This window comes from Lagenorhynchus albirostris, chromosome 16 (assembly GCF_949774975.1).
Source record: "Lagenorhynchus albirostris chromosome 16, mLagAlb1.1, whole genome shotgun sequence".
NCBI lineage: Eukaryota > Metazoa > Chordata > Mammalia > Artiodactyla > Delphinidae > Lagenorhynchus > Lagenorhynchus albirostris.
Window position 1 is genome coordinate 6,069,459 of NC_083110.1, and position 66,699 is coordinate 6,136,157.

The 66,699-nt window shown below is 47.7% G+C and overlaps 2 long non-coding RNA genes across 2 annotated transcripts; both read left to right on the top strand.

Annotated features, from left to right (window-relative positions):
- The first annotated feature begins 12,064 nt into the window (after positions 1–12,064).
- Positions 12,065–13,948, top strand: LOC132507104 (uncharacterized). The gene is made up of 2 exons (XR_009536054.1): positions 12,065–12,626; positions 13,638–13,948. It is a non-coding gene; the product is annotated as an uncharacterized LOC132507104 (long non-coding RNA).
- Positions 13,949–45,018: 31,070 nt separating this feature from the next.
- LOC132507423 (uncharacterized) lies at positions 45,019–48,555 on the top strand. Its single transcript, XR_009536184.1, has 3 exons — positions 45,019–45,119; positions 45,354–45,607; positions 48,163–48,555. It is a non-coding gene; the product is annotated as an uncharacterized LOC132507423 (long non-coding RNA).
- Positions 48,556–66,699: the final 18,144 nt, after the last annotated feature.

A 66,699-nucleotide genomic window follows, 5' to 3' on the forward strand; every position in this document is an offset into this window, starting at 1 on the left:
TTGTGGTCTTTTCTGCTTAGAGAAGTCTCTTTAACATTTCTCGTAAAGCCAGTTTAGAGGTGCTGAACTCTTTTAGTTTTTGCTTGTCTGTAGAACTCTTTCTTTCTCCTTCAAATCTGAATGATCTTGCCAGGTAGGGTATACTTGGTTGTAGCTTTTTTCCTTTCATCATTTTGATTTTTTAATTTATTTTTTATTATATTTTTTATTTTTGGCTGTGTTGGGTCTTCATTGCTGTGCACAGGCTTCCTCTAGTTGCAGTGAGTGGGGGCTACTCTTCATCATGGTGTGCGGGCTTCTCATTGTGGTGGCTTCTCTTGTTGTGGAGCACGGGCTCTAGGCGTGTGGGTTTCAGTAGTTGTGGCACATGGGCTCAGTAGTTTTGGCTCGCAGGCTCTAGAGCACAGGCTCAGTAGCTGTGGCACAAGGGCTCAGTAGTTGTGGCTCTCAGGCTCTAGAGTGCAGGCTCAGTAGTTGTGGCACTTGGGCTTAGCTGCTCAGCGGCATGTGGGATCTTCGCAGACCAGAGGGATTCTTAACCACTGCGCCACCAGGGAAGTCCCCCTTCCATCATTTTGAATATATTGTGCCACTCCCTTCTGCCCTGCAAAGTTTCTGCTGAAATGTCAGCTTACAGTCTTATGGGAGTTCCCTTGTATGTAACTAGTTGCTTTTTCCTTGAAAGAAAAGAGTCTCTCTTTATCTTATACTTTTTAATAAATGAATTTATTTTATTTTTGGCTGCATTGGGTCTTTGTTGCTGCACGTGGGCTTTCTCTAGTTGCGGCGAGCAGGGGCTACTCTTTGCTGTGGTGCGTGGGTTTCTCATTGCGGTGGCTTCTCTTGTTGTGGAGCATGGGCTCTAGGTACGTGGGCTTCATAGTTGTGGCACATGGGCTCAGTAGTTGTGTCTCGCAGGCTCTAGAGTGCAGGCTCAAGTAGTTGTGGTGCGTGGGCTTAGTTGCTCGGTGGCATGTGGGATCTTCCTGGACCAGGGCTCAAACCTGTGTCCCCTGCATTGGCAGGCAGATTCTTGACCACTGCGCCACCAGGGAAGTCCCCTCTCTTTAATCTTTAATTGTTGCTGTTTTAATCATTATGTTTCTTGATGTGGACCCCTTTGGGTTCATCTTGATCAGGACTCTCTCTGCTTCCTGGGCGTGGATGTCTATTTCCTTTCCCAGATTAGGGAAGTTTTCAGCTATTATTCCTTCAAATAATTTCTCTGCCCCTTTCTCTCTCTTCTCCTGGGACCCCTATAATGTGAATGTTAGTATGCTTGATGTTGTCCCAGAGGTCTCTTAAACTACCCTCATTTTTTAAATTCTTCTTTCTTTTTTCTGTTGAGCTTGGGTGATTTCCACCACTCTGTCTTCCAGTTCATTAATCTGTTCCTCTGTGTCATCTAGTCCACAGTTGATTCTTCCTAATGTATTTTTTATTTCCTTTATTGTATTCTTCAGCTCTGTTTGGTTCTTCTTCATACTTTCTAACCCTCTGTTTTCTAACCCTGTGTTCATCCATCTGTTCTCCCAAGCTTGTTGAGCATCTTTATGATCATTACCTTAAACTCTTTATCAGTTCTTTGGGGTTTTATCGTGTTCCTTCACCTGGAACATAGTCCTCTGTCTCCTCATTTTGCCTGATTCTCTGTTTTTTATTTCTGTGTGTTAGGTACACTGGTTACGTTTCCCTATCTTAGAGAAGTGGCTTTATGTAGGAGACATACTATGGGGCTCAGCAGCGTGCTCCCCTCTGGTCACTGGAGCTACATGCTTCAGGGATGCCCTCTATGTGGGCTGTGTGAGCCCTTCTTTTGTGGCAAGCTGACTACTGTGGGTGCTGGTCAGCTGGGGCTGACCCTGGCCCATTTGGCTGCCAGGCCCTGCTTCATGCAAAGACTGCTGTGGGGCAGGTGGGGCCAGGCCCCAGTGCAATTGGCTGTGTGGCCCAGGGAGTCCCACTGCTGGTTTCAGCCCACTGATGGGCAGGGCTGGGTCTCAGAGCAATTGGCTGTGGGGTCTGGGGGGTCTGAGACTGGTGTCAGACTGCTGGTGGACAGGACTGGGTCCCTGGGTGGCTGGCTGTAGAGTTTGGGGATCTCAGTACAAGTGCCAGCTCACTGGTGGGCAGGGCCTGGGCCTGGGGGGTCCTGGGCTGGTGACAGCCACTGGTGAGCAGGGCCGGGGCATGAGCCTACTGGTGCGTGGGGCTGGGTCCCCAGATAGCTGACCACTTGACCTAAGGGGTCCCAGAACTGGTGTTACGCAGCTGGTGGAAAGGTAAGCCTCCAGTGCTAATAGGCTAGAGGGAGGACTCCAAAATGGTGCTTGCCAGTACCAGTGTCTTTGTGGTAGAACAAGCTCCCCAAAATGGCTGCTGCCAGCATCTATGTCCCCCAGGGGAGTCCTAGTTGCCTCCTGACTCTCCAGAAGGTTCTCCAAGATCAGCAACATGGTCCAACCCAGGCTCATTTCAAATTACTGTCTCTGTACTGGGTCTTGGAGTGTGAGAGATTTTACATGTGCCCTTTAAGAGTGAGTTTCTGTTTCCCACGGCCCTCCAACTCTCCTGTACACATGCTCCCCTAGCCTTTAAAGCCAGATGTCTGGGGGCTTGTCTTCCCAGTGCAGGACCCCTGGGCTGGGGACCCTGATGTGGGGCTCAGGCCTCTTGCTCCTTGGGGAGAACCTCTGCAATTGTGATTATCCTCCCATTTGTGGGTCACCCACACAGGGCGTGGGTCTTGATTATACTGCATCTCCTACCCCTCTTGCTATGGTTCCTTCTTTATATTTTTAGTTGTGGAAAATATTTTCTGCTAGTCTTCAGGTCATTCTCATCAATAGTTGCTCTGTAAACAGTTGTAATTTTGGTGTGCCCATGGGAGGAGATGAGCTTGGGGTGTTCCCACCCTGCCATCTTGGCCACTCCCCTCTAAAATTAATAACTTCTGTTCATAAACCTTTAAAAGGGAAATAACAAGCTACAAACAGAGAAGATAGATAAAGCCTTGTCATAAATTGATAAGCAGGATCTAAAAAATTCAACTTCATAAAATGCAGGATTGCATTTTTGCAAAATTGTGAAAAAATATTTTTGAAAAAAAAATTTTCAATCAGTATTTCAGTTACTGTATGAAAAAAACTGGGGAAAATGTATTTATGAGTTGTGTAGGAGATAGACATTTAAATGCTGACCTAGAAAATTCCAAATGATCAAGAGCATTTGTTTCCAGATGCCATTCCCCTCTCAACAGAGGAAAAGAAATTTAACCCACTCCTGTTTGTATGCCCAACCAAATGGGAAATATTTTTCAAGAAGGAGAGGGAAAAAGAGCATTTTTAGACAACTCAAACCAAGCAGACTTTTGCTCACTTCAGAAAGAAGTAAAATGATCCCAGAAGAGGAAGATCTGAATGCAAGAATAAATGAACAGACAAAAATGTAAATATGTGGGTAAATCTAAATAAAAATTGATGGTGTAAAACAATGATAATTATGTTCAATTTGTGCAATTAAAATAAAACATGTCAGAACTAGAATACATGACAATAATAGCACATACATCTGGAGAGAATGATGGGAATTCAGGTGTTCTAAGGTTTTACATTATTCAGGAGGAAGGAAAAGACAGTAATTAACTTCACATGTTAAAAATTTAAGGTTAACTACTAAAATAATAGAAATAAGAAATATAACATCCAAACCTGTATAGGGAAGTAAATGGAATAAGAAAAAATACTCATTCAATTAAAAAAAAAGTAAATAAAAATGGAAAAAAGTTTTTAAAAGTTCAGGACAAACAGGAATCACCAAAGATGATAAAAAGAAATCCAAAATTATAAGTAATTACAATAAATGCAAACAAACTAAATCCTCCAGTTAAAAGACAAAGATTGTCAGATTGAGCATTAGAAAGTGAATTCAGCCTTGTGATGTTTATGAGAGATAAAACTAAAATATAATAATACAGAAAGAGTGAAAATAGAAAGATAGAATGCAATATTCCAGGCATGCCTAAAAAAAAGAAGCTTATGTATTAATATATTAATATGAATTAAAATAGACTTTAAGGCAAAAAAATAATTGCTAGGGATAGAATCAGTGCATAATGATAAAAGGTGCAATTCTAAATTTGTACCTACCTAACAATGTGGACGCAAAATATATAAAGGAAAAACTACAAGAAGAAAGAGACAAAACCACCATCACAGTAGGAAAGTTTAGCACATCCTTTCATAGAATAAACAAGTGAAAAGTCAGAAAACATAAAGCATATTTTAACATCACAATTGACAAGCTTGATCTGAGAGATCTGTAAAGAAAACCTCTAACAACTACCTATTACACAATTTTTCAAGCACATACAAATATTTATGAAAATAAATCACATACTCATCTATAGAGCCAGTTTCAACAAATTTCAAAAGATTAATATTTTACAAACCATATTTTTTAACTAGAATGCAATAAAGTTAGAAATCGATAGTAAAAAGATAAATAGAAAACTTAAAATATTTAGAAGATATATACTTCTAAATAATTCATAGATCAAAACAGAAATCAAAATGGAGATTAGGAAATATTTCCAGTCAAACTATAAGATAAATACCATATAAAAAAAATTGTGAGATACAACTACAGTGCACTTAATAGAAATTTATAGCCTCAAATGCTATGTGAAGTCAGTTTTAAACTTAGGAAAAAGACAAAAAAATAAACCCTAATAAATTGAAAGAAAAAGTAATAAAGGGGAGAAATTAATGAAATAGAAAACAAATGTATGGGGGGGATGAATTAGGAGATTGGGATTGACATATATACACTAATATGTATAAAACAGATAATAAGAACCTGCTGTATAAAAAATAAATACATGAAATTCAAAAAAAAAGAAAACAAATATACAATTAGGATTTTAAAAGCTGATAGGTGGGTCTTATAAAGACTAATGAAATTGACAAACTTATGATAAGACTGATCAATTAAATGAAGAAAGGATACAGATAAAAATTATTAAGAATGACAAGTGATTAAGTTGCTGGGGCTTGGGCAGGGCAGGGGTGTGGTAATGAATAGGCAGAACACAGAGGCTTTTTGGGGCAGTGAAAATACTCTGTGGGATACTATAATGGTGGATACATGTCATTCTGCATTTGTCAAAACACATAGAATGCACAACATCAAGAGTGAAACCAAATGTAAACTACAGACTTTGGGTGACAGTGACGCCAAGGCAGGTTCATCAACCGTAACAAACGTACCGCTGTGGTGAGGGATGTTGACAGCAGGGGAGGCTGATCCCGTGCGGGGACAGCAGGTATATAGGAACCCTCTGCACTTTCTGTTCAATTTTGCTGTGAACCTAAACCTGCTCTACAAAAAAGGAAAGTTTATTATTTTTTTAAAAAGTGACTTAAGTATAATGTTGTATAGAAAAAGAAAAAGGTTAAGAAGATAGTGCAAAAAATAAATGCCAGGAAGTTTGCAAATGAATGCATTTCAAACCTACCAAAACTGACTCTAGGGAAAAACAAGGGGGGGGAGTATTAATAGTTCAATAACCGCTCATGAAATCGAATTCAGTAGGTAAAACTCTTCTCACAATGAAAACACTAGGTCCAGATGGTTTTACTAGCAAGTTCTACCAAAGTTTTGACTTGTTCTACCAAGGAACCAATACTATTCCAGAGTATAGATAAAGAAGGAGCAGTCCGCAACTCCTTTTATTAAGCTATCACAGTCTTGATTAGAAAACTCAGTAATAATATTACAAGAAAGGAAAGTTATAGGCTACATCAATGAAAGTCCCAGCGGGAAATAAGATGATTTGGGGAGGATTTATTTACAACGTGTGGTTGAAGGGGAACAGCAAAGGATCTTGTACCTGGGATAGGAAACAGGGAAGAGAGAAATTACCAGAATCCAATAGGACAGAGAGTGAAGTAAACTGGGCCTCTTTGACAGGGCCTTCTATCAAAGGGTACAGCCAGCCTGAGGTGACCTCACTTTCCTCCCTCCCACCAGCCTCCTGCCAGGGCTCCCCATTCACCCAGCCCAACTGTGAACCAGAGAGTACACTGAAGATGGTCATACCTTTATACCAGCCAGCCCCACTTAGCAGCGAGCACATCTGCAAGGGCAAATAGAAAATCTCCAAATCACAGGCCAAACTTGCTCACGAATTTAGATTTAAAATCCTTTTGTAAAATTAGTGAATTAAATCTAACAATGTATGAAAATTCTAATACAGAATAACTACGATGGATTTCAATTAAAAATGCAAGTTTGGTTTAACTTTAGAAAACAAGTTAATGTAGTTCACTATATTAGCAAATCAAAGGAGGAAAAATCGTGATTATCTCTATAGATGTAGAAAAGGTATTAACTAAAATTCAATATCTGTTCATGATTTTAAAATAAACATATTCTCAGCAAACTAGGAATAGAAGGGACTTCCTTAACCTACCAAAAGCCTAGCGCCAACACGAGAAACTAAAATGTTGAAGGTTTTCGCTTGAGACTACGAATACGACAAGAATGCCTGATAACTCCACTTCCTTTCAACATTGCATGGAAAGTCTTAGACAACACAATGAGGTAAGAAAAAGAAATGAAAGGCAAGAGGCTTAGAAAGGAAGAAACAAACTTATTATTTGCAGACGATATGGTTTCTACAGAGAAATCTCCCTAAATAATTTACATTTAAGTTACTAGAATTAATAAGAGTATAACAAGACTCCTGAACACAAAATCTAAATTTAAAAATCAGTTGCAATATTTATACACCAGCAACAAAAATAAAAAGTGGTTTTTAAACATTCCAAAAGTATGAAAAAATAAAATACTTAGAAGTACCAAATAACCAAAGATGCGCACGTCTTTAGAAGAAAATTCTAAGCCTTTATTGAAAGATATTAAAGAGCTAAACAAATGAAGAGAGGGGTCTTGTCCCCGGATTAGGAGACTCAATATTGCAAAGCTCTTCCCTGAATTAGTGCACACGGACCCCAGGTCCTGAGAACTATGGGGAAAGGGGCTCGCAGGGAACTTCTGAAAAACCCAAGAAAGTGACCACAACTAAGAGTCGGCTTTCATCTTTTTTTTTAAGGTGACAATTTTTAGGTGATCTTTAAGGTGCTTTTTGTTTAAGGTGCCAGATGTTTTTCTAACACAGTCCTTTGTTTCCCCTTGGTCTGTGTCTTTTGTTCGATGTTGGGCCTTTGTCCATGTGTAACCTATCTATAGTTTGCAAATTGTACAGGCCAAGCAGATAGGACTACTCCAAGACTGCTCCAGCTGGGGGCAGTGGGGACCAAGGGCCAGAAGAAAAGCAGGAAAGCGGTTTATACACCAGGTATATTAGTCTGCTACGGCTGCAACAACAAAGTACCACAGACTGGGTGGCTTAAACAACAGACATTTATTTTCTCACAATTCTGGAGGCTGAAAGTCTGAGATCAAGGGGTCAGCATGGTCGATTCCTTCTGAGGCCTCTCTCCCTGGCTGGTAGATGGCCGACTTCTCCCTGTGTCTTCACATGGTTTCCGCTCTGTGTGTGTCTGTGTCCTGATCTCCGCCTCTTATAAGGACACCATTCATACTGGATTAGGGTCCAGCCAAATGACCTCATTTTACCTCAGTCACCTCTTTAAAAGCTGCATCTCCAAATACAGTTACATTCAGGGGTATTGGGGTCAGGGCTTCAACATATGAATTTGCATGGACCCAATTCAGTGCATACCACCAGGTTTCAAGTACTTTATGTGCTTGGTTTCAAGTAATCCTCCCAGCAACGCTATGAGGCAAACATTCCTTCCTCATTCATATATGATGAAACTGAGGCCCGAGAAGATTAGGTAAACTGACCAAGGCCACACAACTAGTAAATGGCAGAGATGAGTCAAAGCAGGTCTGACTGCCCCCAGTGTATCACAATGCCTGCTGGGACCAGGTGGCTACGGGTCACGAGGGCTACAGTGGTATATTATAAACAGGCGCTAAAATTACTGCACAGAGGGTCACATGCCCATGTGTAGTCAGCCCTAAACTTTCCTTCTCACTCCCCTGTCCAATGCCCCATTGTGTCTCCTTTTCCCCTAGGTCAGCCCTTATATTTTATTTATGTTTAATTTGACTGCGACTCCTGGCAGGAATTGGAGAGATTCCCTCTGCCTAGGAAGGAGGCGGCCTCTTATGGTTTCCATAGAGGTGGGTCTTAAAGGAGCAAAGAAGGATGCTCAGAGCCAGGGAGAGGTCTGTCCCTGACTGAGGACTGGTGTGGGGAGCAGCTCGGAGGCTGGAGCAGGAATGTATAAAACAGACAGCTAGTGGGAACCTGCTGTATAGTGCAGGGAGCTCAGCTTGGTGTTCTGTGACAACCTAGACAGGTGGGACTGGGGGGGGATGGGGGGAGGGAGGGAGGGAGGGAGGTATACATATAGCTGATTCACTTCGTTCTACAGCAGAAACTAAGACAACATTGTGAAGCAATTATACTCCAATTAAAAAAAAAAAAAAGAAGAAGAAGAAATTAGGACACAGACACACACAGAGGGAAGACCATGTGAGGACAGGGAAAGGAGACAGATGTCTACAAGCCAAGGAGAGAGGTCTCAGAAGGAACCAGCCCTGCCAAACCCTTGATCTCAGACTTCCAGCCACCAGAGTTGTGAGAAAATGAATTTCTGTTGTTTAAGCCACCCAGCCTGTGGTACCTTGTTCTGGCTGCCCGAACAGACTAAGGCACCAGGTCAGGTCTCATCACACTGGAGAAAGCCTGGCTACCAAGGCTGCCCCCAAATCTTCCTCAGTTTTCCCCCAGGATTCTCCAAATAAGAGAGATGGGCCCACTCACAACAGACCCTCATCTGAGCCTCTGAGAATCAAGAATAAGGTGAGCTGGGAGAGAATATGAGAAAACTCAAACTTTCTACCGTCATTGGTAGGGGTTTTGTGGTGGCAAAAGGAGAGAAGAGGGGGAAAGAAATATTCAGTAATAAAACAATTAAAAAATCAAGGCACACTGATCCATCCCTGAGTAAGCTCAGCCTTTGGTGACTGTCTTTTTAAACAATATCTTTAGGGATATCTGTCACCTTCTTCTATAAACTGCAATTCTCCCAGGTAGCTCTGTGAACCAATGGGTTTCATGTTACCAGCCGACCCAAATCTTTAGCAATTTAGCCCAGGTCTTTTGATTTTCTATCCCCTATTCTAGCAGCCAAGAGGCAGGCTACTTGTCCTCACTACTAAGGTGGAAGAAGGCCATAAAAGGATTTATGACCTGAACATTCCAGAACCTTCTGAACAAATCCGCCCCACTGTCTCCCCTAAAAGCAGGACCCACTTTCTGCAAGCTGAGGAATACATTTTCCTTGTGGACCAGCCTGTCCGTCTCAGCTTAGTTCACACAAACATGAAACCCTTATCAAATGACAAGCTGCTCACCCACAGAATAGGAAATTTCTAGATCAGCATGACAGTTGCCAAGTTGGAAGCCCAAAGATGGAAGTGGCCTGTGTCATTTGTCACCAAAGTTCCACAGCCACGATGTAGCCCCGGCATCTCTGCCCTTCCCACTGGCAAGTCCTTGGACTGTTCGAGAACTCGTCATGGTCTGCCCTGCAGTGTGAACTTGCAAACGGGGCCCCGCGCTCCCCACAGGCGGAGGTGTCCATGCCAGTCTTATCAGGCGCATTCCAGCCCCTGTGGCCTCTTTTGCAGGGACAGCCTTGAAGGCCACAGTCCCGGGCACCATCAACCACTAATCATTCCACCACAGAGGTAACAGAATGTTAAAAGTGACACTTTGGGGGCCAAGCTACTTTCACCGTGAAATTCCAAAGCAAGACATGTTCACAAGAAATGCTCGAGGTCCGCAACCTGCCAGCCTCCTCTCCCATCTGGAGAATATAATGAGTCAGCATGTTGAGAGACGGGATTTTATTTATTTATTTATTTATTTATTTATTTATTTTTATTTTTGGCTGCGTTGGGTCTTCATTGCTGCACGCGGGCTTTCTCTAGTTGCGACGGGCGGGGGGGCTACTCTTCGTTGTGGTGTGTGGGCTTCTCATTCCTGTGGCTTCTCTTGTTGTGGAGCACAGGCTCTAGACACTCGGGCTTCAGCAGTTGAGGCACGTGGGCTCAGTAGTTGTGGCTCACGGGCTCTAGAGCGCAGGCTCAGTAGTTGTAGCATGCGGGCTTAGTTGCTCTGAGGCATGCGGGATCTTCCCAGGGCAGGGCTCAAACCCGTGTCCCCTGCATTGGCAGGCGGATTCTCAACCACTAAGCCACCAGGGAAGTCTAAGAGATGGGATTTTAAAGAGAGGATTTTCTGAAAAGAGTATCTTTGGAGAAAGCTGTGCTTCTTGGGCAGGTGAGGGCCTGCCCCCTCATCTGAAACACGTTGGGGGTTTCCACAAAGCCACTTGGCCATCTTACCATGTGACTCCCTCCCGCTGAGGGCAGAAAAGGCTGGGGCCCTTTCCCAGACAGGAAATCCAGGGGCGGTCAGGCTGCAGTGGGCTGAATAAAGGCCCATAGATGTCAAGTCTAATGCCTGGAACCTGTAAATGTGACCTTATTTGGAAAAAGAGTCTTTGCAGGTGTGATTAAGTTAAGGCTCTTGAGACAGGGAGGTGATCCTGTATTATCCAGATGAGCCCTAAATGCAATTACACGTATCCTTGTAAGAGGGAGACAGAGGGAGACTTAAGCGCACACAGAGAAGGCCATGTAACCAGAGATGCAGGGATTAGAGCGACGGGGCCACAAGCCAAGGAACGCTGGCAGCCACCAGAAGCCCAGAGAGACAAAGAGCAGATTCTCCCCCCAGAGCCTCCAGAGTGAGCTCAGCCTTCCTGACACTGGATTTCAGCCCAGTAAACTGATTTCAGACTTCCATCCTCAGAACTGTGGAAGAGGACGTTTCTTTTCAGCCATCAAGTTTGTGGTTATTTGTTACAGCATCCACAGGGAACTAATTAACATGCAGGGTGACTCCTGCTTGGGTGGTGACGCCAGATGCAAGCGTCTGAGTTGGGGTCACCCTCCATCCCGGAATTTGTCAGGGCAGGCGATGCATGAAGGTTAGAGCCAGATGTGGGCCACACAGGGCAGGAACCAGGATGGCCTCATCCAAACTCATCATCTCTGGCTGGAGGGGCAGAGACCCCAGCCGCAAGAAGTTGGAGGTAAACCCTAAGGGAAAAGTCCCAAGTGACCACCCAGAAGAGGGACACCTCCCCCTGGGTCAAAGACACACAGAGCCTTAGAAGAGCCCACCAGGAGAAAGGTCAGCTTAAACTGTAGTGGGTTCCCACTACACCCACTTAAGTAAGAGCTATCCTATGCCTCCCACTCGCCCCGAGCCCCAGCTTCCACCTTGGGGAAGAGCAGGAAGGAGACAGAAGCCCAGCAGAGAATCCCCCTTTCCCACGCAAGGCTCCAGCCCTGAGCAAGCTAAGCTGGAGAGCTGGAGCGGGGGTGGGGTGGGGGTGGGGGGTGGGGGTTGGAGGGTGGGGGGGGCGGGGGGAATGGAATGTCAAAGTTGAGAGTTTTGACTAATATTTTGGCCTGGACATTCAAATTCCAAATTGAGACTGTTTTCCATTTAAAGCGACCTTAGGACAGACTATTTCCTAAGAGGAGCAGAAAAGGCAGCGCCTGCCAGCGTTTTCATCCCAGGCCAGGGAACATTAATCCCACTGAACACATTTCAAAGGGGCAGCAGCAAAGAAACCCTGAAGTTGCATGCCCAGTACACCGCGAGCCAGGTTTATTCAACATGCTGGTTGCAAAGGCTGGTGAAAACATCTCAGTGGAACGGAGCATCGCTGAGCTCCTGTGAAAGGAAAAAATGCAAATTTGTTTTCGGTGTCACTTTGAAGCTTCCTGCGCAGAGCCCTTGGCCTTGACAGACTCGCACTGACGTCAGCGCAAGTTAGCCAGATCCCAGCAGCTGTTCACCTCCTCCCTCGACGGCCTCGAAACCTGGTGCACAACACGCTGATTTTGTTTCACGGAAGATTAAAAACATTTGCTGCTGCGTCCATAATTCACAGGCCCTGTTATCACTGGGACCAGGAATCCTGAACAATAAATGCTTAGTCCCCTCTCAAAACCGAGGAGCAGCCCCCAGAGAGAGGCCAGACACAGGATGATGCATCATCTGGGACCCAGCCCAGAGCCGGGTCATTACATCCTTTGCCTTTCTTCTGGAACAAGAGGAGAAGGATCTATACACCCTTCAGAACACGGTCATGCACCCCAAGCTGCTTTGTCCTCACATGCTGTAAGAGAGATGGGGCTACATAGCCCTGGATGAGCGCCCCCTTGCCTCCGGTCTCACAGCAAAGCATCAGCAAAGCAAGATGAGAAATGAGCTCCCTGGCTCCTCGCAGGGGTGTAGCAGGGCTGGTGTTGATGGTGGCAAAGCTGATTGTCATGCGGCCCGCCCTGAACCTGCAGCCGGGACCCCAACTCTACCTGGAACCTTCTGGTCCCTCCCCGCACCCAGGAGGAGACTTGGGCAGGCAAAGCCCAGCTGAGATGGTTCCTGCAGCAAAGAGCCAGTTCTTCTCCAGAAATCCTGGTGGGACAGATGGTTTGTCAAGCTGGTAGGTAACTCCACATCTTTCCGTCAGGCTGCTCAGACACATCCCTTAGGTAACTACTGTTTGGCGCCTCCTCTGTTAAAATTCAGCAGAGGCCAGTAGATTCTTTATCCCTTTCATTTGTTTAGTTGCAGGAAGTAATGCTCTTCCCTAATTAAGCCAGTGAGTTGGGCGAAGAGAAGGGATGTGAGAGAAGGAAGCAGGGACTGGGGGAGGGCTGGAATGATGGTCACACCTCTCTGTGGTCTTCAGATGCTCTCAGCAGGGACCTGAAACATGTGGGTGTGCCTCAGAGGTAACCCCCCCACTCAGAGCCAGCAGAGACCTGAGTCTGATTCCTCCCCGTGCCATCACTTGCTCTGGACACAGCAGTGTTGGTCTGAGCACTGCACCAAGCTCCAGCTAACGCTCAAGGTCCAGCTATTGCTGGACTTTCCCTCTCCCCTCTCCTGGGGGTCTCCCCTGTGCCTCCCACCCAGAGGCTGTGTGGGACCCTCATCTGAGATCACCTCCCTCATCATGGTTGGCTGCAGTGGGCCGTGGCATTTCCCAGTTGGCTGTGAGCCACGGGAGGGTAGAGACTGTGCCCTGTCTAAACCCCATCACATAAAATGCAAAATGAAGTATACCAACCTCAGAAAAAGAGTCGAGATGTTACTGTTGTTGTTGCACTGTTGTTATTTATCTAGTAGGGTAAGTCCCCTACACACGAACCTTCAAGTTGCGAGCTTTCAAAGATGCGAACACGCGTTCCATCAACATCAGGCATGAGTGAAATTGCAGCTTGCCCTCCGTCTCCTATTGCTGATGATTGCTTAGCTCTACCATCTCCCACCTCCTCTCCCTCCTCCAGTCAGTAACTCTCCTTGCCTGTTCACTCGATGCCAGCCCCTGTATGCCAGCTGCTGTACTGGACTACTGTCCTTTTCAAGGGACTGTACTGTGAGATTAAAAATGTTTTCTTTGGGGACTTCCCAAGTGGGGAAGTGGTTAAGAATCCGCCTGCCAATACAGGGGACACATGTTCGAGCCCCGGTCCGGGAAGATCCCACATGCCGCACAGCAACTAAGCCCGTGTGCCACAACTACTGAGCCTGCACTCTAGAGCCCGCGAGCCACAACGACTGAGCCTGTGAGCCGCAACTACTGAAGCCCATGCACCTAGAGCCTGTGCTCTGCAACAAGAGAAGCCACCGCAATGAGAAGCCCGCGCATCTCAACGAAGAGTTGTGGCCCGCTCGCCACAACTAGAGAAAGCCTGCATGCAGCAACGAAGACCCAATGCAAGCAAAAATAAATAAATTAAATAATTAATTTTTTAAAAAGTGTTCTTTATTTTCTGTGTTTGTTTCTTTTTAATGTATTATTTGTGTGAAAAGTATTATAAACCTGTCACAGTACAGTACTACATAGCCGATTGTGTTAGGTGGGTACCTAAGCTAACTTTGTTGGACTTAGGAGCAAATTGGACTTACAAACGCACTCTCGGAAGGGAACTTGTTTGTATGTAGGGGACTTACTGTAATGATAAATAACCACGTTTCCCTTTCTGGAATCTGAGTAAACCCATAAGATGCTGCGGATTCACATCACGGACTGTCTGCACTCTCTGTTCGAAGTTGGGGGACTTTTCTGGAGGAAGGCAGACTGAAAGAAGGAGTTATTTTTGCTGTTGTTACTTGTAATCAATCTTTTACTCACAGCTGCAAACCTTTACTCAATTACGGATGAAACGTAAGAAGCTTTTTGAAATGCTAAGAAAGGAGTGGGTACCAAGGGACCAAAGTAAAAATCCAAAAGCTGAGTGGGGAACAGGCCGGGGTTGTCCACTGCACATGAGCCACACAGAGGCAGAGAGATGGTGGCACCAACGGGAAGGAATTCGGGAAACTCTTGTCTCCCCCCAGTTGCTAAATGCTATTGAAATACTATGGACAGAACAATGAGAGGAGGTTCAAGGTTGGCATGAAAAAGTCAAGATGCCGTCAAAAAAAAAAAATTTAATGGGACTTCCCTGGCGGTCCAGTGGTTAAGACTCCGTGCTTCCACTCCAGGGGACACGGGTTCGATCCCTGGTGGGGGAACTAAGATTCCACATCCCACATGCCGAATGGCTCGGCCAAAGGAAAAAAAAAAAAAAAGATGCCATCATTCCCTCAGCAAACATTTATTGAGCCACTTCATGTGTCAGGTCACAACTGTAAGGGGACGCACTCATTGTCCCCCAGGAGTTCCCAGCCTCTGGGAGACACTGTCACACCAGGCTGAGCAAATGCTATACAGTCAGGTCTGGAGGAGCAGTGGGCACAGAAAGGGGATGCTACGTGGAGGCTCGTGGTAACAGCTCAACCCAAACACCAGGCAGACCCGGACCAAGCCCTGGGTCCGAATCTTGTTAGCACTGGGACCGAACCCTGCTAGCACTGGGACCATTGCCAAGTTATTCAATCCCTCTCAACCTGTTCATGCCCCTTGAAAATGAGACTATCAGTGCCTGCCTCAGAGGGTTATCATAAAATGATTAAATAGAACATACAATAAAGTGGCCAGCCTAGATCACTGCTTGAAGAAAATACTCAGTAATATTGACTTTCATTCTTCTTCACCTGTCGGACAAAGTCAGACACTTCCACAGAGGAGGTAAGATTTTAGATGCATCAGGGCTTACAAAGGAGGACCGGGGATTTGGTGAAAAGGAGATGTCATTCACAAAGAGACCAACACGTACGTAAATGCATGGCATGTTTGGAAACCAGCAAGGGGTTCAAAGTCTTTGGCCTGAGGGACTCACAGGAGGGGAGAGCTGGACAAGTGGATTTGATCCATGCTAAGGAATTTGGACTTTGTCCTGTGGGCATTTGGTCAAAAGACAATGGGTTCTGGAATCGAATAGTTGGATTCCATCCCCACCCAATATTGTGGGTGGTGAGATCGGGGTTCAGGGAGGCAAGCAAGTGGGATTAATAACATCCAACCTGATGGGCTCCTGAATGGTTTACATCTGGGGTCAGAAAACTTTCTCTAAAGAGCCAGGTAGTAAATACGTTTTCTGTTGCAACTACTTAACCCTGTCAATGCAGCATGAGAGCACCCATAGACCATACGTACATGAGTGAGTACAGTTATGTCCTAATAAAACTTTATTTATAAAAACAAGCAGTGGGCAAGATTTGGCCTTCAGGCAGTAATCTTCCCACCCCTGCTTTAGATTAGGAAACAAACCTGAAATCCCCTACAACACGGTGCCCCCTGCCCCTATCCACATGCCAACAACCAGCACTGTTCTTAGATCCTTATAGCAGGTCCAGTGGCTCCAAGACACTGCTAAATGATCTGAAGATTATCCTGAGCTCCCCCAATCCAAGCTCTAGAGGCTGCCACGCATCAAGATAATGTGTTCCACAGAATGAGAACTGCTTTGCCACTGAGTGTTTTAGTAATCAATCAATCAATCAGTCAGAGAAAACTCATTAAGCACATGGTGCTGGAAACATTGAGATCACTGAGGCTGGATCTGCAGGAAGAGCACGTGGTTCGGTGAGAAAGTCCCGCTTCCCAGTTGCCTGAGTTCTACTCACAGTTTTACACAGTTTTAGTTGTGCACAATCCTCGAGAGTCACAGTTTCCATTTCTTAATCTGTACGATGAAGGAATTCAGCCAAGCGAGGGTGTGGAGAAAAGGGAACCCTCCTACACTGTTGGCGGGAATGTAAATTGGTGCAGCCACTATGGAAAACAGTATGAAAGTTCCTCAAAAAACTAAAAATAGAGTTGCCATATGATCCAGCAATCCTACTCCTGGGCGTATATCCGGAGAAAACTCTAATTCGAAAAGACACATTGGGCCGCAATATTCATAGCAGCACTATTTACAATAGCCAAGACATGGAAACAACCTAAATGTCCATCAACAGATGAATGGATAAAGATGTGGTACACAGAGGACCTGCATGGAAGGGGAAAAGCAGCATGTGGAAAGGAGGGCCTCTAGAGTGTGGAGTTCTGGAGTTTGGAGCCATGTGGCTGACAGAGTCTTGGTGTTCCAGCCGGGTGTCAGGCCTGTGCCTCTGAGGTGGGAGAGCTGAGTTCAGGAAATTGGTCCACCACAGACCTCCTGGCTCCACGTAATATCAAACGGCGAAAGCTCTCCCAGAGATCTCCATCTCAACGCTAAGACCCAGCTCCACTCAACAACCAGCAAGCTACAGTGCTGGACACCCTATGCCAAACAAATAGCAAGACAGGAGCACAACCCCACCCATTAGCAGAGAGGCTGCCTAAAATCATAATAAGGTCACGACACCCCAAAACACACCACTGGACGTGGTCCTGCCCACCAGAAAGACAAGATCCAGCCTCATCCACCAGAACACAGGCACTAGTCCCCTCCACCAGGAAGCCTACACAACCCACTGAACCAACCTTAGCCACTGGGGGCAGACAAAAAAAACAACAGGAACTAAGAACCTGCAGTCTGCGAAAAGGAGACCCCAAACACAGTAAGTTAAGCAAAATGAGAAGACAGAGAAACACACAGCCGATGAAGGAGCAAGATAAAAACCCACCAGACCTAACAAATGAAGAGGAAATAGGAAGTCTACCTGAAAAAGAATTCAGAATAATGATAGTAAAGATGATCCAAAATCTTGGAAATAGAATTGAGAAAATACAAGAAATGTTTAACAAGGACCTAGAAGAACTAAAGAGCAAACAAACAATGATGAACAAAACAAAAAATGAAATTAAAAATTCTCTAGGAGGAATCAATAGCAGAATAACTGAGGCACAAGAACAGATAAGTGACCTAGAAGATAAAGTAGTGGAAATAACTACCGCAGAGCAGAATAAAGAAAAAAGATAGAAAAGAATTGAGGACAGTCTCAGAGACCTCTGGGACAACATTAAATATACCAACATTCGAATTATAGGGGTCCCAGAAGAAGAAGAGAAAAAGAAAGGTACTGAGAAAATATTTGAAGAGATTACAGTTGAAAACTTCCCTAATATGGGAAAGGAAATAGTTAATCAAGTCCAGGAAGCACAGAGAGTCCCATACAGGAAAAACCCAAGGAGAAACACACCAAGACACAGATTAATCAAACTATCAAAAATTAAATACAAAGAAAACATATTAAAAGCAGCAGGGGAAAAACAACAAATAACATACAAGGGAACCCCCATAAGGCATTAGCTGATTTTTCAGCAGAAACTCTGCAAGCCAGAAGGGAGTGGCCGGACATATTTAAAGTGATGAAAGGGAAAAACCTACAACCAAGATTACTCTACCCAGCGAGGATCTCATTCAGATTTGACAGAAAAATTAAAACCTTTACAGATAAGCAAAAGCTAAAGAGAATTCAGCACCACCAAACCAGCTTTAAACAAATGCTAAACAAACTTCTCTAGGCAGGAAACACAAGAGAAGGAAAAGACCTACAATAACAAACCCAAAACAATTAAGAAAATGGGAATAGGAACATACATATCGATAATTACCTTAAATGTAAATGGATTAAATGCTCCAACCAAAAGACACAGACTGGCTGAATGGATACAAAAACAAGACCCGTATATATGCTGTCTACAAGAGAGCCACTTCAGACCTAGGGACACATACAGACTGAAAGTGAAGGGATGGAAAAAGATATTCCATGAAAATGGAAACCAAAAGAAAGCTGGAGTAGCAATTCTCATATCAGACAAAATAGACTGAAATAAAGACTATTACAAGAGACAAGAGACAAAGAAGGAAACTAAATAATAATCAAGGGATCGATCCAAGAAGAAGATATAACAATTGTAAATATCTATGCACCCAAAATAGGAGCACCTCGATACATAAGGCAAATGCTAACAGCCATAAAAGGGGAAATCGACAGTAACACAATCATAGTAGGGGACTTAAAAACCCCACTTTCACCAATGGACAGATCATCCAAAATGAAAATAAATAAGGAAACACAAGCTTTAAATGGTACATTAAACAAGATGGACTTAATTGTATTTATAGGACATTCCATCCAAAAACAACAGAATACACTTTCTTCTCAAGTGCTCATTGAACATTCTCCAGGATAGATCATATCTTGGGTCACAAATCAAGCCTTGGAAAACTTAAGAAAATTGAAATCCTATCAAGTATCTTTTCTGACCACAATCCTATGATACTAGATATCAATTACAGGAGAAAATCTGTAAAAAATACAAACACATGGAGGCTAAACAATACACTACTAAATAACCAAGTGATCACAGAGGAAATCAATAAATACCTAGAAACAAATGGCAACGTAAACAGGACGACCTAAAAGCTATGGGATGCAGCAAAAGCAGTTCTAAGAGGGAAGTTTATAGCAATACAATCCTACCTCAAGAAACAAGAAAAATCTCAAATAAAGAACCTAACCTTACACCTAAAGCAATTAGAGAAAGAAGAACAAAAAACCCCTAAAGTTAGCAGAAGGAAAGAAATCACAGAGATCAGATCAGAAATAAATGAAAAAGAAATGAAGGAAATAATAGCAAAGATCAATAAAACTAAAAGCTGGTTCTTTGGGATTTTCCTGGTGGCGCAGTGGCTAAGAATCCGCCTGCCAATGCAGGGGACACAGGTTTGAGCCCTGGTCCGGGAAGATCCCACATGCCGCAGAGCAACTCAGCCCGTGCGCCACAACTACTGAGCCTACGCTCTAGAGCCTGCAAGCCACAACTACGGAAGTCTGCATGCCACAACTACTGAAGTCCGTGGGCCTAGAGCCCGTGCTCCACAACAGGAGAAGCCACTGCAATGAGAAGCCCACTCACCACAACGAAGAGTAGCCCCTGCTCACCACACCTAGAGAAAGCCCGTGTGCAGCAATGAAGACTCAATGCAGCCAAAAATAAATAAATTAAATAAAGAAATAAAATATAGTTTTTTAAAAAAAATAAATAGTAAAAGCTGGTTCTTTGAGAAGATAAACAAAATTGATAAACCATTAGCCAGACTCATCAAGAAAAAAAGGGAGAAGGCTCAAATCAACAGAATTCGAAATGAAAAAGGAGAAGTAACAACTGACACTGCAGAAATATAAAGGATCATGAGAGATTACTACAAGCAACTAAATGCCAATAAAAGGGACAACCTGGAAGAAATGGAAAAATTCTTAGAAAAGCACAACGTTCCAAGACTGAACCAGGAAGAAACAGAAATATAAACAGACCAATCACAAGAACTGAAATTGAGACTGTGATTAAAAACCTTCCAACAAACAGAAGCCCAGGACCAGACGGCTTCACAGGCGAATTCTACCAAGGCAAATGCTAACAGAGAAAAGCTAACACCTATCCTTCTCAAACTCTTCCGAAACATAGCAGAGGGAGGAACACTCCCAAACTCATTCTACAAGGCCACCATCACCCTGATACCAAAACCAGACAAAGATGTCAGAAAGAAAGAAAACTACAGGCCAATATCACTGACGAACATAGATGCAAAAATCCTCAACAAAATACTAGCAAAGAGAATCCAACAGAACATTAAAAGGATCATACACCATCATCAAGTGAGGTTTATCCCAGGAATGCAAGGATTCTTCAATATACGCAAATCAATCAATGTGATAACCCATATTAACAAATTGAAGGAGAAAAACCATATGATCCTCTCAATAGATGCAGAGAAAGCTTTTGACAAAATTCAACACCCATTTGTGATAAAAACCCTCCAGAAAGTAGGCATAGAGGGAACTTACCTCAACATAATAAAGGCCATATATGACAAACCCACAGCCAACATCATTCTCAATGGTGAAAAACTGAAAGCATTTCCTCTACAATCAGGAACAAGACAAGGTTGTCCACTCTCACCACTATTATTCAACATAGTTTTGGAAGTTTTAGCCACAGCAATCAGAGAAGAAAAAGAAATAAAAGGAATCCAAATTGGAAAAGAAGAAGTAAAGCTGTCACTGTTTGCAGATGACATGATACTATACATAGAGAATCCTAAAGATGCTACCAGAAAACTACTAGAGCTAATCAATGAATTTGGTAAAGTAGCAGGATACAAAATTAAGGCACAGAAATCTCTGGCATTCCTATACACTAATGATGACAAATCTGAAAGAGAAATTAAGGAAACATTCCCATTTACCACTGCAACAAAAAGAATAAAATACCTAGGAATAAACCTATCTAAGGAGACAAAAGACCTGTATGCAGAAAACTATAAGACACTGATGAAAGAAATTAAAGATGATACAAACAGATGGAGAGATATACCATGGTCTTGGACTGGAAGAATCAACATTGTGAAAATAACTATACTACCCAAAGCAATCTACAGATTCAATGCAATCCCTATCAAACTACCAATGGCATTTTTCACAGAACTAGTACAAAAAATTTCACAATTTGTGTGGAAACACAAAAGACCCCGAATAGCCAAAGCAATCATGAGAAAGAAAAATGGAGCTGGAGGAATCAGTCTCCCTGACTTCACACTATACTACAAAGCTACAGTAATCAAGACAGTATGGTACTGGCACAAAAACAGAAACATAGATCAATGGAACAGGATAGAACACCCAGAGGTAAACCCACGCACATATGGTCACCTTATTTTTGATAAAGGAGGCAAGAGTATACAATGGAGAAAAGACAGCCTCTTCAATAATTGGTGCTGGGAAAACTGGACAGCTACATGTAAAAGAATGAAATTAGAACACTTCCTAACACCGTACACAAAAATAAACTCAAAATGGATTAAAGACCTAAATGTAAGGCCAGACACTATCAAACTCTTAGAGGAAAACATAGGCAGAACGCTCTATGACATAAATCACAGGAAGATCCTTTTTGACCCACCTCCTAGAGAAATGGAAATAAAAACAAAAATAAACAAATGGGACCAAATGAAACTTAAAAGCTTCTGCACAGCAAAGGAAAACATAAACAAGACAAAAAGACAACCTTCAGAATGGGAGAAAATATCTGCAAATGAAGCAACTGACAAAGGATTAATATCCAAAATTTACAAGCAGCTCATGCAGCTCAATATCAGAAAAACAAACAACCCAATCCAAAAAATGGGCAGAAGACCTAAACAGACATTCCTCCAAAGAAGATATACAGATTGCCAACAAACACATGAAAGGATGCTCAACATCACTAATCATTAGAGAAATGCAAATCAAAACTACAGTGAGGTATCACCTCACACCAGTCAAAACGGCCATCATCAAAAAATCTACAAACAATAAATGCTGGAGAGGGTGTGGAGAGAAGGGAACCCTCTTGCACTCTTGGTGGGAATGTAAATTGATACAGCCACTATGGAGAACAGTATGGAGGTTCCTTAAAAAGCTAAAAATAGAACTACCGTATGACCCAGCAATCCTACTACTGGGCATATACCCTGAGAAAACCATAATGCAAAAAGAGTGATGTACCACAATGTTCACTGCAGCTCTATTTACAATAGCCAGGACATGGAAGCAACCTAAGTGTCCATCGACAGATGAATTGATAAAGAAGATGTGGCACATATATATACAATGGAATATTACTCAGCCATAAAAAGAAAGAAAATTGAGTTATCTGTAGTGAGGTGGAGGGACTTAGAGTCTGTCATACGGCGTGAAGTAAGTCAGAAAGAGAAAAACAAATACCGTACACTAACACATATATATGGAATCTAAAAAAAAAAAAATGCTTCTGAAGAACCTACTAGGGGCAGGACAGGAATAAAGACGCAGACATAGAGAATGGACCTGAGGACACGGGGAGGGGGAAGGGTAAGCTGGGACGAAGTGAGAAAGTGGCATGGACATATATACACTACCAAATGTAAAACAGATAGCTAGTGGGAAGCAGCCACATAGCACAGGGAGATCAGCTTGGTGCTTTGTGACCACCTAGAGGGGTGGGATAGGGAGGGTGGGAGGGAGACGCAAGAGGGAAGAGATATGGGGACATATGTATATGTATAGCCGATTCACTTTGTTATAAAGCAGAAACTAACACACCACTGTAAAGCAATTATATTCCAATAAAGATGTTTAAAAAATGTTAAAAAAAAGATGTACATATATACAACGGAACACTACTCAGCCATAAGAAAAAAGAATGACATAATGCCATTTGCAACAACATGGATGGACCTAGAGCTTATCATACCAAGTGAAGTAAGTCAGACAAACACCATATGATATCATTTATATGTGGAATCTAACATATGACACAAGTGTTCATTACCTACGAAAGTTCATTACCTACGAAACAGAAACAGACCCGCAGCCATAGAGAACAGACTCGTGGTTGCCAAGGGGGAGGGGGGGTGGCATAGGGAAAGACTGGGAGTTTGGGATTAGCAGATGCAAACTATTATCTATAGGATGGATAAACAACAAGGTCCTACTGTACAGCACAGGGAACCATATTCAGTATCCTGTAATAAACCATAATGGAAGAGAAAAAAAAAAAGAAATTCAGCCAAATGGCAATGTGATTCTGAGTTTGCTTCAGAGGGCTTCAGGGGTGGGGGAGGGCTTTCTGGCGCCACCTTGAAGGAAGCCATGCCCATGGGTTGGCCTTGAGGGGTCAGGCTGGCATTCTTTGGGGGAAGGGACAGCATGAGCCATGGGGAGAGGAGGTAACTGGCAACCAGTGTATGAGCCTTCCTTCATCGAGAAAGGGTTCAGGGAGGGAGATGCAATAAAATGGGAGAAACGGGTGGAGCCAGTGCATTGAAGACTCTTGGTGTTTTCTGCTGTCATTGCGAGAAGAAGGAGACTTTCTGGTGTATAGTATAGATCAGGAATCAAAAACGCAATACCTTCAGGGGCTAGACAGGTAGGAGTGAGTATGTGGGACGGATATAACCACAGGGAACCATAAGAACAGGACAGACTGGCGAGTGCAAGCCCTGCCTAGGAGAGGTTCTGGCACTTAGCTCCGGATGACTGGCTGCCGCCATGTGGTCTTCATGGCTCAGCGTGGTTGATCTGAGTTTTTTTTAAGAATGTTGGAAATTTAGGTTTGTATGTGAGAGCTCCTGATTTTTAAAAATTGACTTAACTGTTTTTATTAACATCATGCCAGCCAAACAAAACACAGCTGCTTAGATTCTGCCCAAGTTGCCAGTTTGAAACTTCAGCTGTAGATGGGGAGGCTGATTTCAGAATGAGCTCCGGACAACCAGCAAAGCCAAAGAGCGACGCTGAATCCAGTCCCAGCCTCTGCAGACGGAGGCCTCCTTCAGCATTAGATCAGCTACGAGCTTCACCTGAAACTAGGATTAGCTAGTTACAGGACCCCCAGTTAAATCTGAATTTTAGATAACCAGAATACTTTTTTAGCATAAGTATATCCCAAATATTGCATGGGACATAGACTAAAAAGTATTCAGTTTATCTGAAATTCAATTCAAATGTAACCGAGCATCTTGCATTTTTATTTGCTAAACCTGGCAGCTGTCCCTGGAACCCCATCCCAGGCTCCAATAGGGTCAGGCCCTCCCAGCTCCTCTCAGAGCAGCAGACTCCACCCTTGAGGACACAGGGATATAGTCCACGATGCAGATTTCAAAGGAAAGGGAAGCAGATCACACGTTGGAGGACCTGAACATGGCCGTAACTTCAGGTGATCTGTATTAACTACCCTTGGCATCAAAGGATGGATGTTCCGGAGCCATCTCACCTCTCCAGTTGTGTGTCCTTTGGCCCTCTGAGCCTCGGTTTCCTCATCTCGTAAATGGAGAAGGGAACTCCAATCCCACACGATTGTCAAAAGGATGAAATGGAATAGATGTAAAAGCATTATCACACTGTGTCTGGCACCGGGCAGACGCAGAACATTTGTTGTGTGAAATTCTTCCACCTCAGAATGACTGTCTTCCTACTGCTCCCGTCACCAAGCCAAGACCTGTCTACTGAGGGTCCCAGAAGGATGAGGCAGGGCAATATGAGAAGCCCACCATGGCAGGTGACATCTCTGGGGACGGGGGAACAGCCAGGGAGCTGAGCTCCTGGTGAACCACCAGGATCACAGTTCAGGGGGAGAATGAGACCCTGGCTTCCTACACTTTCAAGGCTGGAAGTCAAGTGCGCAGAAGCCTCCATTTATTTGTTTGTTTGAAATATAACACTGTAAGTCTAAGGTGTACAACATGTTTGTTTGAAATATAACACTGTAAGTTTCAGGTGTACAACATGTTTTGTTTTGGTTTTTTTTACAGTGGGTCCTTGTTGGTTTTCTATTTTAAATATAGCAGTGTGTACATGTCAATCCCAAACTCCCAGTCTATCCCTCCCCCCGACCCTTCTCCTCTGGTCACCCGCAAATTCATTCTAAATCTGTGAGTCCGTTTCTGTCTTGTAAATAAGTTCATCTGTAACATTTTTTAATGCCATTTGCAGCAACATGGATGGACCTGGAGATTATCATTCTAAGTAAATCAGATAGAGAAAGACAAATATCACGAAGTCTCGATTATGTGCTGAATCTGAAAAAGATTGATACAAAAGGTGTAAAATATGTTGACTTGAGGCGTTTATATATTGTAACATGATTGCCACTGTACCGATAGTTAGCACTTCTGTCTTGTCCCATAATTATCATTGCTTTTCTGTGGTGGGAATAATTAAGATCTAGTCTCTTAGCAAGTTTGATGAATATAATACACCCGATGTTGCTGTCTATATTCACTACACTGTGCGTTAGATCCCCAGAACTCATTTATCTGCTAGTTGCAAGTTTGTACCCTTAAATAACTCTCCAATTCCCCACACCCCAACCCCTGGAAACCACCGTTTTACTATTTGTATGCATTTGGATTTTTTAGATTCCACATATAAGTGATACATAATATTTGTTTCTCTCTGTCTGACTCACTCAGCCTAATAATGTCCTCAAGGTCCATCCATGTCGTCCCAAATGGCAGGATGTCCTTCTTCCTCATAGCTGAATAATATTCCCTTCTGTATATATACACCACATCTTCTCACCCATTCATCTGTTGGTGGACACTTAGGTTGTTTCCATATCCTAACTACTGCGAATAACGCTGCAATACCCATGGCAGTGCACATCTCTCTTCAATATCCTGTTTTCATTTCATTTCCCTTGGGTATATACCCAGAAATGAATTTGCTGGGTCATATGGTAGTTCTATTTTTTAACTTTTTGAGGAACTTCTATATTGTTTTCCATTGTGGCTAAAGCAATTTACATCCCCACCAACAGTGCACAGGGGTTCCCTTTTCTCCACACCCTCACCAATGCTTGTTATCTCTTGTCTTCTTGATGAAAGCCATTTCTAACAGCGTGAGGTGATAGCTCACTGTGGTTTTGATTTGCATTTCCCCAATGATTAGTGAAGTTGAGCATCTTTTCGGGTACGTGTTGGCCATTTGGATGTCTTCTTTGGAAAACTGTCTATTTAGTTCCTCTGCCCATTTTTAATCGAATTGTTTGCGAGTTTTTGTTATTTCGGATATTAACCTTTTATCAGGTACAGGGTTTGCAAATGTTTCTCCCATTCTATATGTTGCCTTTTCATTTTGTTGATTTTTTTCTTTTGCTGTGCAGATGCTTTTAAGTTTGATGTAGTCCCACTTGTTGATTTTTGCTTTTGTTTTTTGCGCTTTGGTGTCATATACCCAAAAAAATCACTGCCAATGCCAAGTTCAAGGAGCTTCTTCTCTACGTTTTCTTTTAGGAGTTTTATAGTATCAGGTTACATTTAAGTCTTTTTGATCCATTTTGAGTAAATGTTTGTAAGTGGTATAAGACAGGGGTCCGATTTCGTTTTTCTACATGTGTTTATCCAGTTTTCTCAACATCACTGTGGAAGAGACTATCCTTTCTCCATTGGTGTTCTTGGTTTTCTTGTCAAATATTAGTTAACTGTATATGCTGGTGGGGGGTGTAATTTTGAGCTCAGAATTCTTCTCAATTCATGGTCTGCCACTGTTTTTCAGCAGCATGGCTACTCTTGCAGGTAGTACAGAGATGGTCTCTTATGCACTCAGAATGTTTCTTGAGAGGCTCAAAGAAACCCAGGACTAGCTCCAGCCACCCTCCCCACCTCCATGTTCAGGCCTGAGAGCCAAACCCAAACACAGAACAGCTGGGAAGACCTTCAAGCATTCTGAGGCACAAAATAGAACCAGGAGCTTGAAGTTCTCTGATTCCTTCCTCAGACTGCTTAGAGGATGACAAAGGATGTCTTCACTTAAACACAGAGATGCCACTGCCACACACTTATCTGATACACACACACACACACACACACACACACACACACACACACACACACTAAAGGTCTCTGTGAGAATCTGTTTAAGCTACGTCCCTTGGGAACACTGTATCAGTTTCCTAGGGGTGTGTCTTAGTCTATTCATGCTACTATAACAAAAGCACCATAAACTCCGTGGTTTATTAACAACAAACATTTATTTCTCACAGTACTAGAGGCTGGAAGTCCAAGATCAAGGCACCAGCAAGCTCAGTGTCTGGTAAGGGCCTGCTTCCGTGTTCACAGAGAGCAACCTTCTCACTGTGTGTCCTCACAGTGAGAAGGGATGAGGGAGCTTCCGGGGTCTCTTTTATAAGGGCACTAATGTCATTCACAGGGGCTCCACCTCTTGACCTAATCACCTCCCAAAGGCCACACATCCTACTACCCTCACATTGGGCGGTTAGGTTTCAATATATGAATTTTGGAGGACACATACACGCAGTCCATAGCACCAGGTGACCTCTACGACTTGAAATCCCTGTAAAGGGAAGCCAGCCCTTCATTCCATGGTTGAACATAGGCTTAAATGCAAACGAAATAGCTTAATACTCTTTTCCTATGAAACTCAATTTCAAAGTAGCTAAAAGATAATAATTATGCCTGGCATCTGTCTTTGTGTTTTTAGGCACTTTGATGTATGCTCACCACACTCACACCAAGAGGACCCCCAAAAGGAAATGCAAACTTTATCATGCTGGAAACCAGAGTAAATGTTAGATTTCTAGAAGCCTGACCAGGGACTCGGGCACTCAGGATTGGCCTAACTGACCCCTTCCAAGCACACCCTCCAGGAAGGGGAAGGGCACGTGGGTAAACCAAGCTCTCGCCCAGACGCCACTGCCATGGGAGACCAGCCGTCCCCGTTCGTGCCTGCATGGCCCGATCAATGCAATGCGGATAACGGACTTGATTTCTCCCATTGAAATTCCTGAGGAGTGTTAAGTACCAATTAAAGATGTGTCTAAATGCTTGACCGAAATAAGAGTAAGCTACAGAGAACGTGCCTTGAGCTGAAGGCGGCAGGATTTCTGGGGAAGTTTTCTTCCCTCTGTTCTTTCCTCCCTCTTTCCACAAGTGGTTCTTGGGTCTTGAGTACCTTGTGCTAAGTGCTGTGATCAAAGTGACCAAAATAGAGGGTCCACTCTCTGCAAGTAATCAGTTCACTGGGCCACACAATCCCCCCAAAATAATCCCAACACCTGTAATCATGGGGCAGCTCATGTTCACAGGGCCTGAGGAAGCGGTGCTGTCCTCCAAGCAACAGGAAATGAAGGTCACAGGTCATCCGTTGGCTGCAGCTCGGGCAGATGGGCTAGATGCTTCCTCAGGCTCCGGACAGGCCTCTGATTCATTAAAGTGAATAGGATCGTAGGTCCCTGGGCTGGACAAATTCTAGAGGTCAGTGAGGCCAAAGCTCTCCCCTAACAGATCCGGAAACTGAGGACACCCAGGTGGGGACCAAGCCTCCCACACTTCCTCAAAACAGACTAGCACCCCAGGCCTTCTGTGTAAACAGAGTCGATTTTCCCTGCCTAGCGATTTAATTTTTGAGGTTCTTTTATGGTAATGAGTTGGAACCGCGCGCACACACACACTGAAATGTAGCGCAAACCACTGTGAGAGCTGAAAAATGCTAATCTCCCTCCAACATCTCCACACCATTCTCCTGAAACTACCTACTCCTGAAAGGTTCCTGCGCGTTAATTATTGCTGCAGAGGAAATGGCAGTGATTTGCATCAACTTCCATCTACTGGAATGAGGCAATGTCAGTCCTGCAGGAACAGGCTTGGGTTAACCTACGAGCCCCACTGCTTACAGGTAAGAGGGATGCAGCTTTGACCCACGGCACCGCTTCCCTCGACGAATCACACACAGGGCCCCTGCGGCGATGTGGTTACCTCCTCACCTGTGCTTGACACATCTGATACTCCCGGAGCTTTCCCACCTGCTCCTCGTGGCAACAGCCTGAGGCCCTAAGCTCAATTTGGCCTGGTATTTCATTTGGCCTGTTTGAAAGTTCCATCCATACCTGGTGAGCTCATCAATAACCATCAAAGCCATCTTTCTTCCTCTCCAAGTTCCAGGCTTTTTATAATGACTGGCTCCCAACAGAATTTCAAAATTTGGCTGGCTAGTGCAGGCCAGGCCCACTTCTGAAGGCAGGGCCAGTTACCAAACAGAATCACGTGCATTCAGGGAAAGCGTAAAGAAATCGCTACACAGGACTGGCCTCTGGGGTTCTGAAGGCCTGAGTCCTCTGCTCTCATATTGCAGGGAATTTGAAAGCTCACTGGCTGTTTGTCCACCTGTGTGTGTAACAGGGCACCGACTAGTTCTGAGAAAAGGAAGCGTCTGTAATCCATACGTTGATATGCAAAGGTGAGGTGCATTGTGAGAGATGCACCTGAGGTAGGTTCCCATTCTGCATTTCACCTTTATCCTGGGATTCCTGTGTCACACGGCTGCCCAAAGAGGGTTTCGAAAGGAAGTTCTGCTTGTACACACAGCTCATCTACAAAAATCTTTCACTGAGCCACGTTTCAACCAAAAACACTAATATGTTTGCATTCGTATGTGTGGACTGTCATTAGGTGATGAGGCACCTAAGGGCACCAAGAGTTTCACATCAAGATAGCACCTGTCCTGGAAGATTCTCGATGGTGCTATGTTCCTATGTATAACAAGTATTTCATATTTAGAGATGCTGCTGCATTTTCTCCCTGAAAGGCGCTGAGCAACGCTGTACTGATAACCGTGGGCCCCAGGAGCTGTTCTGAGCGCTTAGCTCACTCCCTGTGGCTGGTTCTCACAAGCTCTGGAGGGCAGGACTGAGCCCATCCTGTTTCCCTACCTGGGCTGAGGAGGGCAGCTGGCTTAGCGGGTGCTCAGTAGCACTGGGGCAGGAGTGAGAGGGTGAAGGTGTGTAGGGATGGACAGAAAAGCAAAGTCTACTTCGTAGAGAGCGAGCCGGTCGGGGAGGAAGGCTGTGGCCACCAGAGAAACCCCACTAGGTGAGCGTGAGGGGCAGAAGGGGGCTGCTGCCTGTGGTTGCCTAATGTGCAAGAGGCAAGTATCTGCTGAGGAGCTTGGCACACGACACATGGCATCTTGTATGACTAGTTTCTAGGGGTCTTCCTGGGGGGAAAATATGGAGGACTAAGGAAGTGTAGCAATGGCCGACCTGGTGGCTAATGCCAGGATTACACACCCTGATCAAGATCGAGTCCATCCCGGTGCTACTCAGGACCACCCCCCCATCCCTGACAGGTACTATGGAGGCCAACAGCTGGGCCCAAGTCCCCTCACCGATGGGCATGTCCTTCAAATGCTGCCCAGGTACAATCGGAGCTGCACACCTAGGCGCCATGCCATCTCGGGGTGGGCTTGTGTCATGGCTGACGGCCGTGACCGGTGACTGGGCTTCCCCACATGTGTGACGCCCGCCTGCACCTGCAGCAGCACTGAAAGGAGACCTGCCTGCGTACAGGGGCCTCACCCAATCCCTACCTCCCACCCATCCTCCAACACCCACTCCCACCTACTCCCACCAAATCCCCCCCCGGCCACTCCCACCCAAGCCCCACCTTCCACTCTCACCCAGGAGTTGCTGACAAATGCACTGAGTCAAAACAGAGTCCACTCCACGGCCTCCCCTTTGCGGCTCCATCATAGTGTCTAACCTTAGATGACCCAAAACAGCGTTATTACCTTCCTCAGCCATCGCCCCTATAGAGAAACACAGCTGCTAATGTCCTTAACCATTGCCAGCTGAAGCCACATCCTGTCAGTGCCTCGGCCTTTATAAACAGGCCTGCCCACAGGCCAGGGGCACACAATACCCCTGTGCTCCCAGCTAACATGTGGGCCCAGGTGCTGATGGCAGGAAGAGAACTCTGCAGCAGCCCCCGAGGTTCACAGAAGGCTCTTGGCTGCGCTATCCTATCAAATCCTTGTCTCCTTCAGCAAACTGAAGGTCAGAGGTTCAGAGTCAGAAAATGACAAAGCCAAATCAAGCTCAGGTCTTCTGACCGAAAAAGGAAATGTGAGAGCAGTCAACCACCCCAGAAAGGGGGAGAAGAGCCCTGTAATGTCTCTTGGGGCCCTGCAACGTGTTTCTCTTTGAATATTATTAGCCACAAAGAGGCCTAAGGACCAGGACCAAGGACTTTTCTTTGTAATTTCCTAGAATATTTGAAGTCTCAATTCAACACGTTTACTGAGAATCTACATGCTATACGTCGTGCTAGAAACCGGGTTGTACAGAAACAGTTCCTGCCCTCAGGATGGCCACAGTCCCCGAGATGAGAGCAGCAAGAAAGGAGATAATGGCAATAGAGTCACGGGGAAAATGAGAGAGGTCTCTGTGCAGGTCAGAGGAGTGTGACTGATTCTGCCTTAGGGAGGAAGCTGTCTTTGGAGGAAGCTGTGGTGACACTGAGTGAGGATTTTGCAGGATGAATAGGAGTTTGCCAGGCAGTTGAGAAATTGGGAGTTATCCCTGGCAAAGGCAACCATACCTATCAAGGCCATGGGCATGACCAGCACGCAGATGCTGGAGAACACAAGTTGCTCAGTACTTCTAGATCCCAGAGTGACAGGAAATAAGGCCAGAGATATAAACAGGGTCCAGGTCATGGCACCAGCTTGGCATGCTAGGCTAAGAGCTTGGATGTGACCCACAACTAATCAGCAGTCATGGAAGCATTTCAACAGGAGTGCATAAAGAAGAGGTGGTACATATGTACAATGGAATATTACTCAGCCATAAAAGAGGATGAAATACTGCCACTTGCAGCAACATGGATAGACCTAGAGATTATCATACTAAGCAAAGTAAGCCAGAAAGAGAAAGACAAATACCACATGATATTACTTACATGTGGAATCTAAAATATGACACAAATGAACTTATCCATGCAACAGAAACAGACTCACAGACATAAAGAACAGACTCATGGTTACCAAGGAGGACGGGGGGAGGGGAGGGTTGGATTGGGAGTTTGGGGTTAGCAGATGCAAACTGTTATATATAGGATGAATAAACAACAAGGTCCTACTGTATAGCCACAGGGAACTATATTCAATATCCTGTAATAAACTATAATGGGGGGAAAAAAAACCAGGAGCTCATGGTCAGATTCCCACTGTCGATGGTCACTCCACTCACAGTCTGGAGAGAGTTTCAAAGGAGAAGCAAAGAGACTAATAGATCAGCTATTGCCATAGTCCAGGCAAAAGAGATGTGGACCCAGGTGGGGCTGCCGAGCTGCTGAAGGGAGGACTGCCTCAGGTGACAAGAGTTAGAAAGTAAACTCGACCAGCAGACTAGAATAGGGGAGGTGCGGCAGAGTCGAGGATGATGTCCAGGTTTCCTGCCTTGTGCACCTGGATGAGTTGTAGCATCCCTGACTGACGTGGGAAATACCGGGAGATGAGCAGACTTAGGAGGATGGTGCGTTCATTCCTGGCCATCTTGGATTTGAGATGTCCGTGGGACCGTCCTGTCCAGGTGCCCCTTGTGCACCTGGAAATGTGAGTGTGGAAGAGAGCACAGACGAGCGACCTTAGCAAGCGTGTTTTCCGTGGGCTGGTAGGGGAGTTGTGAGAAAGTGAAAACAAGAGTGTAGACGAGTCCTGAGTTAGTGCAGCTAAGGGTGAAGAGAAGGAAAATCAAAGTCCTGCAGGGCCACGGAACTGACTTCCCTGCGACACCAGAGAGCCGGAGGGAGTGAGGGGTGGCCTTGGGGCCAGGATGCAGGCATACGTGCAGATGGGCGGCCAGGAATAGGAAAGGGCAGCTTGTTCTCAGTTCCTGGAGAGAACAAGAGACAGATGCATGAGGGCAGACATCACTTGGTAAAAAGCTGACACAAAGGGGGACAAGAAATCGAGAACTATATGTTGTTCTTCTTTATAAAAAATGGGCTTAATGAAAAAGTTATCTAGGTAATTAGGTTACACTTTAAAGTGACCAGGTAAGAGAGTCTTTAGAAAGATAAACTAATTCTAAGTATAATATGCTCATACCTCTCCGTAGCGTATGCGCATACATTCGTGATACACCAAATGCCATAGGGTAAAACTCCTCTTGGATCTGACAACACTGTAAGATTCTTTAAAACCATAAAGACAATAGGTTCCAGTGGGTTTTAAAACCACTGCCTATCGAACACCATGTAGACTTTGGCTACCCCTACTTAGAATAACCAAAATCCATGAAAATATAACATAAATTTCTGCTCATCTGACAAAAGGGCTCTCTGTCTCGGTATCTGTTCTTCCAAACATCACCAAACTCGAGAGCAGAACACAAGCTTCAACCTCCCAAAGGAGAAGCATCTCCCATCGCGCAAAGTAAAAATGCCTCTGGAGACAAATTGGAGGGCATTTGGAAGATTTTGATGTGCAGAGAAATCTGAACCTTGAAAGAACAAGAAGCAAGGCGAAATAAACATTTCCAGTATCTTAAAGAACCAAGGCATCAAACTGCTCATTTGACCAAGGGGAGACTTACAAAAGCCTTGGTATGCAGGTTGAATCCAAAGTGGATCGCCATGGCTACGGGCTTTTAAACCATCACTCGCTGAGGACTGGGGTGGGTGTCGGGTCCACATTTGGGCCCCATCCATCAAACACCGGCCTCTGCAGAGCACGGTGCAGGCGCTATACAGACGCAGGTCCCACCACCCTGGGGTCACCCTGCAGGACAAGCTGCAAGGCAATTACAGCATCTGCCACACAGGGGCGCTGTGAGAGATAAGGGATGTGGTCCAGAGTGGAGCAAGGTAGCCCCTCCCACTGCCTGAGAAGAGGAGCTCATACCTCCCCACCAGCAGCACTTGGGCAAGAGAAAGGACTTGAAGGCAGGGGGCTGAGCGTGTCCCCTGGCACCAGGCGAATCCCAGCCCTTCAGCGAGTCACTCTCTGGCTGTGCTTCTCAGGAGTCCTGCTTTCTCTGCCTCAAGAGTTTGGGGGATCAAATCAGGGTCTTCACGTAGGCTTCTGGCTCCAGAAGCTCACTGTTCAACTGCCACATCCTCTTAGCAGGATAAGTGGGGGCAGGAGAGGAAAGGAAGAAGATTCGGGAAATGTGCTTGCCTCCTGGGAAGGAGGAGACCCTGGATGCTGCACCGGGCTGGGAGCCCAAAGGCTGGGTGTGATACAGGCACCCGAGGAGCAGATGGCAGAAACCCTCCGCGCAAAGCTGAGGACTTGGGCGTCCAAGTGAGACAGTCTCCTCTTCCTGATTGCATTATTTTCCTCTTGGAAAGGTTTTTTTGTACATCTTGAGTTCAAAGGAGGGTTTTGGGCAAAAGAGAGGCTGTCCCATCCCCAAAGCGGGTACTTGTCGGAACATGTGATTTGCCGAGTGCCGATGGGGAAGGGCAAGGAGCCCTGGACCGACGTCCCTGAAGTCCTGAGGCAATAGCAGGGCACCCGCTCTGAGTCAGAGGAAGGGCATGCTTCTACTATGACCAGCTCCTCCAGCACTGTGTCTTTCTCCTTCCCACGTCCCTCGGCTGAGAAGCAGGTGTGGTCCATTGCGGCAGGTTTACATCAACGAAAATCACCTTCCTGGGCGCCTTGATTCTTTGACACATGCAGTTTCTGAGGCTGAATGACCCCTGACCTCTAGCCAGTCCCTGCTTACTCCTCTGCACAATCCACTCATCCATCAGGGAGTGGCCGTGCCCTTGGAAGGCGCCTCCAGCTCAGCCCCAGGGGCAGCCTTGCAGGGGTCCAGGAGCGCACAGGTTGCCCGATGCTGGTGCACAGAGCATCCTCGAGGGCGCTTGCTGGGCACCTGCTCATATGAACCCACCCCACCCCCGCCCACCTACCTCCGTGTCAGCGACCTGGTTGCATTCATTCATTCGGGGGGATAGGTACCGTACGTCCCCAATGCCAGGCTTTGCCAGGTGTCAGGGATGTGATGGGAGGTAAACCAGGCACAGTCCCATCCTTGATGGAGCTCACCTTTTGGTGAGAAGAGATGTCAGAAGCAAACAAGCAAAGAAACCAGGTTCTGATGGTGCTTAAGTGCCATGGAGAGCATCGAGATCGTTGGGGGCATGGGTGTTAATACCAGGGAAGCGCTCTGAAGAGGGGACACTGAGCTGAGGACTGACTGATGACCTGCAGGGATACTTCAGCTCTGGTCCCTGAGCAGGAGAGCCCAAAAGGAAGCCATGACGGAGGGCCAGGTCGCAGGCGTGACGCAGAAGGCCCCAGCGCTGTCCCAGCTCATCAAATACAGGCGCCCAGGACTGCCCTGGCGGTCCAGTGGTTAGGACTCCGAGCTTCCACGGCAGGGGGCATGGTTTCTATTCCTGGTCGGGGAACTAAGATCCCTTGGCCAGAAAAAGATACAGACGCCCACTGCCCGGAACATTTGTGACAGTGTACGGGCCTCTGTCCCCACCCCCCGACCCCTGAGGCACAGGGCTTTCATGGACAGCAGCATAGGTGGCACGCTGTGGACTCCCTCACAAAAGGAAAGCAAGCACGGCCTGCTCAACTGGGAAGAGAGGTCATCCCTGTGAGGACGCTCCGGTAGCTCACAGTTGGTCCGATTTCCCCAGGTGACCCTCCAGTCACATCCATCACAGGATCCAAAAGACCTCAGCCAATGGAGGCTAAGTGAACCTCACTTAGTATTTGGTCCCTTTCTCGGAAGAGGGGCTGGTTCAGGTATGGCCAGGGTCCTTGGGGCTCTGGGCTCCTGGTCCTGGCTGCCTTGCACACACTTCCTTCTGGAAGCTCCCCTTCTCCCTGCCACGTGGAAAGGTGCCAGGCCACACCGTGCCTTCGCTTGGGAGCAGGGCATCTCCCTCCTGAACATCACAGGTCCACGTGCTTCCTGAGGTGATGAGTGACCTTGACTCACGTCGGTGAAATAATGGCCTTCAGTCTCAACCTTCTTGGTCACGTTGCAACACAGCCCTCTGGAAGGAAGAACTAGTTCCCAGGGCCAGCTCAGGGAATTTCAAACACCTCCCAGTCTAGGCTTGCCAAACTCACTGTCAAACGATCGGTCCACATGCCAGAACCACCCTGGCCCGCTGCCACAAAAGGTGCAATGGCAGGGCCTTGGGGAGGTAGAGGCTGGAGGACTGGGGCCGATTCCCAGCCCTCCCTTTGCTGTGTGACTTTAGACGAATAACTCAACCTCTCTGAGCTGCTGCATCTGTATCCGCATGTGAGTTGTGGGGAAAATCGAGTGAGAAAATGGCCGTGAAAGCACTTTGTTAGTTTGAATGCACCACACCAGTGACAGTCCTTCTGTCCGGTTGAAAAATTGATCCTAATGGGTGAACTTTTGAGTTTTTACCCAAGGAGCTCTTGGGTTATGAGAAATGATATCCCTGAATCCACTTCGATGTTTTTAGTATATCAGCAAGTAAATTTCCGGGGTAAAATCCAAAATATAAACTCCATGCCACATTGTAGAGCATTATGATAAGATGTCAGGAGATCCCCATAGATGTAAACATCATAATATACTCTTTGCTCCAAAATAATTCCTTGCAGACCCAGAATTGGAACTTCCATGGCACTACTGGCTATGAGTTGACCCTGCAATGAGATACAGTATTAGGGCCCAATAGGGCCTTAGGCTGTTCTCTCTGAAACAAGTCTTTTTGTAGCTTACAATTTATACTATGAGAGAAGAATGAACAAGTTCTTCGGAAGCTACATGCTTTGGAGTTGCACAAAGAATCCTGCCCTCCTGGTCAATGACCCTTGCTGCTCACATGGGTCCATGTTCCTCAAATGCCTCTTCTTAGAGGAAATTGCTAAACTTTCACCATTCCATTTTATCAACCAAAAGAGAGGCAAGACTCAGGTCCTTCCTCACCCACAGGTAATAACATCAGCCTAATTATGATGCCCAAGGACAAATGACCAAGGATGTGGCTGTGAACAGAGGTGGGCTGGACAGGAAGGGACAAGCAGGCTGGGTCTGCAGAAGGATGTTCACCACATCACACACACCCGTCTTGGCTAGTCTCCTGCCCCAGCAGTAGGAGAGACCTCCCCCACATCAGAAAGTAGGAATCTGATCCTCCTTGAAAAATACGGGCTGTGAGGGACTTCCCTGGTGGTCCAGTGGTTAAGACTCCGTGCTTCCACTGCAGGGGGCCTGGGTTCGATCCCTGGTCAGAGAGCTAAGATCCTGCATGCCACGTGCAGTGTGCCCCCCCAAAAAAAACCCAATGTGTGTGTGTGTGTGTGTGTGTGTGTGTGTGTGTGTGTATATATATATATATATATATATATATATATATATATATATATATGGGGCGTGAGTGCTGGAAGGCTCCAGTAAATTCAAAACCAACTGCAGTAGAACCGTCCATCTTTCTTCTCCATGATCTCAGAGGGAGAGTTTAGAAACGCCAATACCCAAGCCCCACTTGCAGCCAGCTAGAAGGTGGAATCTCAAACGCCCCATGTCCAAGACCATCCTCTCGTTTCCCCTCTCCGTGTGCTCTTCCTAAGTCCTCCCCATCTCAATCCACGGCTCCATGCTCCAGCTCCAGCAAACACCCAGAAGTCATCCTTAATTCCTCCCTCTTTCGTGCCTCGTGTCCTGTCCATCACAATCGTATGTCAGTACTGCCTCTCCAAGAAATCCGGGCTCACGTACTCCTTCCCCTCGCCCGGTCCCCTGGCCAACGACCAGCTTACTCCCAGCGTCGCCTCTTGCAGTGTCTTTCTCCCTAAGCTGTGAACAGGCCACCCTCATTTCCCTGTCGGGGCCTCTGCCCGGCTGCCCCCTCCCTCTGGAATGGTCGTCCCAGGTCTGGCCCTTCCCCATCATTTGGGATGAGCTCATGTAGACTGCTCTGCTGCCCTAACTAAAGTCGGTCCTCCCCTCGCAGCCTCCCCTCCAGCCCATCTCTGTTACATCATGCATTTTTATTTTCCTTTTCATTTGATGTGTTGATTATCTGTCTCCTGTGAGCCCCGTAAGCCAGGGGCCATGACTGCCTCATTCACCACCGTATCCCTGGCACCTGGAGCCATTCCTGGGCCAGCACGGGCTGCTCAAAAAGTACTTAATCACCACCTCTGAGAGCCCAGCAACTTCGAGCAGACTGGGCTTGGTACAGTACACTGACACTTCCTGGGGTCACCAACGGCCAGTGTCAACACCTCAGACCACAGGGCTGCGACCGAGTTCCCGGGGTGGCCGCCAAGGCCCGTCAGTGCTGAGGAGAAGTCCTGAGCCTCCCCCACCCCCCGCCTCCTTCTCTGCGGGGCGGCCCCTCCCTCCAGGAGTCAGGCCGCCCACGCCCCAGAGCCCTAGGGAGGAGAGCACCCTTCTCCCCTTCTTGGCCTCACCACCCAGCCAGGCAAGCCTTGCCATTTCCCCATCTACAAGACAGGGACAAAGAATGCTTTGTCACCCCACCTACTTCTCACGGTCTTGTGAAACTACAGTTTGCTTGGAAAACACTCTGAGCAACTTGGGTAAAGGTGCCTGTGGTTCAGATGACGTTGCTGTATTCGGTCCAGGCCCGGGGCCCTCCAACTCATCACCCGGTCACCGCCTTGCCTGCCTGAGGGATGGGAGGTGCGCAGCCTCTCCTGTGTCACCAGGCCCGTGTCACCAAGCCTACTGGCCACACTGTGGCCAGAATAAGCCCAGGAGGTGCGTGTGCGTTCCCGGGGCCGCCTGGCCCACTGACTTCAGCAGAATACGAGCTCTCCGTGGGCCTGGACATTGGCCACCGAGTGCCCAGCCCGCCCTGTTGTCAGGAAGGAGAGCCAAGGGTTACCTGGGGATAACCTGCCCGGGCTCTGGCCACGTGGGGCGGGGCTGAGGCCTCGGTGCCAGCCCCCCAGGCCAGGAGCCGGGAACAGAGGAACTCGGTCTTGGCCCCTGGCCTGGGGAGGACAGAGCGCAGCCTGCAGGCACTCAGGTGCCCCTCATCGGCTGCAGATGCAGTGGCCACCACGTTGCCATGACAACCATACTTGGCAACCGTCTCTCTGCCCCCCGCCCCACGGAGGGGACGACCCCCAGCACTGACCGGGCATTTCCCGGAGCAGCTTGAGGTTGACGATGGAGAAAGGCCAAGGGCTGGGCAGTATGAGGGGACAAGGAACACACCTGCCGGTCAGCCAACAGTCCGGCCTTCACTCCCGACTGGATGTTGGACTCAGCGCCCCCAGATCTCTCTCCCTGCAGCCTCCACCCAGGGGCTGCTGCTTCCCTAAAGCGGGTGGCAAGGCGTTTAGCAGACGGTGAACAACAGGCAGCATGTACATTTAATTATAACTCTCCCGGATAGGAAGGGCTGGCTATATACAGTATGTCTGCCTGTTACTAATTATATTTATTTTCAAATGAGGGGGGCGGCGGGGAGGGGGATCTTCTGAAGATGAGTCAGAAAAAAAACCCTTCGGTGTTATGAAAGCAGAGCCATGTCTCCCAAGGGTGTCTGTAACACGTGGCTGTCACCGCCTGACAACGGAAAACCTGAGCCGAGCCAGCTACACTGCTGAACACGGCGCGATGGCTCTCCTCGCCTCGGGGCCCCTCAAGTGGGCGCCTGAGCAGCTGAAAGGCCTTCTCTCCGCCGGAGAGCCTGACAGCTGGCTGGGCCTCCTCCCTCCTGCAAAGACAGGGCCATGCAAGCGTCTGCTGTCACCTCAACTGGGAGGCAGCGTTCCAGCTGAAACACAGGAAAGACTTTTTTCCTCATCAAAGGAAAAGCATTCTGCCCAGATGGCCGAAATGAAAAGACTTCAATTTCAATCCCCACACAGCCCACGATGTTATTTCTAACAACACCGTGAACACCTATAAACCCAAGATAGTCACCCCCATGCCTGGCAGAAGCCGGCCACACTATGGAGGCGGTCAGAGTGCTGGGCTGTCTGACCAGCGGACGCGGGCCACACACACGTGTGCACTCCCCTCCGCATCCGTGTGTGTGAGGCGCACACGGGCGTTTGGGGCAGGGGTGTTCCTCGGGCCCCATCAGCTCCTCCGACTTTAAGGCGCTCAGCTGCCCTGCCTTCTCGCCACACGTACACCGTGGAGTGAGGAACAAAGGGGACCCAAGGCGACACATCCGCCCAGGGGAGACGTTCAAAGCCATAGCGTTCAGAACGGGTTTTCCAATAATTTTTAAAATAGTCACACTTGTTTTGTTTGCTTTCTTCCAGGAAGGCTGCACTGTTTTGGAAAAGGAGGGGGAGGACAAAAAAAAGAAAAAATGTGAGTTCATTTCCTGAGTCTTTTAAATATTTCTCCGTAGACAGAGCACTGAGAAGCCGGGACCAGAGGGCAAGGCGGGCTCCGGGCAGCAGCACACCTGAGGTGCAGAGCGGAACTTGGTCCCCACCCATGCTCTTAACGGGCCGTCGGCGGGGAAACCAGATTCAGAGACAGGGTGTGTGGAATGACCTGGGGGGGCAGGTCCCCAGAAATGTCATTAAGGCAAGCTGTTCTTGGAATGGGTCTACCTGTTTGTCCAGGCAAAGTTGGATGATTAACTCAGTTTATCTGAAGGCGGAGGCAGAAAATGGACCCGGTGACTGATAAATCAGGGAGCCAGGAGGGAGTTACGGGCGCAGCCAACGCTTGTCGGAGTGCTTTTCACACATGCTATTTTACCCCACGAGCAGTGGCACTGTGCCCGTTCCACAGGGGAGGCTCTGGCGGGTACGCAGCAGATCCGAGGGCATCCTACCCTCTGCCCCAGACTAAGCCATCTTCCCCGGGTGGCTCTCCGAGCCCTCTGTCCCTTTCCTTCAGGGCTGTAGCTGGCATCATGCGCAAATGGCACTGCGGGGTGAGCTGGCCTGCGTCTGTTTCTCTGCCCCACTAGGATAAAAACTCCACGAGGACAAGGACGCGCCTTCTCACCGGCGTGTGTGGGACCAGCACAGAGCCGCGAGCACAGCAGCCCTGCCGTGTGTATTTGTCGGATGAGTGAAGGAATGAATGAATGAACCAAAAACTTCCGCCTGAAAGGAGGAGAGAAGGCCCAGGAGAGACGCATGGCAACTCCGAGCATGCCAGCTGTGACACAGCTGGGTTCATTGTGAAACCAGCGGCAGCAGCCAGCCCATACTGCGCCTCCACGGCCAGGGCACCCGGCTGCCAGGCCTGGGGCAGCTCTGCCCTTCCTGTCAAGGTTCTGTGCAGCGTGGGCAGGGCACGGACCCCCGGGCGGCAGATGGGGGCCAACACCCTTGGGACGGATGGACACTCAGGACCCGGGAGAGCTGCACTTTATCCTAAAGGCATCCTGGCAATTCAGGGGCAGAGCCTGGAATCAGACCCGTCAGTCCTGCCCATAAAGTCCCTGATGGGCTCATGGATTGAAGCAATGATCTGGTTTTCAGAGCAATGGTCCCAGTTCCAGTTGAGCCGCACAAAGATGACCCACAGGCTCAAAGTTTCAGGGCCTGGCCACTGAGAAAGCCTCCCGGCTCTGCAGCCCGGCTTCCCCTGCTCTCCTCCGAGAGCCCAAGGTGGATTCAGTGACAGTGAGACTGACTGAGGGAAAGAAAAAGGGACAGGACAGAAAGACATGTAAAAAATGGGGACCCCGTGAGGCAGGGGACCTCTGATGGCTGGTCCGCTGCTGTGTCTTTTATCCTGGTTCTACACACAAGCATCTGTAAGCGCTGTTTGCACCCCTGGCTTTGCCTTCAAACCAGGACTTCTGGGGAAACACAGGGCCCAGCCCTTGAAGGCTCCCAGCCCACCGATGATGCCAGGTGGGGAAACCCCAGCGCAACCCACCTCTGTGTGGCACAGAGGCACCCACTGGACTGTCACCACCCCGGGGTCTGCATCTCCTCCAAGGAGATGGAAGGTGGCAGTGGGCAGTCCCAGCCTCCAGTGGCCAATTCCTCTCCTTTGCCTCTAACTTTCTGATTCTGCTGGGTTGAAGTTTATGAGAAAATGGATCCAGCCATTTCTAGGGGAAAGAAAAGTGAGGAGCTGGTATCGAAATCACCCTTCAATATGACCACATTCTGTTCCTGGGTCACACAAAGTACTGTTGAAAAGCCTCCTTCCCCCTTATAGGGGGCCCTTTGGAGCCGAGGCAGAAGTTACTCTGCTGCCTTGTGGGCATGACGAAGCATAACGCAGCAGAGAAGACCCGAGATGCCAGGACCGGCTCGTGTGGGCTGTATCCCACCACCATGCTCTCCAAAGGGCCATTTGGCTCCAATGTATCATATGACTTGTTCTTAGAGTTACATTTTAACTAACAAAGTTTAACAACAACTATGACTTATGGCCTTCTAAAATTGGCAGCAGAAAAATGAACTGAGGAAGTAATGGAAAAAACCACAAGTGAAGCCACTCTGTATTATGCACAATTTCTGTTGTGTTTTTTCTTCCTTTCCAAGCGTGTGTGTGTGTGTGTGTGTGTGTGTGTGTGTGTGTGTGTGTGTGTGTGTGTGTGTGTGTGTGTGTTTTCGAATGGTAGAAAATATTTTCCAGATACGCTGCCCTGGCTTTCCCAAGCACATATTTATGCCAAGTTTATAAAAAGCAGCTGCAGACAGGGTTGACCGAAAGGATTGCTCTGCTGTCTGGCTTCCAGAAGGTGCTTAGGTCCTCAGCCTGTCAACAGGACACAGACTTACTGCCTAAAACTCACCTTCTGCGTCGTGCACCTGAAAGAGGACAAAGCCACGGGGCGGCGTGACCTGGAGGGACATGGGGCCCCTGCCGTTCTAGGTGTTCACATCCCACTTTTGATTTGCAAGGTGCTTTAGTGACCTGTGCTTTATCATTTTTAGTCATTCGAAATCCCCACGCAGACACAAAAAGGAAAGTGTTCGGAGGCGCATCTCACAAACGTCTGGGTGGCTCAGGGGTGGGCGGCACAGCGATGGGAAGGCCCATCAGCTTCACTTTCTGAACCGTCCAGAGCAGATGGTGGAGCCGCGTGGCTGAGCCCGTGTCAAACCGTCTGCATCTACTCGCGTTGGCCTGAGACTCCAATCCCCTCCCCTAGCCCCTGGGTGGGCGAAGCTGCCCAGTGTGAAGCTCCAGCCTCCCCTGCACCGTGGAGGGACATCACCCTGGGACACCCTGAGCCACTGCCCGCCTGCGCCCAAATCCAGACTCTCACTGGCCCGGGGGCGGGGCGACCACTTGCCTCCCTCCGCGCCCCCCCGGCCTTAATGAGGATGATAATACCTAGCTCTGTGGCTTTCCTGGGGGTGACTAACTGGTTAATCCTGGGAAGGCCCTTTGAAGGTGGCAAGCAGGGTATTACTCATGGGCTTGAAGGCAGGCACCTGCCCCAGTCTGGGCCTGAGTCAGCAGAGAGACCTCCCTCCTGCAGGCAGACTAGGCGCGCTGGCCCGAGTCCCTGCTCAAGGTCAGGGCTGGCCAAGGGGAGGGGTGTAGCCAGCACGCCTCCATGGCCTGTGCCATGTGGGCCCGGAGTTTGGGAACCGTGTGTCATGGGCGTTTGCGTGGTTGAATAAGCCTCCAAATGACTCCGCCAAAAGGGCAGCGTTACCTCCAGAATTATCAGTCGAGACAGTATTTCCTGGTCATTGTTAGGGGAAAATGCTTTTCTCACAGCAAATTCCTCCCAAGAGATGCCGTTTTTCTCCTTCCTCTGGAGGAAGGCGGGCTGGGGTGGTAGTTGGGCAGCCTGGGAGACCTGAGGTCAGGGTGCCAGGACCAGTGACGGCTATGCTGTCTCGTCTCCAGCCCCTGGTCTGCCCAGTCTGCTCCCCGCTCACATCTCCCAGGAAGAGGAAGTGGTAGCAAGAACTGGGAACCAGAGGCCAAAACCAGTGGGTGAAGGCGAGGGTCGCTCGGGACCACACGGTGGAGGGGGTTTCTGACACGGCGGCAGCTGGAAAGCCAAGAACAGAAAGCCTTTAAGCAGCGCGACCCGATGCCAAGATTCCGCGCCCAGAGCCCCCGCTTCCCGCGCTCCACACATTCCTCCCCCCTCCCTCTCTCCCTCCCAGCACCTTCTCCCAGTGACCCCTCTCCACGCAGCCTCTGTGCACGCAGCACTAGTTTCTTCTAGAACACAGGTCATGCGGCCAGAAGGACTGCAGGCACTTCTGCTTTCTCTTTTAGTTCCCCAGGTCCCTGTAAGTTTTTCACGGCCCTTTCTCCTTCCGCAGGCCACCTGGAACCCTAGAGGCCTCCACAACACACAGAATGACAAAGATCCGAAAAGAGGATGGAAGGATGGGACCCTGAGGGCGGGAAAGAGGGCAGAGGGGCTACTCATCTTTGCAGGCAGTCAGGAATGGATGGGGTGCAGGGGGGGAGGTGCAGAGCAGAGGGAACAGGCTATGAAATGATCTTCTTCTGTTCTGTTTTGAAGGAGGTGGGTGGAAATGACAGTTTGGAGAGGATTAGAATGAGGGAAAACGGTTTCAGGGGAAGCAGCCTCTTTTCTCCAGTTCTAACAGTGCCACCAAGTGGCTTGTGCAAGCAGGTGCAGGGCAGAGCCTCCGGACAGCCCGCGCTGACCCCGTGGAGAGAGGAGCGATGGGGCTTTACAAAGGGCACCCTGCTGATTGCCAGGGGCCAGCCTCTCGCCTCTCAGCCGCAGAGCCAAACACCTTTCCCTAGATCGCCGGCAAGGAGGTGGGGGAGGTAGCTACCCAGGTGTACCCTTAGTCACCCCAATGCATACGGCGACCAAGTTCACCAGGTTCCCGATTCATTTAGCCTCTGCCCACACACACTTGCATCACTGGGAGGCATTAGGACAGAAGTCATGGTCCCACGAGAGGCACAGAAGTACATTTCCAACCAGAGAAGTGGTCAGTGACCAGAGCAAGCCTGTCTGGGCCATCAGACCCTTGTCTATGTTCAAAGGAGAGCTGAGGGCTGAAGGGTGCTGGGCGAGACTAGGCAAGGTGAGCACACCTGGGGAAGCCTGGCCAGCATCCCTCAAGCTAAACTTCCGGCCAGGGACACAAGTCTTCTGGAATTTCACTTAACTGTAGTTGCATTCTTTTTTTAACTCTGCAAATCAAAATCAATTCGCCTTGGAACTCCACAAGTTGTTTTTCTTTCTAAAGAGAGACATTTTACTGAAACAGAAGACTTTGCCAGCAGTTGTGTATTTGGTACCCGGAACAGAGCAGCAGATGGGGCAAGGCTCAGGGAGAACATCCCCCCAGGAGCCCAGGGGCCTGATGCTCGTCAAGCCCTAACACTAAGCTGCTGTGTACCCCTGAGGAGGTAACCTCAGGCTCTAGTCTCACTTTTCTGTAAAAACAGGGGACACAGCTAGAGCCACGGTTTTCAAAACACTCCTCAGTCCCAGGGGAGGGATGCCAGTTTGGTGGGACTTTGGCCACCATCTCCACAACTCAGCCTTTATCCATCCTTCATAGTTGGCTGTTAGGTAAGACCTTATGTGAACAAAGGGTTCCACAGTGTCATAACCATTTTTTCCTTTTTTTTATCTTTTAGCCACGCCACAAAGCCTGTGGGATCTTAGTTCCCTGACCAGGGATCAAACCCGCGCCCCCTGCATCGGCAGCACGGAGTCTTAGCCACTGGCCTGCCAGGGAAGTCCCCGTCATAGACACTTTGGGGGCACCTGCCCAGACCACGGCTCTCATGATGGTCCACCCCGCCAGCAGAGCTGAGGCCCTAACACTCTGTACTTCATGACTGCAGACCCGGATGAGGACTGACTGCACAGAGACGGACACCTGCTCCTGGTGAGCCAACCTGATTCCCCTCCCCAGAATTTGAAACTGGGTCAGACTGGGTCCAAGTCAGTCTCCGTTAGAGCTGAAGTGGCCACTGGGGGTGGCCGTCTGGGATCATGGGATGGAGGAGGCCTGACAGCAGTCCCAGCTTTCCACTCCCCACGGTGCCCCGCCCTACGTTCCCCTGCATAAACTTCCCGGGTTAAAAGCTTCCAAATCTCTAGACAACACCCTCTGAAAGCTTCTTCCCGTCCCTAGGAAACAGCAAGATCACCCAGCCCAGTGCGATACACCTCATCTCCCCAGAGCCACATTCTGTTTTGTTTCGTTTTTTAAGGGCAGTTTCTAAATAGACTATGTAATCTTATGAACAAAAATGTTTACCAGAGCAGGCATATAATGACTCAGTAAGTATCAACATTATCATTACCTCTATTATTGATATATTCAAAAGTCCTTTATAAATCGGTCATACTGTTCCGTTGCTATACGTTTTAATTTCAAAAACATTTTGTTGTTCATAGCTCCCTGAACCACACCTACCAATAACACTTTTTAAAATCTATTAATCCTGAAATCTTCCATCCGAGGGCTTAAGTATCTGTAAATATGCTAGCTCTTTCGTTCATCTATTTTCTTAGATGCTCTGAGATCTACCAAAGAACTAGATGACAAAAATCCCTTCACTAAGAGCTTACAGGGTAGGAATGAAATAACGCCATTTGCAGTAACATGGATGGACCTAGAGATTATCATATTAAGCAAAGTAAGTCAGACAGAGAAAGACAAATATCACATGACATCACTTATATGGGGAATCTAAAAAAAAAAATGATACAAATGAACTTATTTACAAAACAGAAACAGACTGGGAGACTTTGAAAACAAATTTATGGTTACCAAAGGGGAAATGCAGCAGTGGGGGAGTGGGTGATAATTAGGAGATTGGGATTGACATACACACACTACTATACATGACATAGACAATCACAAGGACCTGCTGTAGAGCACAGGGAGCTCTACTCAATACTCTGCAATAACCTTTATGGGAAGAGGATCTGAAAAATAATGGATATGTGTATAAGTATAATTGAATCACTTTGTTGTACACCTGAAACTAACACAACACTGTAAATCAACTATACTACAATATAAAATAAAAATTAAATTTAAAAATGGAATAAGAAAAATCTTTTTAAAAGAGCTTACAGGGTAGAATTTGAAGAAATCATAGTTTTAAGTGGGTATTTCCTAAATTAGGTTTTCTTACATTAGAGAAGACCTGTGCCTTACTCCACAACAGATCAAAGAGTCACATATTGTCAATTTGAGAAAAGGCTTTCAAGGCGCCTGTGTATTTGTCAAACCCTGGGCCACGACCTAATGGTGGACCCTGAAATCAATTTAGTGGATCAGAACCAGCATTTTAGATTTTTTAAAAAATTTTATTGAAATACAGTTGATTTGGGCTTCCCTGGCGGCGCGGTGGTTAAGAATCCGCCTGCCAATGCAGGGGACATGGGTTCGAGCCCTGGTCAGGGAAGATCCCACATGCCGTGGAGCAACTAAGCCCGTGCGCCACAACTACTGAGCCTGTGCTCTAGAGCCTGCGAGCCACAACTACTGAGCCCACATGCCACAACTACTGAAGCCCACGTGCCTAGAGCCTGTGCTCCTCAACAAGAGAAACCACTGCAATGAGAAGCCCACGCACCGCAATGAAGAGTAGCCTCGGCTCGCTGCAACTAGAGAAAGCCCGCACGCAGCAACCAAGACCCAACACAGCCAAAAATAAACAAATAAATAAATTTGAAATACAGTTGATTTACAATGTTGTATTAGTTTCAGGTATACAGCAAAATGACTTAGCTATACATATATCCATTCTTTTTTTAGATTCTTTTCCATTATAGGTTATTACAAGATACTGAGTATGGTTCCCTGTGCTATACAGTAGGTCCCTGTTGGTTATCTATTTTATATAGAGTAGTGTGTATATGTTAATTCCAAATTCCTAATTTATCCCTCCCCCGCCTCCCCTTTGGTAACCATAAGTTTGTTTTCTATGTTTTTGTAAATAAGTTCATTTGTATCCTCTTTTTAGGTTCCACATATTACCGATTAGATTTTTTTTTTTTAATTAGTGTGTGTCACATGCAACAAGGCTAAGTATTGTTATGTAAAACCTGATTTCAGCCATATAAATGGATGTGCAGGGTGACAATGTCAAATGCATGTCTCATGGTGGGTTGGGGGTGGCAAGGGGCAGGTGGCTGGTGGGATGAGCAGAGTCCAGGAAGCCAGGCTTGAAACCCCCGGTCACTTTTGGTGGCGCTGGCGCTGGGCCTGGACGATGCGCACAGTCCAGTAGCCGTTATTCTTACACGTGTGAGAGCTACAAAGGTCCTCGCCCATCACCGCACTGAACCCCTGGCAGGACAGCTGTCGGTGGTCTCTGACAGCCATGGCCACGGCCACGCAATAGCAGAGAATCTAGTTGATTAAGTGATGTTTTTATTTACATGACACAAAATAACCATTTTACCTGATTTTGTCCTTTGCAGGCTTGACAGAAGCTCAGGATTACTTGGGGCACAGTACAGGGCAGAATCTTGCTACTCAAAGCCTGGAACTGGGAGCTTGGCCTCACCTGGGAACTTATTAAAAGGAGACTCCCAAGCCCCATCCCAACTTAATGAATAAGAATCTGCATTTTAACACGGGCCCAGAGATTGGTGCATGCATTTAAAGTTTGAGGAGCTCCGACTCAGAAGTGCTGGTCCACTAACTGACACGCAGCTTCGGTAGAGTTTTCACTGGTCCACATGAAAATGTTAGTGTGAAATTTGTCCTTTCTCGGCAAGAGCCATCTTCCACTCTGATTGTATTCCCTTCCTACTACTTTTTAGGCATAAAGTGTGCTTGAGGAAGTGAGACTGATTGTGATTGTGGATGTAGTTCTGTCTTGTTTTGTTTCATGTGTTCAGCAGTCAAAAATAAAACTTGGTTACCTATGCCTTCCACGTTGTCATTTTTTCTAGCCCAGGGACCCGAAAGCCTGGGAACAACTAGTAGAAGTCAGAAGTGTGTCTTGCTGATTTCTGCGCCGTCTAAAGCAGAACTGGAAAGCACTATTTGTTCCACGTGAAGATGAGAGGTACAGCAGTGCTTGCCTTTCTTTCATAGTCTTGGAAACTCCAAGGAGTGCCCCCCCCTGTAAGGAGCATCACACGCTGCTCGCACATAGACCCGGGAAGGCAGCAGGCCGGCTTGCACTTCCAGATTCCAGGTGGCCTTCCAGATTCCAGATCCCACCGGAGCCCAGGCTCGCCCACCCCCCGTGCACCCCGGGACCCCCCGCACGTCCACAAACTAGCCGATCGGTGTAAGAGGCCATGTGCTTGGGAAATGAGCCCCTCTGGCCAAAGCAAACTGGACATGAAGTCTTATAAACATGGCCCTCGCATTCAGACCCGCTTAAGAACCATCAGAAAACACCTGCATGACTGGAAACCCAAACATGCCTGCGTTTGTTTTCTCTGACATCCTCTCCTGAAAACTGGAGGGCCTGTTATGAGCAGGAACTAGGTAGAAAGTGAGGACATCATGCCACTCGGTAAATAGGAGTGACCTTCCTGAAGAAATGGAACACGGGGTGATTCTGGGATCCTGGCATGGTGAGAAGGAAGGAAACCTGAAAGGCAAGCAGCATCCGGCCGGTGGGCCTGCAGAAGGCGGCAGCAGCCACGACCCTGCCCCACATTCTTGGACCCCGAAGCCCACCTCCCAGCAAAGGCTCCGGGCCCCCTGCGTCCTGACCTGGCAGGCAGGCCCGCCCTTCCCCCAGTCCTGGGATTCTCAGCATTCCAGAGCCCGGCAAATAACAAAGGCAGTGTTTGTGCCATTTCAGAACAAGCTTGGAAACTTTTAAATGTCAAAATGAATGATGTGGAAAGACTTGTGGGAGCAGCGAAGAGGCAGAAGCTGAGCTGGGGAAACGGAGAGGCCGGGGGCACCAGCGGGGCCACCGGTTAACACGTCTGTAGGGCTCCGACGTCTTTTAACAAAAGGGATACTCAGAAGCAGAGAAACATCTTGAGCTGTCACGAGAGCCAGTGATACGGCAAGAATGAGAAGAGTTATGTGGTCCCGGCGGGGAAAGCTGGGTGCGTGGCATTCATTTACAGAGGATCTGCTGTCTGAGGGAGCAAGCCTCTGATGTGCACGAGGAGGTGGCAGCACTGTCACCCCAGCCGCCCCAGACCCAGGCTCTGGATCTGAGGACACACGCAACCTCGCTAAGGGCGGGGGGGGGGGGGTCCCATGACCCGGACGTTTCCCACATCGAAGGCCGGATTTGTCATTCGATTCCACCGCCCACGCTGGCCCCTTGACAGGACAAGGGATACTCTGGCCTCTCAAAGCCCATTATCACCTGGGTGGAGATGCCCGGTGCACCACAGGCAGGAAGCCAGGGCTCCAGCCCCACTCTGCCTGCCGCTGGGGGCTCTAAGGGAGGACAGCCACCTCCCTGACCTCAGTCTTGTCATCTGTGGGTAACAGGCCTGGGCTGGGGCGTGGTGACGTCCCCCTTGGACGGGGAGATCAAAAAAAAAAAACAGTGTAAAGTTTAACCTGCTGAATGGGAAGTCAGCCCTTATATTTCCACAGTGTGCTCCAACATCTGGAGTACTTTCATATACATTGTTTGGTTTTTTGTTTGTTGGTTTGTTTGTTTGTTGGTTTGTTTTTTGGGGGGCCGCACGGCTTGCGGGATCTTAGTTCCCCGACCAGGGATTGAACCCGTGCCCCCTACAGTGCAAGCGTAGAGTCTTAACCACTGGACCCCCAGGGAAGTCCCTAATATACATTGTTGAAACCTCGTAACAATCCTGCGAATTAGGAAGTCCCGTTTTAAACATGAGGAAACAGGTCAAGAGTGAGATACAAGGTTCCAGAGAACCAAGGTCTTCAGAGCCGGTCAGAGCTCCCTCTCTAACCTCTGCTGCCTGTAGGAAATGTCATCCAGGTAGGAGGTCCACACGGGTGGCCCCAGCCAGGGCTGAGGACCGTATAAGCAGTGGGCATCTGGCCACTTCCTCATGGGGCAGCTTTCCCATGCCTCCGAGCTCAACTACGCTCCCCTGCAAAATCTCCCCTTTGCCTTGCCCTCTGGGAATGTCCCTCAGCTTTACTGACCTGTGAGCCCCAAGAGGAAAGGAACTGGTTTAGTGTTGATAAAAATCTGGAACACATCCCCTCACCCAATGTTCCATGCCTGGCCCTTCCATCAGGATTCCTATACTAATTCCTGCCGTTCCCACAAACCCTGCCCGGTCCCAGCTCATTCCCACCCTGGGCCCAGAGCTGGTGGTCAGCTTCACCCCTTTTGGGACTGGGACTCCCCCACCACCCCCACGGATCACCCCCACACCTCATCCAGAGCCCAGGTGCCCACCTTGATGAAGACAGGGAGGAGAAGGGAGAACAGACCCTTGGGGCCCCTCGCCCTCTGTCACGTGTCACCAAAGCACAGCGAGGTTTCCTGGTCAAGACTGGGAACCAGGACGCAGCAGGCTCACCCCTTCAGAAGCAGTTGCTATGGAGACTAGGGCCCGGGTCCCTGATGCTGTCACCCTGCCTCTCTCTGCCTCCACCCCTCACTCACACGCACCACTCAGATAACCAGGAACAGCGGCTGAGCTCTGAGAATGCACCCCGAGGCCTCCACTCCACCCCCCACCCCCCAATGACTCAGCCTCTCAATGGGAAAGCACCTTCGCTTGGTCATCTGCCATTAAAAACAGACAAAAAAAATTCTCCACTCCCTCATAACCGCCGCCCACCCCCAGCCCCCAGAACAGTGAGACCAAGGTCCCTCCAAGCAGAGAGCAGGACAAGGGTACACTGTGTCCTGATCCCACCGCAGCCCCTGCCTCGCAGCAGGAAGGGGAGTGTAAGGCAGGCTGTATCACCAGGCAGCCCGGCTGGGATTCTCATCTGAGGCTCCCAAATGATCCATGACTTGTAGGCAAAACCCGCAGCCGCCTTCAACTCCCTCACACGGTGCGGGCTTGCGCCCCTGCAGGGAATCAGCCCACTGGTCCAAATGCCTACAGCAGCCATGATGGTAGTGACCCTGGGCGACTGGTGCATCACTTCCGCTCAGCTGAGCAGAGCGCGGGGGGGGGGGGGGGGGAGCTCAGCAGAAGAACCAGTCCCACTGGCTGTGGTTGTCACCATGGCCACACGGCTCCTCCTTGACCAGAGGCCAGCAGGGCGGGCCAACTGAGGCACCCTGACCTTCCCAAGTGGAATGTGCAGAGGGAGACCACACAGCCCCAATCCTCCCCCACAGAAGCAACCACGTGCAGCAGGGCAGACGCTCTGGAGCAAAGCTGCAGTGAGCAGGGCCACCTCCTCCTGGCTCTTGGGAAATCATGGTCCCCGTCTAGGAAGAGCAATGTGGTAACCGAAGCATTCCAGTGCATGTGGCCCGGGGGCCGGTTTAAACAGAAGAGGGGTTGAGCGCTCGCTCTTTTTGCTCCGTATAAGCAGAGCTTGGTTCAGCTGCCTGCCCTGGGTGAGGCGTAGCGGCCCTTCTCTCCGTGGCCCAGACCCACCCGGGGTCAAGCCCAGATCCTGTCCAGGCACCTGGCTCTACCAAAGTCAGGGTTCCCAATGAATTCACTGAAAAGTCATCTTATCATGGAATAAAATGAAGAGTGAGACAAAAATATATCCCACTCTAAAGCATCTGGTTTCTAGCAGTCATTAGCGGCCGGCAGGCTGGCAGTCAGCTCCAGCTCTCAGCTGCCTGCGAGAGATGGGCCCATGCCCAGGACAAGCCTGAGTGTGTGGACATTGACCGCGTCCCCCGGCCGCCCCCGACCGGAGGCCATCACACGGCAGCACCTTCCTGGCGGGAGCCTCAGCGTCTAGCACAGAGCAGACTGCGTAGGGAAGGGATGGGTGAGGAGGGTACCGGCCCCTCGTTGGGCCTGAGACTCTGGAGGCGGCAGGCAAGCCCTCCCACCCGTGGGGTGGGAGGCGGATCTCAGAAGAGGTGACCATACCCCACCCACCATAAGCCCCTGTGGGGGGCCGTCCAATGATGCCTGAATTTATCTGGGATTCTCCAGCAGCAGGTCGAGAAGTGGGAAGAACCCGGGGCTGGGTGGACCTCGATCTGCTGCTCACGCTTGTCTGGGCTCAACGACCCCCAGACTCTGCGACAATCGTCCCATCTGTAAAATGGAGACAAAAGCACCCACCAAGTGCCCAGGATATTGGAGAGAATGTAATCGTAAGGAAAGCACCCAGCACAGCGCCCAGCATATAGTAGGTGCTCAATACGTGGTCCTCACCATGGGCTTAAGGTGGCTTCTCCAATAAAGCAGTGCCTACATGTCTGGCCTGAAGGAGCACCCCCTCCAGCCTCAGGACGCTCACTCAGCACACGTGAGCGCCACACGGGAGCGGGACGGGGCCGTGTGAGGGAGGGAGGGTGGCCTCGGGGGGTCTGAGTAGGGGCAGGAGGCAGAGACCCCGCCAGGGAGAGGAGGGAGGGGTCGCCTACCCTGGGTCCAGCCCTCACCCCAGCCGCACAGCCTGGCTCCTGAGGGACATCCCGCCCCTTCCCAAGAGCTCCCGCACTGGCATTGCAGGGTGCTTAGGAGTGCAGGGCCCTGATCTTTAAAGAACCACTGCCACACTCTGGCAGATGCAAGGAAATCACCCCGGTGCCTGAACGACAGCATCCAAGTGTCCTCTGTTTCTGAGACACCAAATCCAAACAGGGCTGAGGCCAGGCCTGCCTGTGACAAGAGTCGCACATCAGCAGGAAGGTCACCGTGAGGGGTGAGGCAGAGCAGCTCCCTGGGGGGCCAGGGCTCTGAGGCCAGGACCGTGTGGCCCAGCAGAAGTTCCTGATGGGCAAAGGGGGGACTTGCAGGAAGACTCAGGTCCACTGATTCCCCACCACCCACCCCGGGAAGCAGAGTGGACCCTCTGTGACTCTCGGCTCCCTCATCTCGGATGGACTCCCAGCGCCAGTCCAAGGGGACCGGCACCGGCCCCGAGGGGGGCTCCACACTCTTGCGGCACTGACCGGCACCAGGGCAGCCCCTGTGGATTCTCCTTCCCGGCCCTGCCTTCTGCCCAACCTCACAGGAGGGGGCGTCCAGGTGTGCCCAGAACCCGCACCTGATCTGAGCCGGGCTGCTCAGGATCTCTGCCCACGGATCTGATTTGCTGAGAGGTGCGGTCTCTCCCTAGAGGACCAACGTACAGTGTGTGAACTTGGAGTTGTGAGCCGCCCTGCCATCCTCCACGGAGACTGTGGAACAGACAGTCTTTCTGCAGAGAGAGGCCAGAACAAAGCTGGTACAAGAGTAAGAGCTGAGAGATGGAATATTACTCAGCCATAAATAAGAATGACATAATGCCGTTTGCAGCAACACGGATGGACGTGGAGATGATCATACTAAGTGAAGTGAGTCAGACAGAGAAGGACAAATATCATATGACATCACTTACAAGTGGGATCTAAAAAAATGATACAAATGAACTTATTTACAAACCAGAAATAGACTCAGACACAGAAAGCAAACTTATGGTTACCAAAGGGGATAGCAAGGGAGGGGGCAGGGAGGGGGGTCAGTAAATTAGGAGTTTGGGATTATAGCATATCCACACTACTATATTTAAAATAGGTAACCAACAAGGACCTAGTGTAGAGCACAGGGAACTCTACTCAGTGTCTCGTAAAAACCTCTAATGGAAAAGAATCTGAAAAAGAATATATATATATACACGCACACGTATATATATATATATATATATATACACACACATATATATGTGTGCGTGTATATATATATGTATAACTGAATCACCTTTATTGTGCACCTAACACAACATTGTAAATCAACTATACTTCAATTAAAAAAAAAGAAAAAGTCGAGAGAGAGAGAATAGAACTTAATAGAAACACTTCTAAGTCCACTTGCATTTCTGTGAGCTATCTGACATTTCCCCAAGAAACCGCATTTTCTACTCAAGTTGGCCAGGTTTGATTTTTGGTGTTCGCAATGAAAAACTCAGACCAGTCATGCATGTTATCACGCTGCATTTCCCTAACATAACCCTACACACGCAATACTATTCTTTGCATTTAACCCACAAGCAAATGAAGGCAAGCTCTCCAGAGCTTGGATCTGCTCCTAGACAGTCTACCTCCAAAGCCCACTGTCCTCACTTCGGGGCTACGTGCCTCTCTGCGGCCGCCGTGCCTCAAGCATAAAGGAAGGAGACTGAAGGAGACAGTGTAGCCGAGTTCCTGCCGTTGGCCGCCACAGCTATGCTCACTGTAGGATGAATGCATTGGGAAGGAAGCAAGCAGGGGAGGTGAACGGGCCCAGGAGGCCCAAAGCTGCTGGAGGGAAGCGGCCATGACCCCCTCTGTCCAGAGCCAACACTGTGCCTGGAGCAGAGGAAAACACTCCATCCCACAGTGCTCACCCACAAATCTTCCTTGTTCATCCCTTAGCTCCTTGTTCACGTTTCTTGCTTGGCCCTGAGCATACGTGATTACAATCACCTGCTTTTATTCCGTGTCTCCAGCTTAGCTGTGAGCTCCGTGACGGAGAGAGACCTCCTGCTGCAAAGCCTTGCGCACAAGGAAGCCTTCACTAAACGTTTGTTGAGTGAATAAAAGAGGGAAAGATGTACATGAGTATGGAGGTCTACTAACATGTGCTCAGGGAATTAAATCTGTGATGATGGGGATGAAAACAGTGAGTAGAGGGATGGCTAGACTTTGCAGTACCTAAATTTGGCACTAGATGGCACGCAAGCACACCAAGAAGACGCTTCCGAGCCGGGCAGGAGGTGTGTGTTTTTCGGTCTGGGGGTTTTAAGGAAGATTGGAGCAGATCCCATTGACCGGAAGTCTGCAATCTTGCACAAATGAGCCAGCCTCAGCAGGACCGACTGTGTTAATCAGGGTTCTCCAGAGAAACAGAACCAATAGGCTATGTATAGAAATAAATTTGTTATAAGAAATTGGCTCCTGCAATTACGGAGGCTGGCAAGTCCCAAATCTGCGCCGTCAGCTGGACACTTCCTCCAGCTTAGGGAGTCAGGTCTTTCTGTTCTATCCAGGCCTTCAACTGATTGGATGAGGCCCACCCACATTAGGGAGGGCAACCTGCTTTACTCAAAGTTCACCAATTTAAATGTTAATCTCATCCAAAAACACCTTCCAACTGACACATAAAATTAATCACTACACACACCCTTTGAGCTGTTGGTCCAGAGTGGCCGTGACCTTGCATAGAGGCCTGCCTCTCTCTTGTCCTCTCCTAGTAGCCCTGTAATGAATGCAAAGTGCTAGAACAAAACCCTGTTTCCTCCCCTCAAAAATCCAAAGTTCAGACTATCAGTGTGTTTTTCCCACATGCACCACCCCCAGAAGGCAGTGCAGGGAATATGACCCATGATCGTGGTTATAAACTAACTTTCTGGGGCACCATCCTAACCTGTGGGGCTTAAGTATACTGTTTGAAGAATTTTAGTCAAGGTTTAAAAATTAGCTGAAAATCCCTAAAAGCCTGTGAATTGATTGTAAGAAATTTAATTGGAGATGAGTAAGTGGGAAGACAAAGGAGAAATTTCACTCTCTCAGCGGCTCACAGCTAAAATCACAGCTAGGAAAGCTCTGTTAGCAAATTCACTAACTGGAGTCACGTTTACACTCCTGTTGTCAACTAGAAACCTTTGCTTGTTTAAAGGAAGTCTCCTGAGTTCCGTGTAATTGTTCCAACCTCTCTACTGACAGAAAGTCCAGAGTGGAGGCACAGACGCAGCAGTTTCGTAAAGGACCCTTTGTTAGGTGAGGCACAAACTTGCTTTAGCTGCTAAATTATTTTCTTTCACCATAAAACTGCCAATGGTTCCGCCATCAGTAAAATCACTCAGGATTCTTCCGTGTTGGTGTTTCTAAACAACCCTTCTCAGGAAAACCCTTTAATCAGTGTTTATACACGGTCAGTGTAATAAAAGACCTTTTGTTTAAAGCGAAATCTGTCCATTTGTAATAGACTCATAAAAACCACTGGGAGGAAAACCATGTTCAATCATACGAGATACACTCTACTTTGCAATCCAATTTTTAAAATAAGGCTTCTAACTAGATAACATTAGTGACTTAGTGGGGCTTCTGTCTTGAAAGAAAGCCATTGTGGCCTGCCCCTTGGTCCACCTGGGAGAGAATGAAGGGACAGGGCAGCAGAGAAAAAGTTCTGTATGGTAGGGATGTCTTTCTACCACAACACACAACCTAGGCACAGCCTTATTAGGTCATACCCTGTCCCCAACAAAAGGCTGAAATACACTGCAGAAAACAGTATGGAGGTTCCTCAGAAAACTAAAAATAAAGTTCCCATATAATCCAGCAATCCCACCCCTGGGCATACACCTGGACAAAACTATGATTCAGAAAGGTACATGCACCCAAGTGTTCATAGCAGCACTATTCACAATAGCCAAGACATGGAAGCAAAATAAATATTCATTGACAGATGAATGGATAAAGAAGATGTGGTACATATATACAGTGGAATACTACTCAGCCATAAAAAAGAATGAAATAATGCCATTTGCAGCAACATGGATACAACTAGAGATTATCATACTAAGTGAAGTCAGAAAGAGAAAGACAAATACCATATGATATCACTTCCATGTGGAATCTAAAATATGGCACAAATGAACTTATATACAAAACAGAAACAGACTCACAGACACAGAGAACAGACTTGTGGTTGCCAAAGGGGGCAGGAGGGAGAGGGATGGATTGGGAGTTTGGGGTTGAAAAAAACAGAAAGAAAAGCTGAAATAATTACGACCAATTCTGAGCAATGGTTCTCCCCTTGGAGATGAACGTGGCTGTTGCCCCGTCACATATGTTCTGTGAAGTAAAACAAACAGATGCTCCACAGACCATACAACTCCAAGTTAAATACTAAATCCAGACTATAAATCAGGGACTTCCCTGGTGGCGCAGTGGTTGAGAATCCGCCTGCCAATGCAGGGGACACGGGTGTGAGCCCTGGTCCGGGAAGATCCCACAGGCCGCGGAGCAACTAAGCTCGTGCACCACAACTACTGAGCCTGCGCTCTAGAGCCCACAAGCCACAACCACTCAGCCCACGGGCCACAACTACTGAAGCCCACGTGCCTAGAGCCCGTGCTCCGCAGCAAGAGAAGCCACTGCAATGAGAAGCCCACGCACCGCAACGAAGAGTAGCCCTCGCTCGCTGCAGCTAGAGAAAGCCCGCACGCAGCAATGAAGACCCAACGAGCTAAAAATAAATTAATTAACTAATTAAAAAAAAGAATAACACAAAAGAGAGACTCGACAGATTATAGAGGAACAGTTACAAATCATTCCCTTGCCGCAGTCAAATTGTTCTCCTGTCTGCCTTTTCCAGGGGGGAGAAAAAAATGCTGGCACTTAAAAAGGTGCAAATAGAACAAATCTAGGAAAGAAAAGACCCCAAGCAGGAGTAAGGCCAAAAGGTGCCCCTCTCTCCCCCATATTTGGGATCCCACAGTTGCCTGTAGCTACTTTGTAAACTTGAAGCCTAGGAGTAGGAAACAGGGGTCAACCTTTTCTTTCCCCAGAGCATCCGTGGTGTTTGTCAGCAAGGCTCCCACAGGGCCGGCCCCTCTGCACATCTGCAGCTGCTGGCTGCCCTGGGAGAACAGGGCAGGGGACGCCAGCACCACGCCTGCCCCGGAGCAGATGTGCTTCCTCCGGCTGTCAACATAGGAAGAAGAATGGAGTGTGAACTGCTTAGGATCTGTGAGAAACTGCGTGGTCTGGGCAGAAAATCTCTGAAAACCATTTTGATGCAAAAGACATTGTGAAATGGGGTTCTGTGGGAGAATTCTACTTTCCCACCGCATAAAGCACTTTGCAGAGTTACACGGGGATGCTGGCATCCGATCCAGTGTATCCCTTTTCCAAGGGTCCAGGGAGGGTAGATGACTCGAAAAGAGAAACTGGACTAAACTCCGGGCTGACCCTCCGCGGGCAGTGGATTTTTAGTCTTTAGTTTTAAGGTTAACCCCTCCCTTCAGGAGCATAAGGAAATGTTATCACAGCACTAGTCTAAGTCCCTGGAGGTCCTTATGGTTTCCAACTCAACAAACATATGAAGAAAGGTCAAGAGACAATATGGTGGCTCTAGGCAGAGACAGGGGACAAGGACTCATCTCAGCGGCATGAGAAAAAAGGCGGAGATTGCCCAAGAGAGACAAAAAGTCAAACAGTAAGAAACATTGGAAATGGAGAGAGAAGACAGAGGAAGAGGACAGCTTAACTGAGCATTGGACTCTTAGGCAAGTTTTATCATCAGGGTTGTCGATCCTAACTTACTCTTTCATTCTGATGAGTTAGCCTTTCCCTTTTGCCTTGGTTGCCAGGAACCTCAGAGCTAAATTCTGGGTTCACTTAAAGCAGCTTTCCTTAGCCTAAGTGTCCTCCTTCCTGCATCCTTGCAAATCCTTTCTGGGAGCAGGAAGACGAAGTATGTGTGATTTTCTGGTTATGTTTCATGTATTCCCTCATTTTGCTAACTGGACACCACACTGCCTCTGGGAAATGACCCTTCCTTCTCCTAGCCCATGTGCGTGGTCCCACCTCCATCTCAGGGGACAGGAACTGATCAGTTGCTCTATCCTTCTTGCCCCAGCATTGGTTTTTAGGTGGGTACATGAGCCAAGGAGACGCAAAGAACATTTTGCCAGGAATCATGGGCCAGAAATTTTTCCCACTAGACTTGACGCTGGAAAGAGGCACATCTAAAGCTGTGTTGTGACCACAAGGGAAGCATCTGCCTGAGAGTGGAGCCAACTCGAGAGGGAGACCTGCGGGATGAAGAGAGAGAAAGACCCCCAGGTCCAGCGGTATCCACGACCCGCCCCTGCCCGTGAAGCCACAAATTCCCAGTGTGCTTCAGTTTCATCTGGATTTGTTAGTCACAGCAGAACGGGTCCAGCTGATGCTGCAGGTAGAGACCAAAAAGCTTACTGGGAGAAGAGTACGTGGGGATGGCAGAAATTTTGAAAAGTACAGCAAAGTATAAATACGAAAAAAATATGACCCCCAAATCCCATAACCTAGAGATGATGAGAAAATGGACTATTTCCCGTTTACTTTGAAGAAGGGAAGAGCGCCATCCCTGAGCACCTTCACATGTACGGTCACACAAAGCCTGACACCACCTGGAGTTATCCCATTCAAGCTGCACGGAAGGCTCAAAATTCCCTGGTGGTCCAGTGGTTAGGGCTCTGCGCTTCCACTGCAGGGGTCGTGGGTTCTATCCCTGCTGGGGGCACTGAGATCCCTCAAGCCTTGGGGCTAAAAACAAAAACAAGCAAAAACAAAACTGCACAGAGGGAAAGTTTTTCGTCTGTTTCTGTTTAGCTTAGGAGGGTGGTTCTAGCAAGCTTTTGACTTGGATTTAAGGAATCTTTTTCCCCTTCCAAATCCAAAAGCCACACATCTGCGCTACTAGAAACCAGAGACACGGTGTCGGAGTTGCTCCCGACTCTGGGCTTGGCCGGGCACCAAAGGCCTTTTGCTACAACAGCTGAGCTGATTGAGAGCCGCCTGTCTCCGAGCAGCAGCTGGCTTTTCAGGCCGGCCCTTCGACTTTGGAAGATGCGTGGAGGCGGGGCGGAGCCTGTCAAGCTGCTGGGATGCTCCTTGGCACCGCCCTGGGAGGTAAGAGGAGTCCTCCAGAGCTGCGGGGCTCTCGCCAGCAGTTCCTGGCCCCCGGATCGCTTTGAAGCAATAGCGCCATCAAAGTCTGCGGCAACCAGTTTCCCACTAAAGCTCATAGCATGCTTTGTGTAACTTTTCTATTAAAATTTTCAAACATACAGAAAGAATAGTATAACAAACACCCATGTGTGCGTTGCTTCAATTTCACAATTAACATTTTGCCAGCTTTGCTTCATGTATTTCTCTTCTTCTTTTTTAAAGTAAATTATAAACATCACATTTTACCCCTAAAAACTAAATTTCATATATATGAATATATTTATATAAAAATGAAATGCTTATCATAATACATAATCACAACTATGTATTAAAACAGCTAATAAAATTAATATAATTTTCAACATTGTCCCCAAATAGTACAAAATTTTCTTTTAAAGTTCTTTTGCTCAATCAAGGACCACACAATATATTTGGTGTTTTATCTCTTAAATGTACTTTTTCTTTCTTTTCTTTTCTTTTTTTTTCAGTTGTGCTACAAATGCAAGGCTTGTGGGATCCTAGTTCCCCGACCAGGGATCGAACCTGGGTCCTCGGCAGTGAAAGCACAGAGTCCTAACCACTGGACTGCCAGGGTATTCCATCTCTTAAATGTATTTTCATCCAGGACAGTCCCCTGCCCCACCAGCCCCGTTCTTAAAGATACTGACTATTTGAAAGAAACTGGTCCAGTACAATATCCCATCTCTGGATGTGTCTGATGGCTCCTTCACAGTGCATTTTGTTCTTTTAATTTCCTATTCATATTAGATACCTAAGAAGGATAATGTAAAATGACAGCTACCATTTATCCATTTATTAAACACCTGCTATTTGCCAATTGCTTCATTCATTCATTCATTCAATTTGCCAGTATTCATTGAGGACCAATTAGGACACAGTTTGAAGCCCTGGGGATACAGCAATGAACAAAACTAGGGTGAGAGGGGAAGCAGCCCTCATGAAGCTTACATTTTTGTGGAGGAGACTGGCATTAAATAGATAAACAAGAACAAAATATATAATATACATATGGGCTTTGGAGGAAAATACAGTAGGGCAGGACCACAGTGATAGCAGACGGGGTGAGAAATGATGGATTCAGGATACACTAGGAAGAAAGAGACGGGGTGTGAGAGAAACAGAGGGGTCAAGCATGGCTCCAAGGTGTTTGGCCTGAGCATCCAGAAGCCTGAAGAAACTACTGACCAGGATGGAGATGACCCCAAAGAGAACAGGCCTGGAAGGGAGGGTCAGAAGTTCCATGTGGACATGTTACGCTTGAGAGGTCTCTGAGACAAGCAAGCATCGATGTCAAGTCGGAAGCCAGAAGTTCAGGGGTCAGGTCCAGGCTGGTGATGCTACCTGGGAGCATTCAGAATATACAGATAGTATTTTCAGCCTTGCGACTGGATGAGATCAGTTAGGGGTGGGCATACCTGGAAAAGACACACAAGGACTGAGCCCCAGAGACTGGGAAATGGCCAGTGCAGGAAAAAACTTAAGAGAGTGTAGTGTCCTGAAGCCAAGAGGACGGAGGGTTTCCAGGAGAAGGGAATGATCACGTCAAATACTGCTGATAAACCGCAGAAGATAAAGACTGAGAACTGACACCAGAATTCAGCATGAGGAGGGCACTGGTTTCCTTGGCAAAAGCAGCAAAAAGTCTGATAGGGTGGGTCACGACAGAGTGGAAGCAGCAGAGACAGTGAGTATGGACAGCACTTCAGAGACATTTTTTTATGACATAAATGTGAGAAGAGAAATGGGGAGCTAGCTGCAGGGGTGAGGAGCCAGTAGATTTTTTTTTAACATGGGAGAAATTATACCATGTCTGTGTGCCAATCAAGTTATCGGTAGAGAGGGGGAAACTGAGGATGCAGAAGGGAGGAAGAACTGCTGGGCAATGTCCATGAGTGGTCCAAAGGGGATGGATATCAGAGAGGAGCATGGACAGCTAATCCATAGGAAAAGGAGGAAAGGTAACAGTATAGGCACAGTAGACGGTAGGCGTGGCTGGAGTTTTAATTCTCCTTTTGAGAAGATACTATCTCCTCTTTGCAACTAAGCCTCAAAGAAGGTAAGGTCCCTGGTAAGTGGCAGATCTGAGACTCAAGCCCAGGACTCTGATTCTAAAGTTTTTGTTTGTTTTTTGCATGGTGATCATACAGAATTGGGAGGTTAAGGAGTTCAAGAAACCCTCTGCCTCATTTTTTTCCTTTTTTTTAAAATTGGAGTATAACTGCTGTACAATGTTGTGTTTGTTTCTGCTGTACAATGAATGAATCACCTATATGTGTACATATATCCCCTCCCTCTTGGACCTCCTTCCCACCACCCCCATCTCGGTCATCACAGAACACCGAGCTGAACTCCCCGAGCTATACAGCAGGTTCCCACTAGCCATCTATTTTACACATGGTCGTGTATTTATGTCAAACCTAATCTCCCAATTCATCCCACCTTCCCCTTCCCCCCGTGACGACACATCCATTCTGTACGTCTGAGTTTCTATTCCTGCCCTGCAAATAGGTTCATCTGTACCATTTTTCTAGATTCCCCATATAGGTATTAACTTTATTTTTTGTCTTTATTATATAGAAGATCCATAGGCTGCTTTGAAGCAAGAGTAACCTGGAATTATGCCTCTTCTTTGACAAGTCAGCAGTCCTTCCAACCATTTTTCTGAATTACATTCTCTCACTGGGCATGTTCCCATATAAAATTTTAACTTATGGGGACCTAAAACAAGACTTGACAAAATGCCATGCTGGTACATTTTCCAGGCAGAACATTTTTTTCCCCTGTGTCCTAGCATTTTCACTTCGCTATTAGTGACCGGTATACATTACAGAATCACACTTCCCGGCAAGGGAAAACCGAGGGCCGGAGCCCAGAGGCTGCGGGCTGTTTGCTCCAGGTCGCCGGCTAGCGGGTGGCGAGTGCCCCGCAAGGACCACAGAGCCCGGGGACAGGGCGCGGCCAGGCGCTCGGGCCGCTAGCGGGAACGCGGCCACCAGGTGGCACCAGAGCTCTCCTTCGCCTCCGCTTCTAACCTGACGGGATTCTCATGGGGCTGCGGTCCCGTCCAGTGTGGCTCAGCAGCGAGCATCGCTCAGCATCCGCACGTCTCACAGGATGCGTTCTTTCACGTGTGCAACGCCCCCGCCCCGGCTGGGAAGCTGAGCAGCGTGGAGAGCACGCCGCCCGTGGTCCTCTCCGTCCTCCTCCTGACTTGATGGAGCGGGCGTCTTCCTCTGCCTGACAGATGAGCCCGTGAGCGGCCGGGATCACTCAGCCAATGGCAGTGCAGGACTCGGTGGGTGTAGGGAGAAGGCAGAAAGAGGTTTTTGTAAAAATACTACTGGACACATACTTTGCTGATATTTGCTTCTCACAAAGACTGGTCCAGTGTCCAATAACTCAGCTGCCTTGACCCCTATGCGATGGAGATGGAATTTCCCCTGTGGAGCAGCTGGTGGCGTTAAATCATCTTCAGATGAATTCACCTGTTACTTCTTCTGTTCCATGGTGACACACCACCATGGCACAAAACATGACCAACTTACAGATGCTGGAAAGAGTAACCTGTGGTTGACAAGTCCATCCTTGAGAAAAACTCGTGCGTGCCGCTGGGACAGCAAGGTGCAATAGCTCCGTGTATGAAGAATATTATCTATAATTAAAGCACCCCAGACCCCTTTGACAATTGGTTAAGGGAGATGCTTTTTCTAGACTTGAGAACTCATTCTTTTCACTGTAGGGTATCTGGAAAATGCTATTCAGCACGGAATAAACTAAAAACTTTTAATCATAAACTATTTTAAGTCAGAGTAAATATTGTTTATAATAGGAGCCTTCCAGGCATACTGTGGCTCTAGAGCTGATGTTTGCAGGGCTGGCTTAGATGTTTCCTGGAATCTTTTTTTTTTTAAATAATTTACTTATTTACTTTTGGCCGTAGTTGGGTCTCTGTTTCTGTGCGCAGGCTTTCTCTAGTTGTGGTGAGGGGTGGCTTCTCTTGTTGCGGAGCACGGTCTCTAGGCACGTGGGCTTCAGTAGTTGTGGCTCGCGGGCTCTCGAGCACAGGCTCAGTAATTGTGGCGCACGGGCTTAGTTGCTCCGTGGCATGTGGGAACTTCCTGGACCAGGGCTCAAACCTGTGTCCCCTGCATTGGCAGGCAGATTCTTAACCAATGTGCCACCAGGGAAGTCCTTCCTGGAATCATTTTTATCACATATCTTACCTCATGCTGAATGATTTTTATCACATATCTTAACTCATGCTGAAGTTAACTTGAATATCTCGGCTTTGGGAGATGATAGCTGAGGGAACAGGGTAAAGTATAATTGAGGAGATGTCACCTTGACTATGAGAACTATTTCACATTGCTTAGTACCCCTGGGAACCCATGTCCTTTTCTCATTCACTCTTTTTTTTTTTAATACTAATAACAGCCTTTTCTGTCAGACTCCATAAATTGTTTTGTATGTGGAAACTGTCTTTTTAATTAATTCACTGAGCTTCTAATGAGGTGTCCATCTTGTGCCAGAAACCATTCTAGGCGCTGGGGATACAGCAATGAACAAAAATCGTAAAAGCAAACAAAACAAAAACATGCTGTCCTAAAGCTTACATCCTACCAGAGGAACCCACCAAGTAAGTTTTTAACTGTGCATCCCGTTAAGACAGGATATTTATTAACTTACTGTCCTCAAAGCATCATGATGTAGCATGACCTGTGGTTGCGATGGCTCGGGTACAAACCAGGAAGATGAGCCTGAACTCGTTTCTATCATTAATTCAGGTGATTCAGAACAACTCCTGTCACAGTTCCATGCCTCAGTTAATATCCTCTGGTAATATCCTACCTTCCTCATAGCTTTGAGAATTCAATGATAAAACATCTAGAGCGTTAAGAATGTTACACAAATGCAGGTTTACATTTTTTATGTTACAAAACTTAGTATTTAAAGAGAGCATTAGATAAGCTAAAATAAAGGAACACTTGATTACTGATGATTCTTAAAATTAGTCAAAAGACTTGTAAGATGAGGCCAGAACTCCAACAGAGGTTGGAGTACCGTTTACTTTCAGCCATTATTTACTTCTCTGAAGCAAAATCTTAGGAAGGCAGAATATTCTAAATACCTCTTAAAAGAGATCACACTTGAGGCACATTGTCAGCCCTGGAAAGGAGCCCAGGAGCATTAGGTGTCCTCCTAGCAGACAGCCTCCCTTGGAGAGCAGCTTCAGGCAGATCTTCTGCATAAAAATGTAGAATGGAAACCAGCCTTGCCAGCCCAAGCTGTTCTGATTTGACCAAGCTCAAGGCCACCGCAGATGAGGTGACACGAGAGGTCAGCGGCCTCTGAGGTGTCTCTGTGTGACTCTCCAATATAGGACAATCCAGAGCCTCTCTCAGGAGGTATGATGAACGTGAGAGGCACAGAGAAGACGAGACATAAGACGCATCCTGAAGATGCGCTGTCTAGGCTGCCGAGGCCTGGGGTGCATCCCAGATGAGGAATCAATGGAACTGAGTGACAACCCCGCCGCGCACCTCCCTGCCCCCCCCACCTTGAGATGCCTTGGTGCTCTCAGCTTCCCCACCTCCCTGCGTGCATCCTGACCATTAACCCCATCACCTCGAGGCTTCACAGGGAATGATTTTTCCTTTTTCATAGGAAAGAGGTCGAATATTAATTCTATTTTTCTTAAGTACAGTAAGATCTGTATGACCTTCTGCAGGAGAGAAGTTCCATGTGGCAGAAGAAACGGTCTGTAAATCCTGCAAATTTCCAGTTCAAAGTCCTTTATTTAGAAAGCATACTGGCTGGCCAATTTGCGTTTCTACTGACCATCAAGAGAAATACACCCCCTCTCAGAGGCCCAAATGTAAGGACTATGGGCCAACGATTTCTCCACGAGGAAATTAAGCGTCAGGACACCTCCCCTTCCACTTCTTCCACTCCATGCAAGTTTAGTGTGAGCCTCAGATAAATACCTGTGCCTATTCTCAAAATCAAGGAATATCTGGGTGCAAGAGCATTAGGAAGAAATCTCAAGTTTAACCGAGACCTGAAAGCATCAACAGAAATATCTGAATTTTGCTTGGCATTGTCTTTGATAAAATAAAAGTGTAGTAAAAACATTTAGGCTGACCTCTCATCCCATCCTGAAACTTCTATTTAATTAAAACAATCAGTGCAAGGCCTAGCCCAGAAAGGAAAGCCATCTCTAATTTTGTCAGGTGCTGGAATATTTTAA